This window comes from Moschus berezovskii, chromosome 9 (assembly GCF_049115385.1).
Source record: "Moschus berezovskii isolate FMDL1 chromosome 9, NW_MosBer_1.0, whole genome shotgun sequence".
In the NCBI taxonomy this organism is placed as follows: domain Eukaryota; kingdom Metazoa; phylum Chordata; class Mammalia; order Artiodactyla; family Moschidae; genus Moschus; species Moschus berezovskii.
In genome coordinates, this window is record NC_142468.1 from 103,058,432 (window position 1) to 103,127,615 (window position 69,184).

General features: G+C 39.0%; 2 protein-coding genes and 3 pseudogenes across 2 annotated transcripts; 1 reads left to right on the top strand and 4 right to left on the bottom strand.

Moving 5' to 3' along the window:
* The first annotated feature begins 17,570 nt into the window (after window positions 1-17,570).
* On the top strand, window positions 17,571-18,873 carry LOC148776792 (olfactory receptor 4K3-like; annotated as a pseudogene).
* Window positions 18,874-28,606: 9,733 nt separating this feature from the next.
* On the bottom strand, window positions 28,607-29,566 carry LOC129562891 (olfactory receptor 4K2-like). Its single transcript, XM_055436374.2, has one exon. The coding sequence runs from the start codon at window positions 29,564-29,566 to the stop codon at window positions 28,607-28,609; it is 960 nt and encodes a 319-aa protein (XP_055292349.1).
* A 6,510-nt stretch (window positions 29,567-36,076) lies between these two features.
* Window positions 36,077-37,041, bottom strand: LOC129556732 (olfactory receptor 4N2-like; annotated as a pseudogene).
* Window positions 37,042-49,352: 12,311 nt separating this feature from the next.
* Window positions 49,353-50,302, bottom strand: LOC148776793 (olfactory receptor 4M1-like; annotated as a pseudogene).
* A 17,607-nt stretch (window positions 50,303-67,909) lies between these two features.
* On the bottom strand, window positions 67,910-68,904 carry LOC148776794 (olfactory receptor 4Q3-like). Its single transcript, XM_088840411.1, has one exon. The coding sequence runs from the start codon at window positions 68,855-68,857 to the stop codon at window positions 67,910-67,912; it is 948 nt and encodes a 315-aa protein (XP_088696537.1). The 5' UTR covers window positions 68,858-68,904.
* Window positions 68,905-69,184: the final 280 nt, after the last annotated feature.

Consider the following 69,184-nt stretch of genomic DNA (forward strand, 5'->3'; position numbering starts at 1 on the left):
GTCGCTTCAGTCGTGTGCGACTCTGTGCGACCCCACAGGTGGCTGCCCAGCAGGCTCCGCCGTCCCTGGGATTCTCCAGGCAAGAACACTCGAGTGGGCTGCCATTTCCTTCTCCAATGCATGAAAGTGAAAAGTAAAAGTGAAGTCGCTCAGTCGTGTCCGACTCTTAGAACCTAGCACTTAAAAGTATTAGAAAAAACAAAACAAAAAACTTTCCTGACAGAAATATACTTATTATATTGACAATGTATTACTAATCACAAGTTTCTTATTTTTGCATCCAAATATTAAGAGGAAGAAGCAATTTAACAAAAGTGTAAAACAATATAATACTTTAAAGAAAAGCATAAGCTTTCCATTAATTCCCTATCATATACTGTATCTTTCATTTCATTCCAGGTTCAACTTTCCAGGCATTAAACTGACATTAGGGTCTGTATGAAGCAAAGTGTACTCTTTTGAAACTCATTTCATAATATCTTCTACTGGCAGAATTTTCTGGCCTCTTTTTTCAGTCTGTATTATGAGAAGGAGTTATCATGAATGTGTTTCTTATTAGCTAAAAGTGAGTGTCTGCTTACAGCACTCACTTTGGACTTCATCAACATTTATAATGAAATACACTCAGACTTTCTCTGATAGAACTCACAAATCTGTTTAAATGTTAAGTAGTCATGTCAGGAATGTGCATAGATGATCACTGTTGATTGATCAGAGGCTACTCCTACAGCAGTATTGAATCTGTAAGGCGTACAGAAATTTACTAATTTGTCATACTTTAGAGTTCTCTGAGTAACTCAGTTGTTAGTTGTATGTAAATGTCATTATCTTCTAGTTATCTTTTGATCAATACTTCCTCTTCTCATTTTCTATTCCTCTTTCCAATGAATAGAATGCTAATATTGAATTTCCTAACTGAAGCAATCACTCTTGACATTTTTATAGATATTCTTTGCACCTGGAAAAATTTGCTTCTGCCAGCTTGCTTTTCTGAAATTTAAAATGTATTTAAAATACATGTATGAGGATAGTTTTAACATGAACTTGTGATTTCACAAATTTTGGCAGTTTCAAGTTGATAATAACTTGAGAAATAAAAGCCTAACGTGTACTGTGTACACAAAAAAATGTGGCAATTAATGCCCAGGAATAAAACTAGATGTTAAAACTAAAAATATTGCAATGGAGTTGCCTTGTTAGAATTTAGAAGCTTATTCTTCAGTTTCCTCATGGCTGTTTTCACTTCCTGATTTCTCAAAGTATAGATTACTGGGTTCAGAATGGGAGTAAAGATGGTATAAAACACAGATAAAATCTTGTCTATCAGAAAACTGCTTAGTGGCCACATATAGATGACGACGCAGGGCCCAAAGAACGTGAAGACAACAATGAAATGAGCTGTGCAGGTAGAAAGAACTTTAGACGTTCCTTTTGAAGAACGATTTCTGATAGTAACCAAGACAATAACATAAGAACTGAATAAAAGAATAAAGCAGGACAAGGCAATGATGCCACTTGTTGAGATCATAAAGAGGCCCAGGACATAAGTATTTACACATGCTAGTTGGAACACCACAGGAAGGTCACAGAAAAAGCTATCTACCTGATTGGGACCACAGAATGGCAATGTGAGAGCGAATATGACCTGGCTCAGTGAATGCATGACTCCTACAACCCAGGAAGCCACCACAAGGGCCACACACATCTGGGGACTTATGATTGAAGCATAGTGGAGAGGCTTGCATATTGCAATATACCTATCAAAAGACATAGCCATTAGTAAAATAATCTCAGTGCCAGTAAAAAGGTGTAGAAAAAATATCTGGGTGATGCAGCCATCAAAGGAGATGGCAGTGATCAAAACCAACCCCAAGAAAAAGAAATGCCAAAGGCAAAATGGTTGTCTGAGGAGGCATTACAAATAGCTATGAAGAGAAGCAAAAGGCAGAGGAGAAAAGGAAAGATATACCCATTTGAACGCAGAGTTCCAAAGAATAGCAAAGAGAGATAAGAAAGCCTTCCTCAGTGATCAGTGCAAAGAAATAGAGGAAAACAATAGAATGGGAAAGACTAGAGATCTCTTCAAGAAAATTAGAGATACCGAAGGAACATTCCATGCAAAGACGGGCACAGTAAAGAACAGAAATAGTATGGACCTAACAGAAGCAGAAGTTATTAAGAAGACGTGGCAAGAATACACAGATGAACATTACAAAAAAAAGATCTTCATGACACAGATAATCATGATGGTATGATCACTCACCTAGAGCCAGACATCCTGGAATGCAAAGTCAAGTTGGCCTTAGGAAGCATTCTATGAACAAAGCTAGCAGAGGTGATGGAATTCCAGTTGAGCTATTTCAAATCCTGAAAGATGATGCTGTGAAAGTGCTGCACTCAGTATGCCAGCAAATTTGGAAAACTCAGCAGCGGCCACAGGACTGGAAAGTCAGTTTTCATTCCAACCACAAAGAAAAGCAATGCCAAAGAATGCTCAAACTACTGCACAATTGCACTCATCTTTCATGCTAGCAGAGTAATGATCAAAATTCTCCAAGCCAGGATTCAATAGCACATGAACCGTGAACTTCCGGACGTTCAAGCTGGATTTACAAAAGGCAGAGGAAGCAGAGGTCCACTGGATCATCGAAAAAGCAAGAAAGTTCCAGAAAAACATTTACTTCTGTTTTATTGACTATGCCAAAATCTTTGACTGTGTGGATCACGACAAACTGTGGAAAATTCTTAAAGAGATGGGAATACTAGACCACCTTTTCTGCCTCTTGAGAAACCTGTATACAGGTCAGGAAGCATCAGTTAGAACTGGACATGGAACAACAGACTGGTTCCAAATAGGGAAAGAAGTACATCAAGGCTGTGTATTGTCACCCTGCTAATTTAACTTATATGCAGAGTACATCATGAGAAATGCTGGACTGGATTAAGCACAAGCTGGAATCAAGATTGCTGGAAGAAACATAAATAACCTCAGATATGCAGATGACACCACCCTTATGGCAGAAAGCGAGGAAGAACTAAAGAGCTTCTTGATGAAGGTGAAAGAGGAGAGTGAAAATTTGTCTTAAAACTCAACATTCAGAAAACTAAGATCATGGCATCTGGTCCCATCACTTCATGGCAAGTAGATGGGGAAACAGTGGAAACAGTGACAGACTTTATTTTTCTGGGCTCCAAAATCACTGCAGATGGTGACTTCATTCATGAAATTAAAAGAAAGTTATGACCAACCTAGATAGCATATTAAAAAGCAGAGACATTACTTTGCCAACAAAGGTCCGTCTAGTCAAAGCTATGGTTTTTCCAGTAGTCATGTATGAACGTGAGAGCTGGACTATAAAGAAAGCTGAGCACCAAAGAGCTAGTGCTTTTGAACTGTGGTGTTAGAGAAGACTCTTGAGAGTCCCTTGGACTGCAAGGAAATCCAACCAGTCCATCCTAAAGGAAATCAGGCCTGAATATTCATTGGAAGGACTGATTCAGCTGAAACTCCAATACTTTGGCCACCTTATGCGATGAACTGACTCATTTGAAAAGACTCTGATGCTGAGAAAGATTGAAGGCAGAAGGAGAAAGGGACAACAGAGGATAAGATGGTTGGATGGCATCACCAACTCGATGTACATGAGTTTGAGCAAGTTTCAGGGTGGTGGTGGTGATGAACAGTCTATGGTATCACAAAGAGCGACTGAACTGAGCTGAACTGAAGAAGCCTGAGTATCAAGTATATTGCAGCATAGCCATTATCCCAAAGAAAGGCATTCAACTGCTTCTTTATTTCTTTTTTTCCTTAAATAGGAGTATGTTCCTCCTACAAGTATTTGTAATTACGTGATTACATGACTTAAAATTTTACCTTGTCTTCTAAAGGATATGTCTCTTAAGGCTTAGTCCCACTTGTATTTGAATTCTCCCTTCGTATATGCCAACATATGCAAATTGTTTTAATGATCTAACCCTCCAGAGTTAGAAGGTGGAAGTAGGAAAGACACAGGAAAAAAGAAAAGAAAAGAGCACTTTTGCTTACCAGATCTATAGCGGAATCAGGGCTTTATAGTATACACAGTGTCAAGTGACTGAGCGATTGAATGTGGAGGAGTTAGTTTTAAATATAAATAAATGACCTAGGTGAATCATTAGCTGTGTAGCAGCTGTAGATAAAATGGAAGTTGTAGGGACTTGGGAATTGACCAAGAAATCATATTTCAATGGGATCTTTTGAACAACAAAAGTGGTATGATTTAGTTCACAACAGGAAGATATATTAATTTTCTCATGGGAATTTACAATGATTGTTTTTACCTGGACCTGAGAGATTCAGGGGATGGAAGTTGGGAAAGCCAACATTTAGAAGGTAGAAGGAGATGTCAACAAATTTTAATTAGCACTCTTGATTATCTAACCTTGTTCTAGAGGTCATGGGAGAATAAAATCCAGGAACATTTATTTCTGCTTTAAGTAATGTATAATTTTTTGGAGTAACTGAACACTCATAAATAAAGCAATTTGTGAAACAATGTAGTCATATATATCAAGTTTTCAACCTATTCTTAGAGATAAAGAGTAAACTGGATTGTAGATAAGGGAAAAATTGTGGTGTGCTTAATCAATCAAGAAAATGTTCTTACAAAGGAAATATCATGAAGTTGACCTATAATGAAAACTTAAAATTTGTTTGGTAAGGGAAAAAAGTATGTGGGAAATAAAATAGTGGAACTTATTTGCAGAAACAAGATATTCATTTAGCAGTTTAGAAGAATAAGAATGCCACTCTAAAATAGAACTTGATGTTAAAGACAACAAAGGCTCATTGTAAGACTATAGGCAGAGTTATGGTGACTTGAAATCAATATTTTGTAAGGATTTATACAGATGATTTGAGAAGAGAGAATTTGAAGGCAGGAAATTATTGAATTAAATAGGTATAGAGAGATCCCTTTGATTATAAAGTATTAGCAATGTGTATGTTATTGGGATAAATAAAATAAGAATTCCAAGTAACTATCATTATGAGTTATTTATTAATTGAACAATAGGCTATCTTATTCTACTTAGTTCATCTCTTCAGAGACCCTCCATTGCTGTTCAGTTCAGTTCAGTTCAGTTCAGTCGCTCAGTCGTGTCCGACTCTTTGCGACCCCATGAATCACAGAACGCCAGGCCTCCCTGTCCATCACCAACTCCCGGAGTTCACTCAAACTCATGTCCACAGTCGGTGATGCCATCCAGCCATCTCATTCTCCGTCGTCCCCTTCTCCTCCCGCCCCCAACCCTTCCCAGCATCAGAGTCTTTTCCAGTGAGTCAACTCGTCGCATGAGGTGGCCAAAGTATTGCAGTTTCAGCTTTAGCATCAGTCCCTCCAATGAACACCCAGTATCGATTTCCCTTAGAATGGACTGGTTGGATCTCCTTGCGGTACAAGGGACTCTCAAGAGTCTTCTCCAACACCACAGTTCAAAAGCATCAATTCTTCGGCGATCAGCTTTCTTCACAGTCCAACTCTCACATCCATACATGACCACTGGATAAAACATAGCCTTGACTAGACGGACCTTTGTTGGCAAAGTAATGTCTCTGCTTTTTAATATATTATCAAGGTTGGTCATAACTTTCCTTCCAAGGAGTAAGCATCCTTTAATTTCATGGCTGCAATCAGCATCTGCAGTGATTTTGGAGCCCAAAAAAATAAAGTCTGACACTGTTTCCATTGCTGTAAAAGGAGTATAATTCCCACTTTTTTTTTTTAACTAAAGCCTTGGAAACATGACTTAGTTATTTAAAATAATATGGGCAGAAGTTTTGTGCCAGATGTGCCACATTTGAGCAGAAGCTTTAAGATTCAATGCATAATTCCCCTGTTGCTCTTTATCCATCTTCCTGGGTCCAAGGATGAAAAGATGATGGGGACCAGACTGTGCTCATAGATAAAAAGACACAATACTATAAACAAGTTCATTATCTCTTAATTGTTGTATACATTTAGCATCATGCTAATCATTATCCCAGCAGGCTTAATTTATTATAAAATTAATATGAAATTTCAAAGAACTTAAGATCACAGAAACAATGTGAACAGAACAAATTTGCTAGGCTCACAAAATCTGTTTTCAGCACTTATTATAAAGCCATAGTAATCATTATTGTGTTTGCCTAAAAAATAGATGCATGGAACAGAATAGAAAGTCCAGAAGAATTTCACATATGTGATAACTGATTTTCAAAAAAGGTACCAAAATAATTCAATAGGAAAGAAGAGCCCTTTTAGCAAAGGACTGTATAACAATTGTTTTTTGTTATTGGATATCTGTATGGAAAGGGGCTTCCCCAGTGGCTCAGTGGTAAAGGACCTGCCTGCAATGCAAGAGACACAGGAGATCGGGTTGGATCCCTGGGTCAGGAAAATCCCCTAGAGGAGGGCATGACAACCCACTCCAGCATTGTTGCCTAGATAATCCCATGGACAGAGGAGCCTGGTGGGCTACAGGGTTGCAAAGAGTCAGACACGACTGGAGAAACTAACCACGCATACACATCTACATGGAAAATAAATAAATAACTTCAATCCTTGTCTGTAACTTTATGCAAAAAGTATTTTGAAATATCTCCAGTAAATTAATAAGAAAAAATTTCAATAGGGAAAAAAATTGGCCAAAAAAACCAAAAAAAAACTAAATAAGTAATTCCTAGAATAAATTATACCTAATAACAAATAAACCTATGAAAAATATTTAACAAATAAACCTCATTAATGGCCAGGGAACTGCATATTAAAATAAAAATCAATGCCATTTTTTCTCATCAAATTGATCAAAATTTAGAAGAATATTTAAGGATATTTTGTATCATGGACAGGGCTTCCCAGGTGGTACTAGTAGTAAAGAACCTACCTGCCAATGCAGAAGACATAAGAGATGGGGGTTTGATCTCTGGATGGGGAAGATTCCCTGAAGGAGGGCATGGCAACCCACTTCAGTATTCTTGCCTGGAGAATCCCCATGGACAGAGGATCCTGGCAGGCTATAGTCCGTAGTATCACAGAGTCAGATATGACTGAAGCGACTGAGCACACACGCATATCATTGATGAATGTATTAACTGCAGTGTTAAAAACAAACAAACCCAATATCTTGGCAATAACTTCTAAAATTAAAATATACTTTTCTTCAACGTCATTTGACACATAAGTCTTTCTTTTGAGAATCAATTCATGGAAATAAAAGCAGTGATCCTTTAAACTATGACAAAAATATTTATTTTAACAGAGTAAGCAGTGGGAAAAATAAGGGAAAAATATCTGATTACCTATTAGTAGAGGAATTATTTAAGTTCCAGAATACCCTTACATTAAAAAATACAGCTGTCATGAAAAGAAATACTTGAATTTGAATACACTGCATTGTCTACAATAAACCATCAAGTGAAAAGCACACTGGTTGGTCACGTGCATGATAGGATCTTAATTTCGTGAAAATCAGACTGTACAGAGTAGACTGACACTGGCCACGTCAGGGACTGAGAACAAAGAAGTTGATGCGTTTCCGTCTTTATATGTATTTGGGTATTTTTCACTTCTTACTAATTTTGTTTGCAGTAAAATACACATAATATAAAATTTATCTTTAGTGATATTTAGTATATTCTGATTACTGTGCAATTATCACCACCATCTAGTTCCAGAACATTTTTTTGTCAATGACTGGCACTATCCCCTTGCATGTTCCAGAATATTTTATCAAAAAGGAAAACTTGTATTTATTGAGCAAACACTCCCAAATCTCCTTTTCCCAGGCCCTTACCATCAGTAATCTGTTTTCTGAATGCGTTTGTCTATTCCTGACATTTCATACAAATGGAATAATATAATATGCAGCCTTTTGTGTCAAAAACTTGTACATAAATGTTTGTAGCAGCACTATTCACAACAGCCAAAATATGGAAACATCTATAAACTGATAAATGAATAAACTATATGTTGGATAGCCATACAATGGAATATTCAGTTCAGTCCAGTTCAGTCGCTCAGTCGTGTTCGACTCTTTGCGACCCCATGAATCACAGCACGCCAGGCCTCCCTGTCCATCACCAATTCCTGGAGTTCACTCAAACTCACATCCACAGAGTCGGTGATGCCATCCAGCCATCTCATTCTCAGTCCTCCCCTTCTCCTCCCACCCCCAACCCCTCCCAGCATCAGAGTCTTTTCCAGTGAGTCAACTCGTCGCATGAGGTGGCCAAAGTATTGCACTTTCAGCTTTAGCATCAGTCCTTCCAATGAACACCCAGGATTGATCTCCTTTAGAATGGACTGGTTGGATCTCCTTGCGGTACAAGGGACTCTCAAGAGTCTCCTCCAACACCACAGTTCAAAAGCATCAATTCTTCGGTGATCAGCTTTCTTCACAGTCCAACTCTCACATCCATACATGACCACGGGAAAAACCATAGCCTTGACTAGATGGACCTTTGTGGGCAAAGTAATGTCTCTGCTTTTTAATATACTATCAAGGTTGGTCATAACTTTCATTCCAAGGAGTAAGCGTCTTTTAATTTCATGGCTGCAGTCACCATCTGCAGTGATTTTGGAGCCCAAAAAAATAAAGTCTGACACTGTTTCCACTGTTTTTCCATCTATTTCCCATGAAGTGATGGGACCAGATGCCATGATCTTTGTTTTCTGAATGTTGAGCTTCAAGCCAACCTTTCCACTCTCCTCTTTCACTTTCATCAAGAGGCTTTTGAGTTCCTCTTCACTTTCTGCCATAAGGGTAGTGTCATCTGCATATCTGAGGTTATTGATATTTCTCCCAGCAATCTTGATTCCAGCTTGTGCTTCTTCCAGCCCAGCGTTCCTCATGATGTACTCTGCATAGAAGTTAAATAAGCAGGGTGACAATATACAGCCTTGATGTACTCCTTTTCCTATTTGGAACCAGTCTGTTGTTCCATGTACAATTCTGACTGTTGCTTCCTGACCTGCATAAAGGTTTCTCAAGAGGCAGGTCAGGTGGTCTAGGATTCCCATCTCTTTCAGAATGTTCCACAGTTTATTGTGATCCACACAGTCAGAGGCTTTGGCATAGTCAATGAAGCAGAAATAGATGTTTTTCTGGAATTCTCTTGCTTTCTCCATGATCCAGCGGATGTTGGCAATTTGATCTCTGGTGCCTCTGCCTTTTCTAAAACCTGCTTGAGCATCTGGGAGTTCACGGTTCACATATTGCTGAAGCCTGGCTTGGAGAATTTTGAGCATGACTTTACTAGCGTGTGAGATGAGTGCAATTGTATGGTAGTTTGAGCATTCTTTGTCATTGCCTTTCTTTGGGATTGGAATGAAGACTGACCTTTTCCAGTCCTGTGGCCACTGCTGAGTTTTCCAAATTTGCTGGCATGTTGAGTGCAGCACTCTCACAGCATCATCATTCAATATTTGAAATAGCTCAACTGGAATTCCATCACCTCCACTAGTTTGTTCGTAGTGATGCTTTCTAAGGCCCACTTGATTTCACATTCCAAGATGTCTGGCTCTAGGTCAGTGATCACGTTATCGTGACTATCTTGGTCGTGAAGATCTTTTTTGTACAGTTCTTCTGTGTATTCTTGCCACCTCTTCTTAATATCTTCTGCTTCTGTTAGGTCCATACCATTTCTGTCCTTTATCGAGCCCATCATTGCATGAAATTTTCCCTTGGAACCTCTAATTTTCTTGAAGAGGTCTCTTGTTTTTCCTATTCTGTTGTTTTCCTCTATTTCTTTGCATTGATCACTGAGGAAGGCTTTCTTATCTCTCCTTGCTATTCTTTGGAACTCTGCATTCAGATGCTTATATTCTTCCTTTTCTCCTTTGCTTTTCACTTCTCTTCTTTTCACAGCTATCTGTAAGGCCTCCTCACACAACCATTTCACATTTTTGCATTTCTTTTCCATGGGGATGGTCTTGGTCCCTGTCTCCTGTACAATGTCATGAACCTCCATCCAGAGTTCATCAGGCACTCTATCAGATCTAGTCCCTTAAATCTATTTCTCACTTCCACTGTATAATCATAAGGGATTTGATTTAGGTCATATCTGAATGGTTTAGTGGTTTTCCCTACTTTCTTCAATTTAATTCTGAATTTGGCAATAAGGAGTTCATGATCTGAGTCACAATCAGCTCCTGGTCTTGTTTTTGCTAACTATATACAGCTTCTCCACCTTTGGCTGCAAAGAATATAATCCATCTGATTTCGGTGTTGACCATCTGGTGATGTCCGTGTGTAGAGTCTTCTCTTGTGTTGTTGGAAGAGGGTGTTTGCTATGACCAGTGCATTCTCTTGGCAAAACTCTATTAGCCTTTGCCCTGCTTCATTCTGTGCTCCAAGGCCAAATTTGCCTGTTACTCCAGGTATTTTTGACTTCCTACTTTTGTATTCCAGTCCCCTATAATGAAAAGGACATCTTTTTTGGGTGTTAGTTCTAAAAGGTCTTGTAGGTCATCATAGAACAGTTCAACTTTGGCTTCTTCAGCATTACTGGTTGGGGCATAGGCCTGGATTACTGTAATATTGAATGGTTTACCAATGGAATATTATTTGGCCATGAAATGGAATGAGGTATAAAATAGTGATACATGCTACAACCTGAATGAACCTTGAAAACATTGCAAGAAGTCACATGTGTTACTCTTGAAACTACAGTTGACCCTGGAACAACATGGGGGTTAGGAGCAAGAAGTCAAAAATTTGTGTGTATCTTGATAGTAAGCCCTCTGTGTCCACCATTCAACATCTATGGATTCAACCAACCTCGAATTTTGTAGTGTTCTCATATTTACTACTGAAAAACATTCACACATAAATGGACTTTGACAGTTCAAACCTGTGTTGTTCAAGGGTCAACTATGTAACTATGTGAGTGTGTGTGTATAAAGAAATGTATATTGGAGGTGAACAGACTGAAAAAACAACTCTTCTAGGATATTAAGAGAGATGGGACGCAGGCAAATCTCTGCCTCCAATATTGGAGAGAAATGCAGGCAATACAGGAGTCACCAGTTATAAGAGCAAAGACTCTTAGATAGAAATGGCCAGGTAACCAGGACAGGGTGGGAAAATTTGAACTGTAATTGACTAATTGTGGAGGCTCAGTATGGACAACTTTGAGTGTTAAAAACTAGAGGACCTGATCACAGGAGCAAAATTTTATATTATTTATCTCCAAGAGTTAGACTAGATTCTCACAGTATATCAGAGAAAAATGCCCTCCAGCTTGCAGCAGAGGGGGAGAGGGAAAAGAACCATTTTGAAATATGTCAGAGCACACATACACACGTTAACAATGTCTGCCCCAGGAGAAACCATTTAGCCAGAGTCTAACCTGATAGGATATTATCAGAGCCCAGCTGACCTAAAGGATGAGGAATACCCCATCTCTAGTCAACTTTGGCCTTCCATATGAGAGAAAGGAAAATCTCAACTCTAGCTCACTCTAGACTTTCTATCCCACCCAGTTCAGTTCAGTTCAGTGCAGTCGCTCAGTCGTGTCCGACTCTCCGCGACCCCATGAATCACAGAACGCCAGGCCTCCCTGTCCATCACCAACTCCCGGAGTTCACTCAAACACATGTCCATCAAGTCGGTGATGCCATCCAGCCATCTCATTCTCGGTCGTCCCCTTCTCCTCCCGCCCCCAACCCCTCCCAGCATCAGAGTCTTTTCCAGTGAGTCAACTCGTCGCATGAGGTGGCCAAAGTATTGCAGTTTCAGCTTTAGCATCAGTCCTTCCAATGAACACCCAGGATCGATCTCCCTTAGAATGGACTGGTTGGATCTCCTTGCGGTACAAGGGACTCTCAAGAGTTTTCTCCAACACCACAGTTCAAAAGCATCGATTCTTCGGCGATCAGCTTTCTTCACAGTCCAACTCTCACATCCATACATGACCACCGGAAAGACCATAGCCTTGACTAGACGGACCTTTGTGGGCAAAGTAATGTTTCTGCTTTTTAATATATTATCAAGGTTGGTCATAACTTTCCTTCCAAGGAGTAAGCGTCTTTTAATTTCATGGCTGCAATCAGCATCTGCAGTGATTTTGGAGCCCAAAAAAACAAAGTCTGACACTGTTTCCACTGTTTTTCCATCTATTTCCCATGCAGTGATGGCACCAGATGCCATGATCTTTGTTTTCTGAATGTTGAGCTTCAAGCCAACCTTTTCACTCTCCTCTTTCACTTTCATCAAGAGAGCTGGTAGGAAAAAAAAGAGAGAGAAACACTTATGAAGTTCACCCAGAAGTACAGGCTTACTGAAACTCTGAGACCTAATCATGGGTCTATAGAAAACTTCCTCTCACCCCTGCATTTCACTGCTACATTATTTAAGGCCTGTTTATGGTAGCTCCTTTTACCCAGGTTTGACCATCCAAAATAAAAAAGAAATTACAAGGCATTCCAAAATCAAAACAACTTTAAGAAAAACCCATAGTTTGAAGAGGCAGAATAAGCATCAGAACCAATACATTGGGAATATTGGAATTACCAGATTGGGAATTTAAAACAAATGTTATGGACATGCTAATGGATAAGGTAGACAACATGCAAGAACAGATGGACAATGTAAGCAAAGAGATGGAAATCCTAAGAAAGCACCAAAAGGGTAATGCAATAGATCCAAAACACTGAAACAGAAATGAAGAATGCCTCTGATGGGCTTGTTGGTACCCTGGATGTGGCTGAGGAAAGAATATGTTAGCTTGAGGATGCCTCAAATATTAATAGAAACCTTGAAAAGTAAAGAGAACAAAGTTTGTAAAAAGAAAAGAGAGAGAATATCCAAAGTCTGTGGGACTGCTACAAAAGGTATAACATACGTGTGGTGAGAATTTCAAGAGAAGAAAGAGAGAAAGTAACAGAAGAAACATCTGAAACAATAATGAGCCTAACCATAGTCAAAGCGCATTCCCTGCCCCAGGGAAACTGCCCCAGAAGTATTTTAGAATAGCCATGGGCCAAGTCCCACTATGTGCCTTTTGTTTCTGTTCTTTTTTAATTGGTGTGTCTGTCACAATTAACTGATCAGAGTCTCATCATTGTAGGTTGGGTGTGTGGAGAGTAGAACAGAGATGTCTTTTGATTCATATGAAGAAGATCTGCACCCAAGGAACCACCTACACACACATACACATATATGTGGAGCTGGTGTAGAAGAAAAGACCCTGGACTTCCAGCCAAATGGTTGAGAATTTGGGAGTCTTGAAATTTACTGGGCATATTTTTCATGCAGAAGACTGTAACTAATTGTATCCAGAGAGTGAACAGAGATAGATTGGAAATCACAACCAGAATATATTACATCTTCTTCAAATAAAAACTGAACATTTTCCCAACCCCATGGATCTTGGCTGGCCTTGAAAATTGCTTTGAGCAAGAAAATTTGGTTACAGAGTTGTGTGAGCTCCAGAGACCTGTGCGAGTTAGCAGGGTTCCAGTTTTCATTCCACTGTACTGGGATACAGTTGCTATGTAAAGAAGTTCAAACTATAGTAGGTTTCCAAGCTGTTAGATTTTTATCTGATATAGATTATTTTGCATATGATAGTTGATAAACAGTGTCTCAGTGTAATTTAACAGCCTTTTTTTTTTTGGCTGCACCATGTAGCTTATATGATCTTAGTTCCCCAGCCAGGGATCAAATTCTGGGCCCACTACAGTGAAAGCACCAAGTCCTAACCACTGACCCACCAGGGAATTCCCTAATATATTTTCTTATTAAAGTTTGAACATCTTTTATATAGCTTGTACTTATTTGCATCATGCAAAATGCCAAGCTGGAATCAAGATTTCCAGGAGAAATATAGTAACCTCAGATATGCAGATGACACCACCCTTACGACAAAAAGTGAAGAGGAACTAAAGAACTTCTTGACGAAGGTGAAAGAGGAGAGTAAAAAGCTGGCTTAAAACTCAACATTCAAAAAACTAAGATCATGGCATCCAGTCCTATCACTTAATGGCAAATAGTTGGGGAAACAATGAAAACAGTGACAGATTTTATTTTCTTTGGCTCTAAAAGTAGTGCAGACGGTGACTGCAGCTATGAAATTAAAAAATGCTTGCTCCTTGGAAGAAAAGCTATGACAAACCTAAGCAGTGTTTTAAAAAACAAAGACATCACTTGGTTGACAAAGGTCCATATAGTCAAAGTTATGGTTTTTCCAGCAGTAATGTACGGATGTGAGTGTTGGACCATAAAGAAGGCTGAGAGCCGAAGAACTGATGCTTTTCAACTGTGCTGTTGGAGAAGACTCTTGAAAGTCCCTTAGACAGCAAGGAGATCAAAACAGTCAATCCTAAAGGAAATCAACCCTGAATATTCATTGGAAGTACTGATGCTGAAGCTCCAATACTTAAGCCACCTGATTCAAAGAGCCAACTCATTGGAAAAACCCTGATGCTGGGAAAGATTGAAGGCAGGAGGAGAAGGGGGCAACAGAGGATGAGATGGTCAGATGGCATTACTGACTCAATGGACATGACTGAACAAACTCTGGCGATAGGGAAGCACAGGGAAGCCTGGCACACTGCAGTCCAAAGGGTCTCAAAGAGTCGGACACAACTTAGCAACTGAACAACAACAACACATTTGCACATATTTTTCTATTTCTCTGCATGGTTGGTGGTCTTTTTACTCGCTCACTAGCTCTTTATGTATCATTGACTCGTCCTTAAAGGTTAGATTTTTTCTAAGTATTCATTTGTGTCAGCTCTGCTTTTGCGTCTCTGCCATGAAACCTTTGTTTGTAATCAAAATATTAAATTTTCCCTTATTATTAATGAATTTTGAGTTACAGTTGGGAATGATTTCCTTCCCTAGATATAGAAAGAAAATCAAGTTTTACAAATAAATATGTGTCCAATTTTGAATAGTGGCAGGTAAATTATGAGGAATTAATGCAGTTCTTTTCCAGGTGGCTATCCAGCTATCTCAAAATCCCTTGTTAAAAAGCACTAATTGCCCCCTACTCATTTTAGAAACTTCACTTTTTATATACTTTATTTCCATGTGCAATTAAGCCTATTCCTTGGTTTTTAATTTTGTTTTTCTAATTGATTTTATATTAATTCATCAATATCATTTGTTTTATTTATGGCATCTTTATAGCATGGTTTCATGCACTCTAGAACTCATCCTTTCCCATTGCTCTATTTTTTAAAATGTTTCCCTGGCTCCTCTTTCATGTTTGAATTTTATTTTTCCAAATGAATTTTGTAGTTAGTTTATCTAGATCAAAGAGGCCTGGTGTAATTTATATTTAAATTGCATTAACTCTATAAAATCATTTAAGGCAAACTGACATCTTTGTGATGTACATTCTAATTCAAGATCATGGTTTATGTTTCCATTTGTTCAAATCTATATTTTAGTCTTGTAGGAGGGCTTTAAACTTTTCCTCACATAGGTTCTGAACACTTCTTTTAAGAGTATGAATTTTTGTGGTCTCAAACAGGGAAACACATTCTCATTTATTTTTCAATGAACTGAGAGATTACATTTGTATCCCCCAAGCCAAATAATAGATCCTATTTGTCTTATCTTTGCTGTGGCCCAAGATAAGGATTCTCCCTTACATCTTTCCCATCATATTCACTCCATGTACAGAGAGCGTTTAAGAATAATAATAACACTTTATGATCTATCTTTAACTCTAGACAAAACGTGTTGAATGTTCTAATAATTCCCATTGGAACTTGAATGAGTGTTAGTTCCTCCAGGGAGTAACTGGTTCTTTTCATGCCGTGAAATTTATTGAATCCAGTCATATCAGTACAGAAGTTATAAATACAAAGGTCTCAAAGATTTGAGTCTCTTTTATCCAGAAATTAGGCAGCAGATTGATCTGAGGTCACTCTGGAGTGGTCGCCACTGCTTTCAGGGACTAGTTGAGTATTGGAAGGTTAATGTGTCTGTGGAAAGGATCCTAAAACCATCTAGATCAACCCACTTCATCATTATCATATGAAGAATCAGAGGTACCCGTTAATGCAGTGGATTATCTAATCTTGCATATCTAGGACAAGATTTGAATCCACATTTTCTCAATCCCAGGTCACTGCTCTTTCTGCTACACCAATTTAAGTGTAAGCTGTACTGGAGGCATCCTTTTCAATATCAGGTATGTGAGTGCAGAAGCAAACCTAGTTTCTGAAATGGGTAAAGTCAGAAGAGTGTGGAGTTAGAGAAAGGGCACCAAACATCAAAACAGAAAGTCAAGAGAATGAGTACTTGCCTGTGTAGATTTGCTTAGTAATGGAACAATTTATTTAGAATACATACTTACAGCAGAGTTTTGAGAAAGAAAAGAGAAGAGAAAAACTTGGTTTGATGACAAGATGAAAGGACTTTGATGTGAATTCTAGCTATACATCATTTCAATTGACTTTCAGTGTATTTTGTAAAGTCTTCTTAGATCTCAGTGAGGATTTCCTAAGCAGTCTAGTTTTCATGTTTACAGCTTATTGTTTTACGTAACTTCTCCGTTCCGTTCCGTCGCTCAGTCGTGTCCGACTCTTTGCGACCCCGTGGACTGTAGCCTACCAGACTTCTCTGTCCATGGGATTTTCCAGGCAAGAATACTGGAGTGGGTTACCGTTTCCTTCTCCAGGGGATCTTCCCGACCCAGGGATCGAACCCGGGTCTTCCACATTGGAGGCAGATGCTTTAACCTCTGAGCCACCAGGGAAGTTCTCCATTATCTTTCTCTGTCTCTACATGAATTTGTTTCCTATTTTTCCTAAGTGAACTCTAGAAATAGGAAGTTTCCTGCTGCAAACTGCTTTGGTGAAAATCTATAAAATCCAGCGGTTAAAAAATAGCTGACTTCAGGCAGCAGAGTGTTTAACAGAGATTTTGTATTTACCATATACTTGGAACTATATGAAGGCTTCAGGCTTTAACCATATCACGTTCATGAGCCTTTGAGGTATATGGCATTGGTGGCATGGAACAGGATCATACATGCCTGCATAACTAAAATGGAGAACTAAGAATAAGAGGCTATTTCATTTTTATTCTGAACCATGGCTAATAGAAAATTGAAACAGACTGTTTCTCTGTATCCATTTTTTTCAGGTTGTATTCCCTTACCCCACTCATTGCAAAAACACCAGTGCCTACCCTCCTTTGCATCATTGTGTTCCCACTAATAATCAATCATGATTCTCAAACATTGTTCACTCCAGTCTTTCTCTGGCATCATGATGTTTTGAAGAAGGTTGCCATTCCTTTCCCATTCAAAACTTGGCAGCTACCTATGAGATTTTTTTAAGTGTTTCACAAACTAAGGAGTAATATTCAAATAACTGAATTTTTATTTATTTTATAAAGATTGGCATCATACTTTAAGCAAATTGCAAAATCATAAGAATTAACCTGAACTGATATTTTAATTAGTTAGTTAAAATATCTGGAAAGGTCACGGAGGAAATATTTGAGCAATGTGAACAGAAGAATGATACAACAGAAAACTATTATCTGCTGGAGGGAAACCCCTATATTATTTTATGCAGAAAAATCTCACTTTGTATTTAATCACTGTGTTTTTCCTCATTCTCCTCCATCAAGAAGCCAGAGTCCTTCCTGAAATCAAACTGAATGGCCTGGAATAATCAGTCGGTCATAACTGAATTCACACTACAGGGTCTTTCCAGTTCTTGGGAACTCCAGATCGTCTATTTCCTGTTTTTCTCTGTAGTCTATGCAGCCACTGTGCTGGGGAACCTCCTCACTGTGTCACCATTGTGTCAGAGCCACGCCTGCACTCCCCCATGTACTTTCTGCTGGGCAACCTCTCCTTCGTTGACATGTCTCTGGCCTCATTTGCCACTCCCAAAATGATTGCAGATTTCTTCAGGGAGCCCAGAGTCATCTCTTTTGAAGGCTGAATCACCCAGATATTCTTCCTGCATCTCTTAGGGGGTGTTGAGATTGTGCTGCTGATATCCATGTCTTTTGATAAGTATGTAGCTATTTGTAAGACTTTACGCTATTTAACCATCATGAACCGGAGAACGTGCCTTGGGCTTGTGACACTTTCCTGGATTGTCGGCATCTTCCACGCTATGAGTCAGCTCGCATTTACTGTGAATCTGCCCTTCTGTGGGCCCAATGAAGTGGACAGTTTCTTCTGTGATCTTCCCTTAGTGATTAAACTTGCCTGCATAGACACATACATTCTAGGAGTGTTCATGATCTCAACCAGCGGCCTGATTGCCCTAGTGTGCTTCGTTCTCTTGGTGATTTCCTACTCTGTCATCTTGGTCACTATTAGGCAACGTTCTTCTGGTGGGTCCTCCAAAGCTCTCTCCACCTGCAGTGCCCACTTCACTGTGGTGACTCTTTTCTTTGGCCCATGCATTTTCATTTACGTGTGGCCTTTCACAAATGTCCCAATAGACAAAGTTCTCTCAGTATTTTATACCATTTTCACTCCCCTCTTAAATCCAGTCATCTACACCCTTAGAGAAGGCAATGGCAAGCCACTCCAGTACTGTTGCCTAGAAAATCCCATGGATGGAGGAGCCTGGTAGGCTGCAGTCCGTGGGGTCGCTAAGGGTCGGACATGACTGAGCGACTTCACTTTCACTTTCCACTTTCACACACTGGAGAAGGAAATGGCAACCCACTCCAGTGTTCTTGCCTGGAGAATCCCAGGGACAGGAGAGCCTGGTGGGCTTCCGTCTATGGGGTCACACAGAGTCGGACACGACTGAAGTGACTAGCAGCAGCAGCAACACCCTTAGAAATAAGGATGTCAAGGATTCCATGAGAAAACTTAGCAGCTGTGTCTTGAAGTCTAGCAAGACTGATCATAGCCCTTGATTTGCTTTTGCGTGTACAAAAATGAGCATTTACTTTGTTGGCCAACATTGTCATGCTAGTGCAAGAAGTCATATATTTCATGGCAGAACTGTTTTCATCATCAGTCTCATCAGTTACTGAGTTTTGGTCATATTAAGAGTTCCTCACACAGCATACTATTTACAATGGAACATTATCAAACCAATATCCAAAATTTTACCTCACAAGGACTCACTTTTTAGAATATTCAACCGTTGTCAGATGTAGGTATTTATTTGAGTATTAAGACATTCACATGTTTCAGGAAAGAGTGGATTTCCTTACAGGCTCTTATGATTAAGAAAAGGAACAAATGTGAAAGTACCAACACTTGTACACTGAAATAATAGTGGAATTCTTTATTGTTGGTGAATAACATTTTAGTTCAAAGGTCAGAAAAAATACTGCAGTTTCTTGGTAAGTGAGGATGTTTACTATTTAATATTTTGTAACCTATCATCAATAAGAATAATAATGTTCTTTATTTCAGTCCCTATGCCCTCTTGTGTGGATTAAACAACTTTAAAACAGTACAGTAAACACTAAGAAAATTCTTATAATCATATTCATATAGAAAGACTCTGGAGTAATATGTACCAAATCCCATCCACATTCTTGATCTACAGAAGATGAAACTAAGATCCACGGACATGGTAACTTTTCAAGGTCATGTTTTTTAAGGCAGAATTTAGATCACTCAGGTTTCTCTGGTGGTTCAGAAGGTGAACAATCTGCCTGCACTGCAAGAGACCTGGGTTCGATCACTGGGTCAGGAAGATCCCCTGGAGAAGGAAATGACAACTCATTCCAGTATTCTTGCTGGGGAAAACCCATGGACAGAGGAACCTGGCAGGCTACAGTCCATAGTGTCACGAAAAGTCTGACACGACTGAGCCACTAACACTTTCACTTTCTTTCTTTAGATCATTCACCTACAAATTGTTTGTTTTCTAACCAGTACGCTATTTTGGTACCATGATACTTACTGTATCATTTTGTAATCAAATGCCATATTGTAAACATTAAGTTCCTAAAAGATCCTTATGCTTAAACACAGTATTGGGGGAACACATGTACACCCAGGGGGGGATTAATGTCAATGTACAGCAAAACCAATACAATATTGTAAAGTAAAAAAAAAAACAAAACAGTATTTGACTTAAGAAATCTATGAAACAATGCTCCTTCAACTTAGTTGATATACCTAATAACTAGAGACTTCAGAACATAGAAACAACCTAGTAATATCTATTCATTTTACTGATGATGAAACTAAGAATCAGGAAATAAGGTGACTTTCCCAAGTTTGTATACCTTTAAGATGATAGTGCATGGGGTCGCAAAGAGTCGGATACGACTGAGCAACTTCACTTTCACTTTTCACTTTCATGCATTGGAGAAGGAAATGGCAGCCCACTCCAGTGTTCTTGCCTGGAGAATCCCAGAGACAGCGGAGCCTGGTGGGCTACCGTCTATGGGGTCGCACAGAGTCGGACACGACTGAAGTGACTCAGCAGCAGCAGCAGCAAGATGATAGAGTCCTACTAAGAAAGTGCCTCTTGTCTTTCTGTCTCTCTTCTCCTCTATCAATTGGACAACAGCTAAATTGCCTTTAAGAGCAAATTGACTATTGTCATTCTGAGAGTTATACATAGGAAAAATGTTAATGCTTAAAAGTAAATACTTACAACCATTTATAGTTTGTTTTCCAATTATCCAGTTGGCTGGCATTGTCAAAATTTGCCTAATATTGTATGTAATATTATATAGCTTGGGTTTAGATAAGGACAGATGTATATATTGATAGATAGATAGATTGTAAAGAGTTGAATATAAAGATAAATAAATTATTAGGTGAATGGATGGGCAAATAGATGGATATGTGTGTTTGGGTGGATAGATGTATAGCAAGATACAGATGGATACTTACAATAATGAAAAAATGAATATACAGCTTAATATATTGACTCAAGTTTCTGTGTCTGTATGTTGAATGTATACAACTATAAATTGCAATTGTGTTATTTTCTTAAAAATTTATTTGAAAAGTTATTGGACCTGACAGAATTCAAAAGATATATTCTTACATATGTTTCTTATGATGAAGTAGGAAAAATTTATGAATAGGCTTAATGTCACTGGAGAGATGGACTAATGAATTATGTTAGTGAAAAAATATTTTTAAAACCCTGTAAATATTCTCTATGAACATTATAAATCTGTCTTCCCACCTTCTCAACTCTGTTATACCAAATCTACAAGTTGGATGAATATTCATATTTAATTCTGATCAATAGCATATGGTTGGCTAACCACAGTAAGGAATGCTCCATTAGTTGTTTTCTATGCCCAGGCTATGAATTTTGTTTTCCACTTTAACATCCTACCATGCACACTGCTAGAATTATAGCCAAATAAATGTCATAGATTCCATCACATGAAACTTTGCATGTGCTCTAGAATAAGATCCCAAGCATTAGGAATGCTACATGGAATATTAGCCCCAAAGACAAAATCTAGATATTTGGCATAAGCACCAACCTAAGAAGTAAGAGTAAAGAATGATCACGGTTCCCATTCTAAGCTCTCCACTGATGGTGGCTTTTCCCTCCTTGTCTCATATTTTCTATCACCAAATAGCTTTCTGAGGTGCTCTTCAATCTTTTAGTCTCATGACCATAGAGAAGAAACCTAACACTTAGTCCCAATAGTTCACTGTAAAAGATCAACCTAGCAAATGATTTCCAGAAATATTGAACCTAACGTATGATTCCATCTTCACCTCCAAGAGTCATTAGGCTGATTAAAACTGTCTACGGTGCTGTTCCATAGAGTCATGGAATGTCACTTTTTGTCTCTCTTATTTAATTAATTGGATTCCCTATTGTCTATTTACTTCTATTGAGTTTAAACTACTTCACATGTTCATTCCAATTATAGTCTAATAAATAAAATCAGAAGTAAATGTATTTTGAAATGTCAAAATACTTAATATTTTTCAGAAAAGTTAAACGTGTACATAAAATAAAATTGAGATTTGTGTTAGATTGGATGAGTGTCGAGCAATGAGCCATCAGCACCAAACTAGTTTCTTGGTCTCAAAATCCCTTTAGATGTGTTTTTCTCCCAGCAGAAAAGCCACTGCTACTATTCAAAAGCCACACTTTCTAGTATTACTGTCAGAAGTTAAGCAGATAAAATAACATGTGAAAACAATCCAACAGAATAGAGTCTGGCACGCTGGAGAAAAAGAAAAGTTAGTGTTCAAGATGGACAGGAATGCAAAATGGAACTGAAGACATAATCAGGATCCAGATGACTCATATCCTACTACACGCTGTAATTGTTGTATATTCCCCAACCATATTGGTTTTTCTTCTGTAACCCATTTAATGAAGCCTGTTATATTATAAGCTTTGGGGAATAAATATTTGAGAATAAATTCATATATTTAATCTTCATAAACAGTGGAATAACAATGTCAAAATCAACATCACCACTGGGGAGACAAGAGCTAAGTGGTATATGCCTCACCAGGGATGTCCAGGTTTCTTCTGTAATCCTTCTTGCTCCCCTCCAGGTATTATCTGACCTTAATGTAAAGATTTCACCAACTTCTGTGTCATCCCCTCAATGAATATGCACCAACATGCCATTCAGAGAGGCAGGTCTTTTCAGGGTATGGGAGCTAAAGAGATTCTGGGAAATAGCTTCAAGGTGCAAGGTGATGAGAAAAGGAGAATAAGAAGGAAAAAGGAACCTTCTTTCCAGAAATTGCTGGGCCAACTTACTAGTCATTGGCAAGTCAACTTACCACACAACATAAAGTTCAGTATACATGTCAAATAAGAAGATTCAAAGATACAGGAGAGACTGGAAAGAGACAAGAAAAACCAGGATATCTTTTCTTTTGCATCTACAACAAAGTATTCAAGCACAGACTGTATATTTTACACATCCTTTTATATACCAAAATAAGTGAAAATAAGTAAACTTCCATCAAATCACTTGATAAAACTGTAAAAAGTTCTCAAAATAGAAACTGTATGAAAATTGGCCTGTTGCTTCTAGCCTTCTCTCAGTTACCCAGGGCTTCCCCATTGTCTCTGCCATATATATCTAGCATCCCAGAGTTGATAAAAAAAAGTTATAATCAATCGGTTAAGAAAGATATGGAACATTTTACCTTAGCCAAATTAAGAATTATAACCGTAATGTGTGTGTGTGTGTGTGTGTGTGTGTGAGTCACTCAGTCTTGTCTGACTCTTTGCAACCCCATGGACTGTAGCTCTGGAGAATGCAATGGCACCCCACTCCAGTACTCTTGCCTGGAAAATCCCGTGGACAGAGGAGCCTGGTGGGCTGCAGTCCATGGGGTCGCTAAGAGCCGGACACAACTGAGCGACTTCACTTTCACTTTTCACTTTCAGGCATTGGAGAAGGAAATGGCAACCCACTCCAGTGTTCTTGCCTGGAGAATCCCAGGGACGGGGGAGCCTGGTGGGCTGCTCTCTATGTGGTCGCACAGAGTCGGGCATGACTGAAGTGACTTAGCAGCAGAGCAGGACTCGCCAGGCTCTTCTGTCCATGGAATTCTCCATTCAAGAATACTAGAGTGGGTTGCCATTCCCTTCTCCAGGCTATCTTCCCAACCCTGGAATCAAACCCAGGTCTCCCATATAAACCCTTATAGCATCTCAGAAATCTGAAAACTGTTCCACTTGACCTCTAATCCATTAGAAGTCAAGGAACAGCTATATAAGCTTTTTGAGACAGTGGGCTGTACATTAAATGATACATTATTGACAATTCACACAATCCAGATCTAAGTGTCATCACGTGTGTGTGTGTGTGCTCAGTCATGTCAGATTCTTTGTGACCCCATGGACTGTAATTCCCCAGGCTCCTTTGTCCATGGGATTTCCCAGGCAAGAATACTGGAGTGGGTTGCCGTTTCCTTCTTCTGGGGATCTTCCTGACCCAGGGATTGAACCCGCATCTCCTTCGTCTGCTGCACTGGGAGGTGGATTTTTTGCCACTGAGCCAAGGGGGAAGCCTTGTCATCATGGCCCCTTTCTAGATCAAGAAGGAATGCTATCTTTTATGGAGTTGTCTTGTGGATTCTAGGAGAATATTGCTGTTTATGGTTAAGCAGGCCTTTCTGCTGTTGGGGGAGGTTTGGTCGATATGCGACGCAGATACACAATGCACAGGAGAGGAGAGTAAGGAGACCAAAGAGCAAAGAAATTTTTTAAATGTTTTTTCACAGTTTTCTTGCCTTGCTATAGAATGTGAATTTTATTTCACACCAAAGATGGTTGGATGGCATCACCAACTCAATGGACATGAGTTTGAGTAAACTCCGGGAGTTGGTGATGGACTGGGAGGCCTGGCATGCTGAAGTCCATGGAATTGCAGACTCAGACATGACTGAGTGACTGAACTGAACTGAAGCTCTGGCTGCACAATCCCTTTCCACAACCACTAATATTACATCTTGTTCTCTAGAAATAGTAAACCACATTTAGCTCATCAGTTCCCTGGCAATTTTTTAAATTAAATTTTAAAAAAAAATTTTGGCCATGCTGTGTGGCATGTGGGATCCTAATTCCCTTACCATGGATTGAACCCACAACCCCTGCATTGAAAATGTAGAATCTTAATTACTAGACCACCAGGAAAGTCTCCCCGCTAGGCACATTTATGCTTCTCTGCCTTTGCCTATGCTATTCCTTCCTTCTGACATACTTTCCTGCAACGTGGCCTTGAAATCTGATTCAGCACTACCTCTGAAAACCTTCACTTCATGGGAAATAGATGTGGAAACAGTGGCTGACTTTATTTTTTGGGCTCCAAAATCACTGCGGATGCTGATTGCAGCCATGAAGTTAAAAGACACTTACTCCTTGGAAGGAAAGTTATGACCAAACTGGATAGCATATTAAAAAGCAGAGACATTACTTTGCCAACAAAGGTCTGTCTAGTCAAGGCTATGGTTTTTCCAGTGGTCATGTATGGATGTGAGAGTTGGACTGTGAAGAAAGCTGATCCCCGAAGAATTGATGCTTTTGAACTGTGATGTTGGAGAAGACTCTTGAGAGTCCCTTGGACTGCAAGGAGATCCAACCAGTCAATCCTAAAGGAGATCAGTCCTGAATATTCATTGAAAGGACTGATGTTGAAGCTGAAATTCCAATACTTTGGCACCTGATGCAAAGAACTGACTCATTGGAAAAGACCCTGATGCTGAGCATTGAAAGCAGGAGGAGAAGAGGACAACAGAGGATGAGATGGTTGGATGGCATCACCAACTCAATGGACATGAGTTTGAGCAAGCTCTGGGAGTTGGTGATGGACAGGGAAGCCTGGCATGCTGCAATCCATGGGATTCCAGAGTTGGAAACGACTCAAGAATTGAACTGAACTGAATTTTAACAATTTCCTGAACAGTACCATATCTTCACACAAACAGTTCTGTCTTTGTAAATCTATCATATTGCTACATGAATAATTCCCTTATACTTTCATAAGTCTGGACAAAGTCTTTCTGTTGTTGTAACATTTAATAACATGCTATATATAAAATGAATAGATGATTGTCACCATTCATTCCCCAGTTAATATTTTAATACATCCATGTATATAAGACTATAAAATATTTCACTATTTTTTGGACAAAAGTTCAAGAGATAAACATGTCAATAACATTGTATTGCTTTTTAATCATATACATTCTATTTAAAAACATTACGGGGCAGATTCATGTCAATGTATGGCAAAACCAACCAATATAATATTGTAAAATAATTAGCCTCCAATAAAAATAAAAATTGAAAAAAATAAAATAAAAACATTAAAAACACTCTGTTTAAAAAATCAAATACACTCTGTTTAAAAACAACAGCACACTGGCCTATTGAACACTGTATATTTATTATTTTTTCCCTTGCATGCAATCTTGGACTATATTTAAACTTAAATAAGAAAGCCCCAAAATATAATACCTCTTTTGAAAAACATAGATGTAAAGGGACAACTTTATTTACAGAAATACATCAAAGATTAATAATTGGCACAAATCCAATATTTTAACATTAGTTAATATTAAGTTAATTGACACATCCTATTACAGTATTAAAACCATAGCTTTAAGTTCAAGTAGGCATAACTATTTATATTTCAGTAACCCTGACATTTTAATCATGTTTAAAAAAACAGCAACAATAATAGTATAATTAGCTAGTATTCGTAAACCCTTTCGAGTGCTAAGCACTGCTGGTTATATGGATATGTGTTTTGATTTTCACAACATCCCAAGTGGTTAAATACACCATAAAATGTCCACATTTTATGATGAAGAAATTGAGTTTTAGAAACATCAAAAATACATGCTCAGGGTTACACAAGAAATAAACTGGTGGGACTGGAATTCAACCTACAACAGATGGAACTTATCTATTGCTAAATACATGTCCCTCAAAGACAGAGAAACAGATCTTGTACTTTAATGGATCTCCAGCACCCAACAAGGGCCTTAAGCAGAGTAGATATTCAGCAACTGATTATGGAATTAAAATGAAAGTTTTAGACCTGAGGTTTATATTTAAAAATAAAGATGATAATTTTTGCTAAAGAATGTATATGAGGCAAAAGTATATTTCTACCTTAACCGTTCTTCATTTGTCTAACTGACTTTGAAGCAAGAAGGAAGAATTTATGATTTGGTTAAAATTAACAGTATTTCAAATTAAAAATGTGATTTCATACCTAGTCCAAATGCTACATTTGTCCCTAAACTGCACATTAGTTAACTTCAGATATTAAATATTTGGCTTGGTTTGTGTTGAAGCATGTCAAAACATTAAAAGTCTGAGATAAATGAAAGAAACTATTAATGCCACTTCTTTCTTTGCAAGGCAGGGGCTTTTGTTTTTTCCTGGAACTTACAAACTGTCATAATCCACCATGACAGATTTTTTCCTGAACTCTTTTCATATACCTCAGTCAACTTAAGGAGATGCAACCTATCGGTATATTGTTATTCAGAAAAATCTCAAAGTATTAGGGAATTGTATCTAGTTTTTCCATGCCACCCCCTTTTAGCAGTGGAAAACTGGAAAGTGTTTTATTGTTTTTCTGCTGTACATCTTAAGCCACAATATTACAGACATCCTAAAACTGAATATCAAGTTTTGTGTTTGACAAATAGTGGTTGCTGCTGCTGCTGCTGCTGCTAAGTCACTTCAGTCGTGTCCGACTCTGTGTGACCCCACAGACGGCAGCCGACCAGGCTCCCCTGTCCCTGGGATTCTCCAGGCAAGAACACTGGAGTGGGTTGCCACCTCCTTCTCCAATGTGATTATACTTATACAATTGTTCTTCAAATACATACTTATTAAAAATGAAGTACAGTTTAGATAGAAGTCTACCTTGGTGAGAAGAAAAAATGAAATGACATTTTGAGAAACCATTCAGTCCATTTTCTACAAAATCATTACAACGGGCAATTACATTTATTATCTTCATGTTACAGATTAAAAAAGGAATAAAGAGGTAAAGTGACTCTCCAGAATAATACAACTAGGAAATGACAAATCCAAGATCTAATTCTAAGTCTCATGTATATTTAGAACAATGAGCTTTGCCCCTTAATGGTGATTCAGCCTCTAGCTTCATGGATTCTCTAGACTTTAGGTTCTTCAACTGTGAGGGAAATTGTTTGACCAGCTGATTTTCAAAGACTTTCTTGTAATAAAAAAAAACATATTCAGCATAATATTTAATATACCAAATTAGGAAGAATTTTGCAATATAGTTCTTAAACCATTACCATCTTTTCTTTCCACAGGCTACCTTATATTGTATACTCAAACTGAGACTAATAATAATTGGGGAAAATTTATTTGGAAATGAGAAATTTATCATGAATTTAATAGTTTATAATTTTTCAAACATTTAGTCTGGGGTATTAATAAATTCATCAGATCTAAGATAGCAAACCAGGTTTTGAAAGCCAGTCAGATTTGAGTAGTTTACTTTCTATGGTTTAAACTTTACAATTGATGTTTGATTAGTTATTTGCTATATCAAGTGTGATAGTGATCTACATACTTATTGAGAAAAGGTATTATTAAATCTTGTATCCTCTGAACTGTTCTGTTTTGTTCAAAGTTGACTCAGAACTCAAACAGTTGTATCCACTGAATCAAGTTTGTTCAACAATATTCGAAAGAGCTTCTTCATAATATAAATTTTCCACAAAAATATTCCAATGCCATGAAAATACCTGTTATGTCCAATATTCTTAAGTTCCGCAAGTGGACAGTGTCAGAATACCATAACACTTTGAGTGAGAATGTTCTGGGTTAAAAGACAAAAGAGCAATATTTTATTTCAGGCTTCTCTAAGAACCTGGATCTATGTTTCTAGAATTCAGAAGTCTGTGAATTCCTGAATTTATGTTCACAATTTTGATAATATGTGCATTTTTCCATAAAGATAACCTATATATTTCAACAGATTTTCAAATGGATCCATAATTGCAAAAGACTGGCAAACAATGCAATAACATTTAGGCATGATCCTTCACATCTCTCAGTTTTAACTTCTGATTTTCATGAATTTAGACTAAATGACTTGAAAGATTCTAACTTTAATTTTCTATTGTTCTGAGAACAAAACTGATGATACTAAATCTCAGGTAGGAGCTCTCTGCTCATTGTACTGAATATATTGGAGTAGTTTTCCCAAGAGTTAAATATTGGTTACTTAGTTTCTTCTTCACAGCTGTTTTCACTTCCTGGTTTCTCAGGGTATAGATAAGTGGATTCAGAAAAGGGGTAAAGATGGTGTAGAAAACAGAGAGAACTTTGTCCACCAGGAAGTCTGTGAAAGGCCACACATAGATAAAGATGCAGGGCCCAAAGAACATCAACACAACTATGAAATGTGCAGTGCAGGTAGAAAAAGCCTTAGATGATCCAGTGGAGGAGTGGTCCTTGATAGTGACCAGAAGAGTGATGTAGGAAGTGAGCAAAAGCAGAAAACTTACAAGAGCAATCACACCACTGGTTGAAATCATGAAGATTCCAAGAACATATATGTCTATACATGCCAGCTGGATGACCAAAGGAAGGTCACAGAAGAAACTGTCTACAACATTGGGACCACAAAAGGGTAAATAGAGGGTAAAAGCTAACTGGCTCATTGTATGCAAGAAGCCCACTGTCCAAGAAGTTGCCACAAGCCCAACACATACTCTTTGGCTCATAATTGATGAATAATGGAGAGGTTTGCATATGGCAATGTACCTGTCAAAAGACATGGAGATGAGCAGCACAATTTCAGTCCCAGTGAAGAGGTGCAAAAAGAAGATCTGAGAAATGCATCCCTCAAAGGAGATGGTCTTGTGCTGAGCAAAGAAGTCCACGATCATCTTTGGAGTGGCAAAGGAAGACAGACACATGTCGATGAGAGACAGGTTGCTGAGCAGGAAGTACATGGGGGAGTGAAGGTGTGGGGTGGACAGTACCGTGAGCAAAATCAGGCAATTGCCCAACATGGTCATTAAGTAGAAAACAGAAAACATCACAAAAAGGAAAATCTGGAGCTGAGGAGAATCAGTAAGTCCAAGTAACACAAATTCAGACACTCTGGAATGGTTGATTCCCTCCATTGATCTGCAGGCTCTGGTCTATAATGACAAAGTGGTACACAATGACAGAGTTAGAAAATGCAATACTTCTACAATTACACATGAAGGAGTTATAATATCAGTTAATAATTAACTAGAATATTGATTACCTAAAATCTAACTACTAACTAGCGCAGTAAATATTTTTCTTTTTGGAACCACTGAACAATCTGTGTCAGATGTCACTACAAATGGAAAACTTCTTGGTTTGATCACCATCAAGTACATGCTGGATTATACTCATCACATACCTATACAAAAATATTCTTTTCTGGATACTGGCTGAGGAGTTACATAATCCATAGTCACAGAGGAAGAGTACACTCAGTAATTGGGTTCTACTTAGCAAGTAAGGTAAATAAAAATTTTCATGGGGGTGAACCTCTCAAAGTTTTCTGTTAAACCAAAAAAATGAAATTTATGTTTGATCCACTATTGTTAAAACCCTGGATTTAAATAACAGTTTAATGTACTGATTTCAGGAAGCCTATTTCTTATCCTAGGAGGATGATAAATGATTTTTCCTTTAAGTAAATCTCTGTTTTCGCAGCTACAAAAAATTCCACTTTCTTTCTAATTTCATTCATACGTTTTCAAACTGTTTTGCTAGGACTGGCAAGTACTATTTTAACTTTTAATATATAAATGATTAATTTCTTAATCCTGTAAAATTACAGATGATCAAAATGCATACCTGTAACATATGAGTTATTCTCAAGTTTTTATCTTACGATCGCACAGAAACATTTGTTTTAAAGGAAGAGAAAACCCCTCCTCTATTTCTCCACATGTTACTCAAACAAAGCTAATTTTTTAGACTAGAAAAAGGAGGAAGAAAAATTCTAGGCCAAATCCAGGAACTATATGGATACAAGATGAGTATCAAGGCTTTTGTAGTACCAGCATGTAAAATCCTCAAAGCCAAACAAAGCAAGCAAACGAAAAAACCCACATTGATGATGGTATGTCAAGGTGATACCAGAGGCAACTGAAAGAAAAAAAAAAGATTATTTAAAGACTCAGACTCATTTTTCAAAATTGAGTTTTTGATTTACAGCAGATTGCAAATTCTACAAATATCTCCTGTGACCTTCTGTTTTGCCATATTGGAAGAAAATCTGGCTTCATCCTCATTTATGTGCAAATATTCAAATTATCCTGTCAGTGTTGATAAATATTTTAGATTTGTCAGAGAACAATATTCTACAAATCTGAAAACTGAACTATGGGAAAGTTGTTAAGAGGGTTAAAGTGTTCTTAACCTGCGGTGTGACTTTGCTCATACCTTAGTAGCCTTTCTAAGATTTTACCTCTTTACCTATGAGAGTTCAATTAGATAGTCTTTATATTGGAGAAGGAAATGGCAACCCACTCCAGTGTTCTTGCCTGGAGAATCCCAGGGACGGGGGAGCCTGGTGGGCTTCCGTCTATGGGGTCACACGGAGTCGGACACGACTGAAGTGACTTAGCAGTAGCAGCTTAGCAGTCTTTATAAAGCATTAAGCATATGTCCTGGGCAACATTCAATAACTGTCTAGTTTTCAAAATTCAATACTGCTCATAAATAATTAGCTTATTTTATTTCATGAATAGTAATAATAATAATTTCAGTAAAATATTATCCTAGTATCAATTCAGTGATTTAGAAAGATATGGGCTTCCAAAATCATTCATTTTTTTGAGGTTAAATTACTTCTTATAAAACTTATCTAAGTATCTTGATATATTAAAGACTAAAATTTCTCAGTCTCAGATATTTGAATATTTCTTCTATTTCCCTGATTTAATGATGTAATTAGTCATGACAAACACAAAAATTATTATACTTAATTTAGATTTATATACATATATAATGAATATGTTATGTATTCATTGCCTGGGAAATCCCACGGACAGAGGAGCCTGATGGGCTATAGTCCATTGGTCTCAAAGAGTCGGACGTGACTGAAGTGACTAATACACACACATATACACATTGTAAGTAAATAAACAGTTGTCAGTTTTTTTCTTCCTTTATGTTCAGAAGGAACTCTAAAGGCCTCTCTAATACCTGATTGGGGGCTTCACTTATGGCTCAGTCACCCATCTTTATGTCTTCATATATATATATATGTGTGTGTGTGTGTGTGTATTTCCTTTACTACGCTATTATTTTGACTTCAGTTCAGTTCAGTTCAGTCGCTCAGTCGTGTCCGACTCTCCGCGACCCCATGAATCACAGCATGCCAGGCCTCCCTGTCCATCTTACACAGTTATTAAATGAAAATTGTCTGCTACCTGAGGAACACAAATTACAATTGCTTCTCAAGGTCCTTATATTATTTCTGGCTTTTAATCTACCAGCCATGCATCAGAAACCAAAAATATCATATCCTTCAAGATTCACAAACCTACTGAATCACCATAGTCCTTAGGAAGCATGAGAAGCCTAGAAGTGTGTATATATATTTTCTCCAGTCCTGCTACAAAAGGCACTAAAAATCAGAGGCATCTAGGAAGATCACAGATTAGGCACTACAATCTGCTTGCAGTGGGAGTTATTAAAATGCTGAGCTGACTTTTCCCCATGTTGCAAGAAAAGCTGTGAAGTCTATCTTTGCTATTTATTGTGGACTGACACTCATGATGAAGCAATTTTCATTAGAGAAAAAACACAACTGGGACTGGTCTTTAGAAGACCTTTGAGCAATCATTTAAGGAGCAAAACATTGCTCCTTTAATTACAGAAATATTCTCACCTTTATGCCCCAGTGTTCAACATCCCAATGTTGGAAAATCTCTCTTTTGAACTAAGGCACTTTGTCACCTGCATACGCTTGCTTACTTGAAGAATCATATAAAGAAAGAATCCTGCATTAAAGTTTCTGACGGGACATTGAAAATTAGTACAGGCTAATAATATAATGATAGCTGCTACTCAGGTGGATAAAATTTGGGGAAGGAGAAATTGGAAAGCTCAAAGTAACTGGAAGAAATGAAGGCAGGTACCTTGCAATAGCCTAGAAGAATGGTGTAAGAATTAAATTACACAAATAAACATAAAACTTTCAGTAGAATGCCTGGCACAGAGAAAATGATGAATAATATACGGTGGTAAGAATAGCAGAGGTGATTGTAAATATTAACATAATTTTTTGAAATGTTTATGACATAGAATTCAGGATGATACTAGCTGTGGAATCTCAACCCTAAACTATAACTGAGGGTCTGGTTATATTTACTTGAAGGTCAATCACTCATCTGTAGTTTGCTCTTCAAATACAATCTTCTTTCCAAATTTCTTCAGTGATTTGAACTGTTCACAATTACCATAGCTAGCCTACATTCCTCCTAAGACAAGCAATGGAGCCCAAGAGAATCTTCCCTAGCTCACCACATTCCTTGCACCCTTTGAAATACAAAAAAGAAAAAAAGAAGATGAAACATTTTTTTAAAGATATTTTTGTTCTCTTTCTGTTCTGTAAAAAGAAATAAAGAAAATGACTTAAAAAAAATCCAACCAACATAACAGTTGCAAAGATTCAGTAAATCCAAAATGTCTGCCCTGGTTTAAAACAAAAGAAAAGTGTATCTATTGTTGTTGTTGTTCAGTCTCCAAGTCGTGTCCAACTCTTTGCAACCCCATGGACTGCAGCTCAGCAGGCCTCTATTTCATATGCACCTAATAATTTTTTATATTATCAGTTCAGTCACTCAGTCACGTACGACTCTTTGCAACCCCATGAACCGCAGAACAACAGGCCTCCCTGTCCATCACCAACTCCTGGAGTCCACACAAACCCATGTCCCTCGAGTCGATGATGCCAGCCAACCATCTCATCCTCTGTCGTCCCTTTCTCCTCCTGCCCTCAATCTTTCCTAGCATCAGGGTCTTTTCCAATGAGTCAGCTCTTCACATCAGGTGGCCAGAGTATTGGAGTTTCAGCTTCAGCATCAGTCCTTCCAATGAACACCCAGGAATGATCTCCTTTAGGATGGACTTGTTGGATCTCCTTGCAGTCCAAGGGACTCTCAAGATTCTTCTCCAGCACCACAGTTCAAAAGCATCAATTCTTTGGCGATCAGCTTTTTTCACAGTCCAACTGTCACATCCATACATGACCACTGGAAAAACCATAGCCTTGACTAGACAGACCTTTGTTGGCAAAGTAATGTCTCTGCTTTTTAATATGTTGTCTAAGTTGGTCATAACTTTCCTTCCAAGGAGTAAGCGTCTTTTAATTTCATTGCTGCAATCGCCATCTGCAGTGATTTTGGAGCCCAGAAAAATAAAGTCAGCCACTGTTTCAACTGTTTCCCCATCTATCTGCCATGAAGCGATGGGACTGGATGCCATGATCTTAGTTTTCTGAATGTTGAGCTTTACACCAACTTTTTCACTCTCCTCTTTCACCTTCATCAAGAGGCTCTTTAGTTCTTCTTCACTTTCTGCCATAAGGGTGGTGTCATCTGCATATCTGAGGTTATTGATATTTCTCCCGGCAATCTTGATTCTAGCTTGTGCTTCATCCAGACCAGCGTTCCTCATGATGTACTCTGCATGTAAGTTAAATAAGCAGGGTGACAATATACAACCTTGATGTACTCTTTTTCCTATTTGGAACCAGTCTGTTGTTCCATGTCCAGTTCTAAGTGTTGCTTCCTGACCTGCATACAGGTTTCTCAAGAGGCAGGTCAGGTGGTCTAGTATTCCCATCTCTTGAAAAATTTTCCACAGTTTATTGTGATCCACACAGTCAAAGGTTTTGGCAGAGTCAATAAAGCAGAAATAAATGTTTTTCTGGAACTCTTGCTTTTTTGATGGTCCATCGGATGTTGGGAATTTGATCTCTGGTTGCTCTGCCTTTTCTGAAATCAGCTTAAACATCTGGAAGTTCACGGTTCACGTATTGCTGAAGCCTGGCTTGGAGAATTTTAAGCATTACTTTACCAGTGTGTGAGATGAGTAAATTAATTTCTCATTTATATAAATTCCCTTAACAGTATTTTTACTTTAATTTTATGCATGGATGGTCCTTTATACCATCCTGAGTTAAGGAGGAAACCTCTGTAATTATGCAGACACGAACTCACACATCCACATGGAATGGGCAGATTTTCATCACTCTTTGCCTTTTGGCCACACATATATTTTTTAGCATGTCAAATGTAACTGTTTTTCTTTTCATTTTCTATTTTAATGTCAACTTGTCTTCTGACCTCTAAGATTATAAAACTATTTTCATGTATTTTACAAGTATTTTTTGCATTGCTTCATTTTTTTTTTTTTTTGCAAAGAAGCTGTGAACATACTAACAGGTTCTTCTAGGATTATCGCATTTAGATTTCCAAATTCTGATTATCAAAAGTACTCATGTATCACTTGAATTGAGAAAAAATAACTGAAAAGAGAAGCAATAACATGAAATAGCCTGTATCATTCTCGTGATTCCACACCACGGTTAATTAATGTGTTCCTTTTAGTTAGACGCTGGCAAAGTGGCTTCTGTTATCCCAATTGCCTCATTACTGCATGGATAGATCATTCAGCAGATTGATTTTATAGTGCACTTATGGAAATCACTTATGGATGCTCAGAATTAAAAAAATTGTCTTCCAGTCCTTAAAAGATTTTATAACTACCTAACTTCTTATATTAAAGCCTATTTTATGTAACAACAGAGATTTATGTAATCTCCAACAAAATCAATAATTCTAAATAACACATGTACACCCAGGGTGGATTCATGTCAATGTATGGCAAAACCAACCAATATAATATTGTAAAGTAATTAGCCTCCAATTAAAAAAAATTAAAAAAATAAATAACTATCATTGCAATAATCAGATGGAAATCAACAGAGAATAAGTTTTAACATCCAGGGAAGATTTGTAAAACCCATTAATCATAATCAGGAAGCTCTGAAAACAATCAAGTGAAATAATTTCATGACATTTTTTTCTTCCATAAGACCAATCATTTTCTTTTCTTATCCTGGTGCCACATTTGGGTGAAGGAGGAAAATATATGTATTTCAAGAATATCAGGCTTTTAAATTGTTCAAAACAGGACTGTAACCTAACATATGACTTGTGATGATTCCTTGTCTTTAATGGTCTTTGCCCAGAATCTTGATAATGTTGTCCTAAATCATAAAAGAACAATTGTGAATCCATCACTCACCTGCTTAAAATATTAAGATGAATTCTTACTTCAAATAGAATAGAATAAAACTTTTTTTGGTGTAAAAAGCATTATTTACATGACACTATAGCCATATATAACTTAAGAACTAAATCTCTCACACTTATTCCTTACTCCAACCAGGCTGGTGTTTCCTTTATGTTCTTGAATAACATAGCATGTTTGTTTTCTTGTTACTATAACTTTCCCTCGCTGACTACAATGGTACCTGACAATGAGAAGCACTCAATGAAAAACAATATTTTTTAAATAAGTGAATGATTTTCAGCCAGAATTTCCCCTTCATGACTTCTTATTATAAAATCCACTCAACAAACCATTCATTGACTCAATATCCTCCTCATGGAAGCTTTTACTTCCTGGTTGCGAAGGGTATAAATCACAGGATTCATCAAAGGAAAGATCACTGTGTGGAAAAAGGAAACCACCTTGTCTGCTGATAAGGCTGTGAAGGGACGAGTGTAGATAAAGATGCCAGGCCCGAACATGAGAAGTATAATAATGACATGAGTGGTGCATGTGGACAGAGCCTTCCTCTTCCCCTCGGAGGAGGAACCATGCACACGGCAGAGGATGACTGCATAGGAGGCCAGTAGGCCCAGGAAACACAGCAGGGTGAGCAGGCCACTGTTGAAGACCATCAGGAGCTCCACCACAAAGGTGTCAGTGCAGGCCAGCTTGATGACCTGCGGCACATCACAGAAGAAGTTGTCCAGTCGTTTTGGACCACAGAAGGGTAAGCACAGGATGAGGGCCACTTGGATAATGGAATGAACAAAGCCTCCACGCCACAGAGCCAACAGCAAGGCATAGCAGGCTCTAGGGGTCATGACAGTTGAATAGTGTAAAGGACGACAGATGGCAATGTAGCGGTCAAAGACCATCACGACAAGAAGCAATCCCTCCCCTCCTCCAAGGAAGTGCAAGAAGAAGAGCTGAGTGATGCAGCCTCTATAGGAGATCACCTTCTTCTCAGAGAGGAAGTCCACCAGCATCCTGGGAGCCACAGTGAAGGAGTAGGATGCATCTAGGAAGGCCAGGTTGCCCAGGAAGAAGTAGAGGGGGCCGTGAGGCCGGGGTCTGACCTGACGGTGAGGATGATGAGGACATTTCCAGGGAGGATGATGAGGTAGAAAAGTAAGATCAGGACACAGACCAGGAGCTGAATGTTTTGAGACTGGGTCAGACCAAGGAGAATGAATTCTGTCACCACTGTGCTGTTTTCTGTCTTCATCTCCTGTGCCTGTAGTACCTGGGAGAGTAGAGAGTTTGTTCCCAGTTCTTCTCCCACTAAAACCTGTGAATTCTACGTCTGTGTTACACCATTACTCTCCCACAAATGAAGAAAGCTCCTCTACTCTTCACCTGCATGCGTGCTACTGCTTCAGTCGTTTCTGACTCTTTGTGACCTATGACTGTAGCCCGCCAGGCTCCTCTGTCCACGGGATGCTCCAGGCAAGAATACTGGAGGGGGTTGCCATGCGCTACTCCGGGGAATCTTCCCTGACCCAGGGACTGAAGCCGCGTCTCCTGCACTGCAGGTGGATTCTTTACCCATGAGCCGCTGGGGAGGCCACTTCCACCCTTTATTCTTCTATAAATCATTAAGTGCCAACACCGAGACCTCGACGCCACACTGTTCTGCTTCTGTCCGGTGCTCCTGTTAACTGCTCTCTCCTGCAGCACGCTGTCCTGCCCTGCATTTGTTATGATTCACATGAGGCGTATGAACTTCTTACAATTCTTCAAATTTTTATTTGAATGGGGGGAGGTGGTAAGATGGAAACTGACAGCAAAAAGGAATGGCAGAGTTTTTTAAGGCAAGAAACATTCCATATCTCGTCTGTAATGGTTACAAGTGTCTTTTTTCTTCAAAATTTATTGAACTATTAAACGATACAAAAATTCATACATTTACTGTATGTAAATTATACCTTAGGGAATGTTTGCCTAAAAAGTTTTTAAAAACCTGCTTACTTAAAATATTTCCTTTTTTTCTATTAACCCATCATCCTAGTCTTGATAAAAATAATCCTGGTTGTTCTGGAGAAATTGAGATCTGTTGCTTATCTGTACAATTGTCTCTAAATTGGCAGTGTGCTTATCCAGTGTACAGGATAACTTATTGCTATGAAAATTTGAAGGCCCAGTGTAGACCACCTCAAAATGTGCCTCAATAACATACTGATCATTTTGAATTAAAGTCACTTAAGAAATGGTCAATGCAAGGGACACACTCTGCTCCTTCTTTCTGTCTCCCTGAAAGCAGGAAAAAAATCTCTTCATGTGAAAAGTGCACCACCTACATCTAGGGGTAAGGGGACGCCCGTGTCCCTAGAGACAGGGATTCAAACGAGAAACTCATAGAAACAAACCTTGTTATTTTTTATTTTTCTACCCCAAGCCCAGACTCCATTTAGATTCTTTACTAATTGACCATATAAAGCCTAAATTTCTTTGTCCTTTCTGTTACAAAGTTATTGTTTTTTCATCTAAAAAGTGTTAAAGCACCTACTTTGGCCAGTTGTTTAAAGCTCATTTCTATGAGACCTTTATGCTTGTGATTAAATTGCCTTGAGTAAATTTTATTATTAGTCCAGCCGCAAGAATTCAAGATTGATAGAGCAGAAATTTCCCCATCCTACACAAAAGCAATAACAGTAGAATTTCTATGTATATATGATGATATTCCATTATTTGCAATTTTATGTTTGAAAGTGTCATAATGAAAATGAATATTAAAATGTACAAATAAAATACACATGCTGTTTGCACATGCTAAAAAGTTGTTTATTTTTAGGAAGAAACATTTTCAAAACTTGAAGACTTGAACTGGATGATAACACTTCCCTGAAATTTAGAAGTATATCTACTCAAAATGTAAAAATGTCTGATTTTGTGTGTCTAAACCCAGATAGATTAATTAAAAGCAGATGTTTTTGCATATAGCTAAAACCTGGCATTATTAAAGAGGTAGTTTTCATCACATAGACACATAGATATGTGTACAAATGCACGTATGCACACACATGCACAAGCACACGAATTGTTTCCTAAGCAAAACTGAAGCACCAACATTTACAAACGGCACAATCCAAATTAACTTTTCCACTCTGTTCTTTCCTTCCTTTCTTTTTTCCTCTCTCACTTCCTCTTTCCCTCCTTTCCTTCCTTCCTTCTTTCCTTTTTTCCTAGCATTCATTGGCTTAAATATTTATCACTTTTTTCTGTGTATAATAAAACCTGCTGCTCGAAAAGTAAGTCAGGACTCTGTCTGTACTTATTCCTAACTTATGTGCACCTTGCACTCTATTATACAATTGGTTATTTCATACTGTTTCAAACATCAGGACTGTCTTTAGGACATAAGGGAAAACTTTACGTATTAAAGTTTAAGGGTTGCAGATTTTTCCACTGTGCTTGGCTTTCCTGTCATGCACTTATGTTCTTCTATTGACTCCTTAACAGATCGTATTGATTACCATCTAACATCCCTCACTTCTTTCTCTAGTAATATGATATAGAAATTTAAGACCAAGAAAAGTGGTATCTTAATAAAAGTTTTATGTATTCTCAATAAAGTAAATCTAAATATTCAGAGGAACAAGAGTTATATCATTAAGAACAGATAAAAGATGTTACTGTATTATTGAAATCAGATTTCAAATAATAAAAAAAGTTTGTTTCTGCTATAACAGCTCAGCATTCCATTATGAGATAGCAGATGTCCCACCAGAAAAGCTGTAAAATGTTTCCATTTATTCCTTCTTCCTGTTCCTTATAATATGAAGATTGACAAATATATTTACCTCGCTAGCAATCCAACATTGCTCTTACACAGCAAGCTCCACCTCTTAACAGAAGGGACAATAAAATTTTATTTCCACCATTATTAAATTTAATTTCTCTCGAAGACAGACCTCTTAACATTTGAAAACAACAACCAATTTGTGATGCAACAGAGAATGCACTCTGGGAATTCTAAGGCTAACTAAACTATAGAACTCTTCTAAAGGGAATTTTTAGAATGCCAATGAAATCGAAATATTAGAGTAGAGATATCTTAGGTGCAAATACTCAGACATCAGTTAGAGAGACATGGTCTCTCTATTGGAATCTAAAATTAACATTCTATCAGTGACAGAAATGATGGAATGATGAGAATATTTATTAGGTCTGAATGAAAAGAAAGTCAAGGGAGGTTTATATTTTATACTGTAATTCAAAAAAGAGAAAAGTAGTGCAACTGACAGGAAATCCAAGGTATATCAAGAAAGAGAATAATGTGGTCAAGTAGAGAGTAACTATGTTAGATTCAACATAACTTCTGGTGACAAAGGGATAAGCAGGGAGAAAATAAATGATGGTCACAAAGCCTCCTTTGAATCATCATTCTACAGAAAAAGAACTGCATGTTGTCGGACTAATTAAAACCTCAGAGATGTCCTCCATACAGAACCTATTTGGTCTTCATATTTGCTGTTTTTCATTTTAAGTTTTGTTCAAGCAATGAGGGGGTTTCCTAGGTTGGAGAGTTAAGAATCTTTGCCTATGCAGAAGACACGGGTTCAATTCCTGGGTTGGGAAGATGCCCTGGAGGAGTAATAGCAACTCACTCCAGTATTCTTGCCTGGAAAATTCCATGGACAGAGGAGCCTGGTGGGCTACTGTCCATGGGACCACAGAGTCAGACATAACTGAGTGACTGAGCTTGCAAATCAATGATGCAGAGCTATTTATTTTTCAATTTAATATTATTAAGCAGAAGAAAAATAATTAGGAACCATGCAGGAGGCAACATAATGTAAGCTTTAGGGATTTGATTTTGTTTTAAACAGACAGATTTTCTATTTAAAAAATTAAAATACTAACCTCATATTTAAAAAATAAAAACAATACATAATCAAACATATTTCATTCTAATTTATAGCCAGTTCATAAAAAGAGAGGTAGGGGGAATGACAAATGGGAAAAGTAAAGTAATAAAGAGATATACAAAGCTATGAAGATAAAAATAATATATAAAGAGTAAAGGGAAATTAAGGAATAGCAATACATGCAAATGCAGCCATGAAATTAAAAGACGCTTGCTCCTTGGAAGGAAAGTTATGACCAACCTAGATAGCATATTAAAAAGCAGAGACATTACTTTGCCAACCAAGGTCCATCTAGTCAAGGCTATGGTTTTTCCAGTGGTCATGTGTGGATGTGAGAGTTGGACTGTGAAGAAAGCTGATCGCTGAAGAACTGATGCTTTTGAACTGTGGTGCTGGAGAAGACTCTTGAGAGTCCCTTGGACTGCAAGGAGATCCAACCAGTCCATCCTGAAGGAGATCAGTCCTGGATGCTCATTGGAAGGACTGATGTTGAAGCTGAAACTCCCAATACTTTGGCCACCTGATGCGAAGAGCTGACTCATTAGAAAAGACCCTGATGCTGGGAAAGATTGAGGGCAGGAGGAGAAGGGGACAACAGAGGATGAGATGGTTGGATGGCATCACCAACTCGATGGACATGGGTTTGGGTGGACTCCAGGAGTTGGTGATGGACAGGGAGGCCTGGCGTGTTGTGGTTCATGGGGTCGCAAAGAGTTGGACATGACTGAGCCACTGAACTGACTGAACTGAGTACATGCAAAGACTGTATTAGGAAAACAAGAAATGAATATGAAAGGATACAGAGGCATAAGAATGTATATTCTGAAAATCACATATTAAAGTAGACAACAGATAAAAGAAAGTTATCTTAAAAAAAAAATAAAGTTGCAGAAAAACACGTAGGAAGAAAAATTCACATTTTCGCGTTCATTACAATCTTTATTTCTACCAAAGACTTTTTTAAATATTATCTTTTCATAACAATAGACAAAATTAGGAACCTTGCTTCCTAATGTTTGCCACAATACTTAAAATAAAATTATGTTGATGATGTAACTAGTCCTCAGAACAGAGACTTCATATTATTGCTGGTAAAAATTGATAATTTTAGATAATCTTAGATATTAAAGTCATGAACCATGCTGTATTTTAGTGTTCAGTTCAGTCACAGTCGTATCCAGCTCTTTGTGACCCCATGAATCACAGCATGCCAGGCCTCCCTGTCCAACACCGACTCCCGGAGTACACCCAAACTCATGTCCATCGAGTCGGTGATGCCATCCAGCCATCTCGTTCTCTGTCGTCCCCGTCTCCTCCTGCCCCCAATCCCTCCCAGCATCAGGGTCTTTTCCAGTGAGTCAACTCTTCGCATGAGGTGGCCCTATTGGAGTTTCAGCTTTAGCATCAGTCCTTCAAGTGAACAACCAGGACTGATCTCCTTTAGGATGGACTGGTTGGATCTCCTTGCAGTTCAAGGGACTCTCAAGAGTCTTCTCCAACACCACAGTTCAAAAGCATCAATTCTTCGGTGCTCAGGTTTCTTCACAGTCCAACTCTCACATCCATACGTGACCACGGGAAAAACCATAGCCTTGACTAGACACACCTTTGTTGGCAATGCAATGCCTCTGCTTTTTATATGCTGTCTAGGTTGGTCATAGCTTTTCTTCCAAGGAGCAAGCATCTTTGAATTTCATGGCTGCAGTGATACTGGAGCCAAGAAAATAAAGTCTCTCACTGTTTGCACAGTTTCCCCATCTCTTTGCCATGAAGTGATGGGACCAGATGATCTTACTTTTTGGAATATTGAGTTTTAAGCCAACTTTTTCACTCTCCTCTTTCACTTTCATCAAGAGGCTCTTTAGTTCCTTTTCGTTTTCTGCCATAAAGGTAGTGTCATCTGTGTATCTGAGGTTATTGATATTTCTCCTGGCAAGCATGATTCCAGCTTGTGCTTCCTCCAGCCTGGCATTTCACATGATGTACTCAGTGTCCACAGGACTGGAAGAGGTCAGTCTTCATTCCAATCCCAAAGAAAGGCAATGCCAAAGAGTGCTCAAGCTACCGCACAATAGCACTCATCTCACACGCTAGTAAAGTCATGCTCCAAATTCTCCAAGCCAGGCTTCAGCAATATGTGAACCGTGAACTCCCAGATGCTCAAGCAGATTTTAGAAAAGGCAGAGGCACCAGAGATCAAATTGCCAACATCCTCTGGATCATGGAGAAAGCAAGAGAGTTCCAGAAAAACATCTATTTCTGCTTCATTGACTGTGCCAAAGCCTTTGACTGTGTGGATCACAATAAACTGTGGAGCAGTCTGAAAGAGATGGGAATCCCAGACCACCTGACCTGCCTCTTGAGAAACCCGTATGCAGGTCAGGAAGCAACAGTCAGAACTGGACATGGAACAACAGACTGGTTCCAAATAGGAAAAGGTGTACGTCAAGGTTGTATATTGTCACCTTGCTTATTTAACTTATATGCAGAGTACATCATGAGGAATGCTGGGCTGGAAGAAGCACAAGCTGGAATCAAGATTGCTGGGAGAAATATCAATAACCTCAGATATGCAGATGACACTACCCTTATGGCAGAAAGTGAAGAGGAACTCAAAAGCCTCTTGATGAAAGTGAAAGAGGAGAGTGAAAAGGTTGGTTTGAAGCTCAACATTCAGAAAACAAAAATCATGGCATCTGGTCCCATCACTTCATGGGAAATAGATGGAAAAACAGTGGAAACAGTGTCAGACTTTATTTTTGGGGGCTCCAAAATCACTGCAGATGCTGATTGCAGCCAAGAAATTAAAAGACGCTTACTCCTTGGAAGGAAAGTTATGACCAACCTTGATAGTATATTAAAAAGCAGAGACATTACTTTGCCAACCAAGGTCCGTCTAGTCAAGGCAATGGTTTTTCCCATGGTCATGTATGGATGTGAGAGTTGGACTGTGAAGAAAGCTGATCGCCGAAGAATCGATGCTTTTGAACTGTGGTGTTGGAGAAGACTCTTGAGAGTCCCTTATACTGCAAGGAGATCCAACCAGTCCATTCTAAGGGAGATCAATCCTGGGTGTTCATTGGAGGGACTGATGCTAAAGCTGAAAGTGCAGTACTTTGGCCACCTCATGTGACGAGTTGACTCACTGGAAAAGACTCTGATGCTGGGAAGGGTTGGGGGTGAGAGGAGAAGGGGAGGACCGAGAATGAGATGGCTGGATGGCATCACCGACTCTGTGGCCATGAGTTTGAGTGTACTCCGGGAGTTGGTGATGGACAGGGAGGCCTGGCGTGCTGTGATTCATGGGGTCACGGAGAGTCGGACACGACTGAGCGACTGAACTGAACTGACTCTTCATATAAGTTAAATAAGCAGGGTGACAATATACAGCCTTGACGTACTCCTTTCCCAATTTGGAACCAACCTGCTGTTCCATGTCCAGTTATTTTTGCTTCTTGACCTGCTGTACAGGAGGCAGATCAGGTGGTCTGCTATTCTCATCTCTTTGAGAATTTTCCACAGTTTGTTGTGATGCACACAGTCAAAGGTTTTGACATAGTCAATAAAGGAGAAACAGATGTTTTTCTGAATCTCTCTTGCTTTTTTGATGATCCAACGGATGTTGGCAATTTAGTCTCTGATTCCTCTGCCTTTTCTAAAACCAGCTTGAATTGGAAGTTCATGGTTCACACACTGTTTAAGCCTGACTTGAGGAATTTTGAGCATTACTTTGCTGGTGTATGAGATGAGTAAAATTGTGTGATAGTTTGAACATTCTTTGCCATTGCCTTTCTTTGGAATTAGAATGAAAACTGACCTCTTCCAGCCCTGTGGCCAGTGCTGAGTTTTCCAAATTTGCTGGCATATTGAGTACAGCACTTTCATAGCATCATCTTTTAGAGTTTGAAATAGCTCAACTGGAATTCCATCACCTCCATTAGCTTTGTTTGTAGTGATGCTTTCTAAGGCCCACTTGACTTTGGATGTCTGGCTCTAGGTGAGCGATCACACCCTTGTGGTTACCTGGGTCATGAAGATGCTTTTTGTATTCAGTTCAGTTCAGTTCAGTCACTCAGTCATGTCCGACTCTCCGCGACCCCATGAATCACAGCACGCCAGGCCTCCCTGTCCATCACCAACTCCCGGAGTTCACTCAAACTCATGTCCATCGAGTCGGTGATGCCATCCAGCCATCTCATTCTCTGTCGTCCCCGTCTCCTCCCTCCCCCAATTCTTCCTAGCATCAGACTCTTTTCCAGTGAGTCAACTCGATGCATGAGGTAGTGCTGTGTATTCTTGCCTCCTCTTTTTAATATCTTCTGCTTCTGTTAGGTCCATACCACTTCTGTCCTTTATTGTGCCCATCTTGGCATGAAATGTTTATAAATAATACAATCATACATTTTAAAGTTAATTTTTTAAAAATAATCTGTAGTGAGGCGATCTCCTTCCCATCTTAATTCCCCTGTGTCCATTTCTCCTCACGTCTCACAGCAGAAAATTAATATTAATTCCTGTTGTGTCCTACAAAAATTGCATGCATTTACAAGAAAGCATGAAAATAAGTTCTTGATTATATTTCTTTAGATATAATTTATAAGCATGGAAAGGCACAGGTAAGTGCTGGACTTGAATATTTGTGTCAGGTGTTAGCACTCAGGGAACCACTTTCCAAACAGGATGTAGACTGTCTCCTTCATTCATTCCAGAAAATCTTTCTGTGATCTTTGTCATTCTCCTCTGCAAATACTACCATGGTTAGCAACCACTTTCTAATCTCTAACATCATAGACTAGTTGTGCTTTACCTTAGATTTTATCAAAATGGAATCACATGACATGTATTCTTTTCTATCTGACTTTTAACTCAGCATTAGGATTTTAATGTTCATGCGTGTTGCATTATCTGCAGCTGTTCCTTTTAATTCAGAGAAGGCAATGGGGTTCCTTTTAATTACCAAATAATGTTCCATTGTGTGTATAGAATCCAAAGGTTTTATTACTTTTCTTCATTTATGGGGGCTTCCATGAACATTCTAATGTAAATCATTTTGTCCACAAGTTTCCATTTCTCTTGGATAACCACTGACGAGTAGGATCTCCGGATCCAAAGGTAGATGTAAACTAGCAACATATGAGAGAGTTCAAGTTCTTTCATCAGTTGACCAACGTTTGTTGTAGTGTGTTAATTGTGCCTTTTTATTGTTTGTATTTCTGATGCTTGGACATCTTGGGCCCTGCCAACCCCAGAGAGTCTGAGCCTCCCAGAGTTTTCCCGTTCCTACAGATAATTAATGACTCACCGGCAAAGCCACCTTTCATATGCAAATCAACCAATTTCGAAATCAGTATTGCAATTGCTTCCTTTGTCAGGCTTTCACAGTTCTGATCCACTGGGCAACCTACTCACTTATGTGAAAGTGTCTGGTATCTAGGATGTTATATACACCTGGGGGCACTTGATAAACTACACTTTTGTTGCCTTTTGAGTTTTACTGAGGCAAATTTATGCCTGTTCTGCGGAGTGGTGAGAGTGTGCTCTGTCTGAACACGTGGTCACATGTCTTGGGCCATTTCCCAGATGACTAATGATGTGCATCTTCCCACGAACATAACGATCATTTGTATATTTCTTTTCTGAAGTGTCTGTTCCAATCTTTTTGGGGTGAGGGGCTGTGCTTAGCGGCTTGCAGGATCTTAGTGCCCCAACCAGGGATCCAACCGGGGCCCCCTTCAGTAAGAGTCCTAACCACTGGACTACCAGGGAAATCCCCATTTAAATGGGATTAGGAAATTTCAAATTTCCCTCCCAGTGCATAATTTGCTTATTAATTTCATAATGGTATATTTTGATGAACAGTAATTTTTTATTTCTTAAGGTTTAATTTATCAGTTTTATGATTACAGCTTCTTTTGTGCTATTTAAGAAATCATTGCTCATCCCAAATATGAAAAAAAAAACAAAAACACTCTTCTATGTTTTCTCCAAGGAGCTTTATAGTTATAACTGCTACATTTAAATCTATGATCCAACTCCAAATTAATTTTGTGTGTGCAGTGAGCTTGATGTCCAAGTTCATTGTTTCCCATACACATATTCAGTTGCTCTAGCGTTATTTGTTTAAGACTTTCCTTTCTTGGTGAATTGTATATGTATCTTTGACAAAAATGAATTTACAATTTGGGTGAGTCTGCTTCTGCCTACTCTGTTTTGGGCCATCAGTTTGTCTTCACATCAATACCGTACTCTCTTGGTTAGTATAGCTTTTTAATGAGCCAATCATGTTTATGTAATGAAGCCTCCATAAAAACCCAGAAGGATAGATCTTTGGTCCTTTTTGGAGAATTTCCATATCCCAGAAACTCTAATCTTTAAACCATTAAAGAGCATTAATGGGTCCACATGCTCCTGTGCCAGGCTCCAAGCTCCTTTGTTCAGAACTTTACCCCATATGTCTCTTCATCTGGCTGTTGATGCATATCCTTTGATATCCTTTGTAACAAGTTGTTGCTGCTGCTGCTGCTGCTAAGTCACTTCAGTCGTGTCCGACTCTGTGTGACCCCATAGACCCCATAGACGGCAGTCCACCAGGCTCCCCCGTCCCTGGGATTCTCCAGGCAAGAACACTGGAATGGGTTGCCATTTCCTTCTCCAATGTGTGAAAGTGAAAAGTGAAAGTGAAGTCGCTCAGTCGTGTCTGACTCGTAGCGACCCCATGGACTGTAGCCTACCAGGCTCCTCCGTCCATGGGATTTTCTAGGCAAGAGTACTGGAGTGGCTTGCCATTGCCTTCTCCGGTAACAAGTTGCTAATGGAGAGTAAATAGGTTTCCCCAAGTTCTGTGTGCTGTTCTAATAAATTGAACCTGGGGAAGGGATTGTGGGAATCTCTGATTTATAGCCAATCAGGCAGAAGCACAGATGACAACCTGGTATGGCACCTGGCATCTCCAGTGGAGGTTGTCCTTGTGGAACTGAGCAGTTTGCCTGTGGAATCAGATTCTGTTTCCAAGGAGATATTTTCCAGATTTGAGCTGAATTCTTGGACACCCTCCTGCAGTCCAGGAATTGCTTATTAGTGTGCAAAAGCTTCCACACAAACGTGGGGAACCCCACTGTGACATCATAGGGAAAGCTTCCCAAAGCAAAGAATAGACGGTCAGTACCATTATTCCTTCCTATGTGCCTGAGGTGCACTGGATCTGGAACAGATTACCTCCTCAATTAATAAATAGAATCCAAATAAAGAATAACCCTGGGATTATTTTAATCATTTATTTACACATATTCATTCCTGATACTGACAAGAACCTATTTCCCTCAAAATCTAATCATAGTATGTTATCAAAAACATATGACTAAAGCTCAAAGCTCCCAAAGTGCTCTTGCCCTTGGATGAAATGATCCTCTAGTTTTGAAATGGAAAAGTTCATTTAAATTTTTAAAAATTGCATGAACTCAAACATTACAATCTTTTATATTCTGAAGGATGGTCAGTAATTGGGTTCTGAGTATAGGGAAGTAATTGATCACTAACAAATAATTCACTAAAGAATTCTCACTAGAGAGTTAAAAAAATTATGGAAATTTTGGGCTCTTCCATTTATATTTTAAAGAAATAAAATTTGATTTAATAAGAAAGAACTCTCAATTATAGTGCTAACAAAAGCAACACACCACTAATTTAACTTTAACATAAATGGCAGAATAAGCAAATACAGAAGACATAAAGACTGACAAAAGAGGTGATCTTTAAAAAAAATCACTCAGCTGGTTGTCTATCAATCCCAATCAGCCTAGATTCCCTTTCCTCCAAGTCTGTTTCCACATTGGAGGGTGTAAGGAGAGACTGACTTCAAAAACTACTATCTGACTAGCAACTTCCTCTGAGAGAGGGGTGTCACACAGTAATCAAACTACACTCAGCTATGAATTTATAAAATTTGTTTCCAACGTGTGACAAAATTTGACTCCTGTCACCAATACTGTTGAGTGGTTACCACCTGGCATGAGTTGAAATGGCTTATATGAATAAACGCTCACTTTCCATTCTGTAAAGAGGAAGAAGATAAAGGAGTAAATAATCTATTTTTTCAGTACCAGGAAGATGGTTTACCAAACATCATCCCACTGGACTAAGACTGAAACATGACAATAATATTTAATTAGATCACTTGGAGAAGAAATTGGCAACCCACTTGAGTATTCTTTCTTGGTAAATCCCATAGACAGAGGAGCTTGGCGGGATACAGTCCCCTGGGGTCACAAAAGAGTGGGACACAACTTAGCAACTAAACAAAAACATAGTCTCTTGAAACTACTCCTATTCATATACTAGCCATTTACTTCTTTATATTCATAGTGGACACATCTCCCAGGTCTTATTAGTTTTATTATTTCTCAACATACAATCTCCTCATAGCCAAATCCTCTCCAGAAAAGCCACTAAGCAATTAGTGAAAATGTGTGTTTTAGAAGATCATTATTATATCTTAAATTTTGAGGGTGATCTGCCAGAAATTTCAGGAAGAGTGTGAGTAAATTTATTTCCATCCCAATTTCTTTGTTTTTTCACCAATTAGAGGGAAACCTAGTGGGATTTAAGACCTCAGACAAAAGGAGGTCGTGAAAGAACCAATACTACTGCAAATAGTTCCTTCTTTAGGACAAAAACCTTCAGGAGGACTATAGAAAATGCCATTAATCTTTCACTTCTCTTTACATAAAATGTATCGGCTGACCAGCTTCCTCATGGCCATTTTTACTTCCTTGTTTCGCAGTGTGTAGATGATGGGATTAAGTAAAGGGAATATCACAGTATGGAACACAGATACCACTTTATCCAGGGGGAAAGAGTCAAATGGGCGAGCATAAATGTAGATGGATGGCCCAAACATTAGTACCACAATGGTGATGTGGGAGTAGCAGGTGGACACGGCCCGGCTGGTACTCTCACCTGAACCCGAGTGCTTCTTGAGCATCACCAGGAGGAAGGCATAGGACATGAGAAGAGCAATGAAACACACCACAGAGATCAGACCACTGCTAAAGATCATCACTAACTCCTCTGGGAAGGTGTTGCACAGGCAATCCGGACAACCTGTGTAATGTCCCAGAAGTAACTGTCTAACTCATTAGGCCCACAGAAGGGAAGTCGAACAATGAGAGCCACCTGTATTGTAGAGTGAATGAAGCCCCCCATCCAGGAGAAAGCCACCAAGATAAAGCAGAGACGTCGATTCATGATGGTAGCATAGTGGAGGGGGCGGCAGATAGCAGCATAGCGGTCAAAGGCCATCACCGTGAGCAGGAACATCTCTGAGGCCCCAACAAAGTGCAAGAAGAAGAGCTGAGCAATGCACCCACCAAAGGAAATGACCTTCCTTTCCACAAAGAAGTCTACAAGCATCTTAGGGGCTGTGATGGAAGAGTACCAAATGTCAAGGAAGGCCAGATTAGCCAACAGAAGATACATGGGTGAAGTCAGATGTGGGTCAAGCCTGATGGTGCAAATAATAAGAATATTTACTGGAATAATGAACAAGTAGAAGGACAGAAATATAACAAATAGAACTAGTTGCACCTCCCGAGCCTGGGAGAGGCCAGTGAGAACAAATTCTGTCACCCTGGTGTAATTTGCAGTTTCCATTTCTTCACTTTTTTTTCATGATATGGCCATGAAAAATAAAGAAATTGTTATTACTCCAAATAGCATTTAACCAGAGTTGCATCAATCAACACTTTAAAAATCATCAAATCTGGTCTGCCATTAAGAGATTGTACTAGCATAAGTTTGGTTGCCTGATTTTATATTGTATAAACCACGATAAGGAAAGAGTAAGTGATGAACTGAAAATAAGAAACATTGAAACTATATGAAATATGTCATATATCTGACACCAAAATCTCAACTTCTTACTGTTATTCCTATTTTTTTTGAAACTCAGAAATGCACTAATCCTTCCCCTAAACATCTACTTTAGTAAGCAATATGTGCAACTTCTTCCAAGTTTAGCCAAATTTTAGACTGGTAATAAAAGATGCAACCTGTTCTTTCTAGATTTTTGTGGTTGTTGTTGCTGTTAACGATGATGTGAAATCTGATCGATTTGAAACTTGGGCTTGCAGTCTAATATTGGGTGTGCTGATCTGATGATATTTTAGTTATAAACCATCAAAGAGATGCTAGGGCTTCAAGTTTAGTGAATGGATATCTTTTTCCTTTAACCAAAACTTAGAGAACTTAACCCTTGGTTATATGTAAACAATCACAAAACACAACAATGCAGGGCCCTATATGAAAATTCTTTATGCAGATTACTCCATTGGCCATGCATTTTACCCCCTGTTTCAGGTAGGTAGGAGGAAGATGTAGTAATTAAGAAATGGATATGCTTGCCACCCAAGCCAACCCATTCTGTCATTTCAAGGTGGCAGTGGGAAAAAGATTATTGATAAAATTTTTCTTAAGGCCTAATGTTGAACCTATTTCTATTAGATCTAACAAAATCACCGAATAAAACTAAGACAATCATTTACTTTACCAAATATACTTCCTCTTTTTAGTAATGTAAAAACTGCGACACCAAAGTAACAATTTCTTGTGAACAACAACCAATGCTAAAGATTTGCTTCTATTCTACTGATGTGCTGTTTTATTGTATTGCCTTTCCTCAGGAAGTTCAGTTCAGTTCAGTTCAGTCGCTCAGTCGTGTCCAACTCTCTGCGACCCCATGAATCACAGCACACCAGGCCTCCCTGTCCATCACCAACTCCCGGTGTTCACTCAAACTCATGTCCACAGAGTCGGTGATGCCATCTAGCCATCTCATTCTCTGTCATCCCCTTTTTATGTATACAAAAGTTAGGGTTCTAGAAAACCAAATAGATACCACAGTGTCTGTGCACTAAAGCTTGTGTATAATATTAACCAAAGAAATTCAATGTTTCCACAGTGGAACCTACAGCCTCCACTCGTCCATAATTTTAACAAACACAGACTTTCAAATGTGTTATAAAAGCATTTTATTATAATGAAGGGATGGTTCATTACAAGTGAACACCTATCCCCCCACATTCTCTCAAAAAACAGTGTTTGCAAGGAATTTGACACAAGAGGCAGAAAAACAAAAAACCAAGGAAGGTCAGTGGAATTATTTAGTATTTAGCAAAGGGGAAATATTCTGACATTCATGAATGGCCCAGTATGGGTCCTCAGTGAGTTAATTAATAAGTAAGATAGGAACATTTACAATTCAGTTTAGAAATATTTTAATCAAAAGAAAGATAGATGATGCTGCCAGTTTTCAATCCTCAACTTTCTTAAAAGAATGGTCATTCAGAATGACATATTTCCAAGGATTTTTGAAAGCCACAGTGTTACTGTACTTACTTGGAGAAGGTGCCCCATAGCCTCCATATTAAAAAAAGAAAAAGTAAATAATTGCAAATTCACAGCGTACTATTCATTTACACTCACTGATAAGTCAGCTATGAGTTTCCAACAATCAAAAGTGTCTCTATCAAACGCATCCAGAACCTTATGATTACTTAGTTTACTTGGATATTTTGCTATTATGGTATGCCATTTTCAAACATGTGGAATGGTTGTTTGCTGTTAATGAAATAACTGCCCTCTTGTTACTAAAAGTAAATGAATATGTCAATGCAGTAAATACTGTTACAAGACACTAAGTATTTTTAATTCTCAAGGGGACACTGATACGATAATTCTGATTATTGTCACACAGGTCACGCTTTCCTCTTTGTCATACTCTGAACCTATCCCATCAAAAAGAAGAGAAAATGGCACTAATCTAGAAAGAAAGAATCTGGGTGAATGTGCGTTGATGTACTGGGAAAGCAAGCATACTTCAGGTGTTATGAAATAGAAAGGATTATTTTACCATAAAATAGCGTTAAAGAGATTTATTTTTGTACCTCAATGTCTGATATACACCTCATGAAGATAACTTACCTGACTTATTCCTCGGGGAAAAAAATAGCAAAGCATTTCATCCTCCCTCCTTGGTGAATGCCTATCTCCTCTACTAACAATCAGCAAGTTACCAAACTCCTACTCTCCAAGCCAGCACTCAGCTCCTACTCCTGAAACACAGACACACATGCAGCGCTCTATCGAGGACAGGCCAACATATATACACCCTACATGAACACGGCCACGGCCTGAATGTTATAGAACCCACAGCAATCCTGACCCTGGTCTGTATTTGTGATTTGTGCTGTGTGCTCAGTCAGTACTGTTGTGTCCGACTTTGTGACCCCGTGGACTGTAGCCTGCCAGGCTCCTCTGTCCATGGGATTCTCCAGGCAAGAAAGTGGAGTGGGTTGCCATGCCCTCCTCCAAGGGATCATCCTGACCCAGGGATCAAGCCCGAGTCTCCTGCATTGCAGGTGGATTCTTTACCACTGAGCAGAAGGGGCTGATAATTGAATTGCTTTATTCTGATCCTAGAACCCACAAAATACATGAGCTCTTAAATGATTAAAGGCAGAATGATAAATAGAAAGATGACAATTGATAATGATAGTTTAATGATTACAGATGGACAGAGAGATGATAGATGATAAATAGATCAGAGAAAGATAAACTTCTCATGAAAAAACAATTGCATTTAAAAAACAATTGCTCTCTTATGGTGTAAAATCCTTTGATAGGAAGATATGCTCTGTGTCCTTCAATCTTCAAACACTCTATGACACTATAACAGTAAAGCCAACCTATACTCAGTTATCACCAGCTGGTAAGATCATAAGGATTGAAAAATATTTAGATAATAAGAGAAAACACTTATATTGTACTTACTATGTGCCAGTTATTGCTCACATTTAATTCTCATACTAATCTTATGAGATAGGCTGTCATCTTTATTCCCACTTTAGAGATGAGGAAACTGAAGACCAAAGAGAGGAAATAACTTGCCCAAGGTCATGGAGCTTGTAACTGGCATTACTACTTGAACCTAGGAAATGGGAACTCAATTTTTTTAAATCAATATTCATGCTTCTGGGGTTGATGGCATCAAAGTCACCATATCTTCTTTCTCATTGGAAAGTCTTAAACCTTCTGCATAGTCAAAATACTGTATCACTTTTCTGCTAATCATGAAGGGTTTATTTATGTTTTAATTATATATAATATTTGGAGAGAAAGACTACTGTTGCAACTGGCAAGATCATCGCAACATACACAGTTTCTGTCCAACTTTGCTCAAATTTAATTTACAATGAGAATGCAATAGCAAGTGATGTGGTATTGATCACTAGTCTAGATATCATTTTTATTTGCCATGAACTGACAATCAAATAGAGGAGGTCCACTCGAAAACTTACAATCACAGTTCTCTGAGATAAGGGTAAACAAGTCCAGGAGAGTCAGGAACACCTTTCCACACAAGGTCATCACTGAGTGGGATTTTGGAATGTGAATTACAGCTAACCTGAAGATGATCCTGCAGGGTGTGGGCGCAGAAAAGTGGACAAGGCAGGAAGTGAATAGTGAATCGAATATATGATGCAAATATAGGATGTAAATCATCACAACATCCTCTATGTCAACAAGCTTGATGTGATTCAGCACAGAATCCATGGATGGAAGTGTCAGGAATTGAGAATGAAAAGGAAGAGTTTCTCATGTCATAAAATAGCCCTGTGAGTTAAGTTGAAGTGTTGGAATTTATTTTGGATGACTTGATTATAAGTAAAGATTCCCAGGGTAGGAGGACAGCAGGAACAGGAGGTGGTAAAGAACACTTGCTAAAAGAGGTCTGAAACTGAGTTTTCCTAGATTCAAATTCTACCTCTACTACAATTCTTGCTAGCACTATGACTTTAGGAAAGTTACTTAACTCCCTTTGCCTGTTTTTTCAAATGCAAAAGGTGGGTAAGATTAATATATACCTCATAAGTATTGTAAAGATTACATATGTGTTCCATGTAAAGCACTTATGTACACAGCACAGTGTTAAGCGAATATATAATTAGCATTACCTGTGACTGGAGGAAGGGAAGCCTGTACAGCAGCCAACTTAGGACACTAACCTTCTTACCGTGTCCATCTCCTAATTCCCATTTATATTCATTTCCACACTTGTCAAAATCTTAGAAAATACATCTACTTCTGCAACAAACCTTTCAAATACATTTTTAGCTGAAATAAGAACAATGTTTTTCCAGTAGTCATGTATGGATGAGATTTGGACCATAAATAAGGCTGAGTGCTGAAGAAGATAAATGTTTTTGAACTGTGGTGCTGGAGAAGACTCTTGAGAGTGCCTTGGACAGCAAGGAGATCAAACTGGTCAATCCTAAAGGAAAGCAATCCTGAATTTTCATTGGGAGGACTGATGCTGAACCCGAAACTCTAACACTTTGGCTATCTGATACAAATAGCCAAATCATTAGAAAAGGGCCTGATGCTGGGAAAGATTGAAGTCAGGAGGAGAAAACAACAGAGAATGAAATGGTTTGATGGCATCACCGACTCAATGGATGTGAGTTTGAACAAGCTCCGGGAGATGGTGAAGGACAGTGAAGCCTGGCGTGTTGCAGTCCATGGGGTCGCAAAGAGCTGGACACTACTGAGCAACTGAACAAAAAAGAACAATGTAGTTTATGTCCCTGCAAAGCTTTCTTTAGGAGTCAAGCAAGGATACCCAAAGATACTTATACAGCTGTTTCATTTTTCCTAAATAGTGACTATCTCAACTTTATTTTGAATCTACCCCAGTAGCCCATGAAATTAATCCAAGTCTAAGGCTCAAGAGCCTTTCTACTATCTTCATTAGGGGAAAGAGCACAGAAATTGAAAAACTGGGCTTGACTCATAGTTTGGCTTCTTACAGGCTGTGTGATTTAAGATTGTCCTCACTTCTATTAACTTCAGTCCTCCTCTGTGAGAGAACAATTCCACAAATGCTGAGGATCAAGTCAATTAACAGATATAGAAACAATGTGATCTGCAAATCTAAGTCAAGATCATTTTCATGATGGAATTTCAGGAGCATCAGTATGAGACTGGTGCAAAGTCTACCTTTTCAGGAGCATTAGTATCAGACTAGGTCAAATTTGGCCTCTCCACAAAGATGCCAAAGATATATAGGTATAGTTATAATGGAATCTGATGCTAAAGCTGAAACTGCAATACTTTGGCCACCTCATGAGACGAGTTGACTCACTGGAAAAGACTCTGATGCTGGGAAAGGTTGGGGGTGGGAGGAGAAGGGGACGACAGAGAATGAGATGGCTGGATGGCATCACCGACTCTGTGGACTTGAGTTTGAGTGTACTCCGGGAGTTGGTGATGGACAGGGAGGCCTGGCGTGCTGTGATTCATGGGGTCGCAGAGAGTCGGACACGACTGAGCGACTGAACTGAACTGAACTGAACTGATAATGGAATCTATGCTCAGTGGAGAAATAACTATAGAAGGAATAAAGAGATGGAGCAAAAGCAAAACCAATACCCAGCTGTGGATGTGACCAGTGATAGAAGCAAGGTCAGGTGCTGTAAAGAGCAATATTGCATAAGAACCTGGAATGTTAGGTCCATGAATCAAGGCAAATTGGAAGTGGTCAAACAGGAGATGGCAAGAGTGAACGTCGACATTCTAGGAATCAGTGAATTAAAATGGACTGGAATGGGTGAATTTAACTCGGATGACCATTATATCTACTACAGTGGGCAGGAATCCCTTAGAAGAAATGGAGTAGCCATCATGGTCAACAAAAGAGTCCGAAATGCAGTACTTGGATGCAATCTTAAAAATGACAGGATGATTTCTGTTCGTTTCCAAGGCAAACCATTCAATATTACAGTAATCCAGGCCTATGCCCCAACCAGTAATGCTGAAGAAGCCGAAGTTAATCGGTTCTATGAAGACCTACAAGACCTTTTAGAACTAACACCCAAAAAAGATGTCCTTTTCATTATAGGGGACTGGAATGCTAAAGTAGGAAGTCAAGAAACACCTGGAGTAACTGGCAAATTTGGCCTTGGAGCACGGAATGAAGCAGGGCAAAAGCTAATAGAGTTTTGTCAAGAGAATGCACTGGTCATAGCAAACACCCTCTTCCAACAACACAAGAGAAGACTCTACACATGGACATCACCAGATGGTCAACACCGAAATCAGATTGATTATATTCTTTGCAACCAAAGATGGAGAAGCTGTATACAGTTAGCGAAAACAAGACCAGGAGCTGACTGTGGCTCAGATCATGAACTGCTTATTGCGAAGTTCAGACTTAAATTGAAGAAAGTAGGGAAAACCACTCGACCATTCAGATATGACCTCAATCAAATCCCTTATGATTATACAGTGGAAGTGAGAAATAGATTTAAGGGACTAGATCTGATTGATAGAGTGCCTGATGAACTCTGGACGGAGGTTCGTGACATTGTACAGGAGACAGGGACCAAGACCATCCCCATGGAAAAGAAATGCAAAAGAGCGAAATGGCTGTCTGAGGAGGCCTTACAAATAGCTGTGAAAAGAAGAGAGGCGAAAAGCAAAGGAGAAAAGGAAAGATATAAGCATCTGAATGCAGAGTTCCAAAGAATAGCAAGGAGAGATAAGAAAGACTTCCTCAGTGATCAATGCAAAGAAATAGAGGAAAACAACAGAATAGGAAAAACAAGAGACCTCTTCAAGAAAATTAGAGATTCCAAGGGAACATTTCATGCAAAGATGGGCTCGATAAAGGACAGAAATGGTATGGACCTTACAGAAGCAGAAGATATTAAGAAGAGGTGGCAAGAATACACAGAAGAACTGTACAAAAAGATCTTCATGACCAAGATAGTCACGATAACGTGATCACTGACCTAGAGCCAGACATCTTGGAATATGAAGTCAAGTGGGCCTTAGAAAGCATCACTACGAACAAAGCTAGTGGAGGTGATGGAATTCCAGTTGAGCTATTTTAAGTTTTGAAAGATGATGCTGTGAAAGTGCTGCACTCAATATGCCAGCAGATTTGGAAAACTCAGCAGTGGCCACAGGACTGGAAGAGGTCAGTCTTCATTCCAATCCCAAAGAAAGGCAATGCCAAAGAATGTTCAAACTACTGCACAATTGCCCTCATCTCACACGCTAGTAAAGTCATGCTCCAAATTCTCCAAGCCAGGCTTCAGCAGTATGTAAACCGTGAACTCCCAGATGCTCAAGCAGGTTTTAGAAAAGGCAGAGGCACCAGAGATCAAATTGCCAACATCCGCTGGATCATGGAGAAAGCAAGAGAGTTCCAGAAAAACATCTATTTCTGCTTCATTGACTATGCCAAAGCCTTTGACTGTGTGGATCACAATAAACTGTGGAACATTCTTCAAGAGATGGGAATCCCAGACCACCTGACCTGCCTCTTGAGAAACCTGTATGCAGGTCAGAAAGCAACAGTCAGAACTGGACATGGAACAACGGACTGGTTCCAAATAGGAAAAGGTGTACGTCAAGGTTGTATATTGTCACCTTGCTTATTTAACTTATATGCAGAGTACATCATGAGGAACACTGGGCTGGAAGAAGCACAAGCTGGAATCAAGATTGCTGGGAGAAATATCAATAACCTCAGATATGCAGATGACACTACCCTTATGGCAGAAAGTGAAGAGGAACTCAAAGGCCTCTTGATGAAAGTGAAAGAGGAGAGTGAAAAGGTTGGCTTGAAGCTCAACATTCAGAAAACAAAGATCATGGCATCTGGTCCCATCACTTCATGGGAAATAAATGGAAAAACAGTGGAAACAGTGTCAGACTTTGTTTTTTTGGGCTCCAAAATCACTGCAGATGCTGATTGCAGCCATGAAATTAAAAGACGCTTGCTCCTTGGAAGGAAAGTTATGACCAACCTTGATAGTATATTAAAAAGCAGAGACATTACTTTGCCAACCAAGGTCCGTCTAGTCAAGGCAATGGTTTTTCCCGTGGTCATGTATGGTTGTGAGAGTTGGACTGTGAAGAAGGCTGATCGCCGAAGAATCGATGCTTTTGAACTGTGGTGTTGGAGAAGACTCTTGAGAGTTCCTTATACTGCAAGGAGATCCAACCAGTCCATTCTAAAGGAGATCAGTCCTGGATGTTCATTGGAGGGACTGATGCTAAAGCTGAAACTGCAGTACTTTGGCCACCTCATGCGACGAGTTGACTCACTGGAAAAGACTCTGATGCTGGGAAGGGTTGGGGGCGGGAGGAGAAGGGGACGACGGAGAATGAGATGGCTGGATGGCATCACCGACTCTGTGGACATGAGTTTGAGTGGACTCCGGGAGTTGGTGATGGACAGGGAGGCCTGGCGTGCTGTGATTCATGGGGTCGCGGAGAGTCGGACACGACTAAGCGACTGAACTGAACTGATGCTGCTAAAGAAACAGTGTTGCTACTATTCCACAGACCTACCTAAATCATTTCAAATAGAACAAATAGCAAGATTGCAACTCCCTAAAATTTTCTGAGAGAAAAGGCTGTCTTAGTTTCTCCTGTGAGCAATTTGCAAATGACAGAGACCAAACATTCTGGACCTTTATCCTAAAAGTAAGCTCCATCCCACAGCAAATTCTTTCTTTATACAATAGTGTCTAAACAAAAGTAGAGTTGAAAAATCTGCAAATGAGTTAATGTAACACAATGCAGACTATACACGTATTTCTATATTTCACACAGCACGAATATTTATTTGTCCTTTCACTTAGTAATTGCTCAGTCTCAGATGGTAAAAAATTTGCCTGCAATGCAGGAGACCTGGGTTCAATTCCTGGGTCTGGAAGATCCCCTGGAAAAGGAAATGGCAACCCACTCCAGTATTCTTGATTCGAGAATACCATGGACAGAGGAGCCTGGCAGGCTACAGTCCATGTGGTCGCAAAAGTCTGACATGACTTAGCAACTAAACAGTCACTTAGTAATTATTTATTGAGCATTTCTGGTACTGTGTTGTGAACATAAAAAGATGAATAAAAACCTATTCTTGACATAAAACCATTCATTTTAGAGTAATACCTTTAAAAGACTTTCTCTAAAGCCTTTTAGATTTATGTAAAATCTCAAATCTAAATGTAAAGATGGTGAAGGACAGGGAAGCCTGGAGTGCTGCAGTCCATGGGGTTGCAAAGAGTGAGACACGACTGCGTGACTGAACAACAATAAGTAAAAATAATATGACAGGTCACTTGACTTGCTTTATGCCACTTCTTTAACCACCGGTGAAATAAATGAAATGCAGAAAGGAAAATGAATTATCGAGGTTCCACTGTTAGTGGTGAAACTAGGACTAAACTCCAACTGAATAATAGGATAGACGCTTTAAACTGTAATAAACTTCTTCTTAATTAACAGCATTACTAGAACAAAAATTACAAAGTGGATGAAGAATTTAAGATTTCCCTTTATGCGTGAATATGATTTACATCAATAACATTACCTCTGTCTCTTTCACCAGTTGTTAACCTGGCATTCCAGGTAAAAACTTACTCTGGCTGTCTTCCTGAGTGTGGTCTCATGACATGGATTTGGACAACCTGAGATCTTGGATCAATAAAATTTTCTGAGATAAAAATGTGACATATATCCAGATATCCACACTAAAAAACTGAGATCTGTATAGTGATGCTTCTCTTCTGTATGTGCCACATTTCACAGAAAGGACTACCCCACAGCCTAAGATAAAGTCCTGAGTTTGATAATCTGTTTGTTTTTCTTCTCTCTCTCTCTTTCTCCCTTTCTTTTTCCAAGACAGAACTTCATGAGTTTAAAACCATGCCATAGCTTCTGATCTTGATCTGCAAGAACTTCTTTCTATATTCCTGTCTGCAAAAGAAAGAAACCATCAGCAATCTTTATGCCTCATCACAACTCTGAGGGAATTGTGGGGCCAGTGATTCGGTAGCAGCTGGAAAGACAAAGTACAAGTGTAATGACCTCTAAACCGCTCCTTTTAAAACTATATTGAAGGCTACATGATAAATAACTAGGTAATAAGTACACAGGCCATTTCCACAGTTTTACACAATTTACTCAAAATCGGGGCAAGAGAAGGGAGAAGGGGATTCTCAGTATCACTGTATTGGACCCTTTCTCAGCAATAAATATTTGCTTAGAAGACTAATAGAATATTTTACTTCATTTTAAAATTTGCAGAAGTTCTGGAAGATAAGCAAAGTGTTTAATTTAACAGCACTATGAAGACAGTCCTATTGGTACATGAACCAGCTTCTTAGGGATCTGGGTCAGGGAGGCTTGACTCGAGTTGAGGGTTACATATCTAAAATTGAGTATAAAATTTACTCAGTGAATTATAGTGTAAACTGTCAGGTCGAGGCTAAAGTTCCGTGTGTTTGAATGGTACCACCATACACCATGAAAGATATAATAACCCAAATAACATGAAAATGCACCTTGTCTAGTGATTTTTCTGAGGCAAAAAGCACTTACGTTACAGCGTAAAAAAAAGTGTCTTTTGTTGTTGTGTCAACAGTTGATTGTTCTGTGATAGGGCTAGAGTAACGATAAAGGGGTGTTTAGTTAATGTAGCAGTATTGGTTGATTAGTGTGACAACTGTACCATAGCAATGTAAGAAATTAACGATAGAGGAAATGAAGTGGAGTATACAGAAACTGTCTGCACTGTCTTTGCAACTATTCTGTAAATTTGAAACTGCTGTGAAATTTTAACAAAATACTTAGATTTTAAAAAGATGGTATAAAAGCCTTGAAAGTACTGAACACTTTTTAATATTCCAAATGTGATTATTTTTACCTAATTTTGAGTACACATATATCACCTAACATGAAATTTCCTATATCAAAGCTAGTTGCAGTATGAATGAAGGAGTTATCAGGAGTTTTATTGTCATGTGGCAGGGGTCTAGGATTAAAATCTCTAATTCCTCCTTGTTTCCTTTGATTCTCAAAAGGGTAAAAAAATTGTACAATCTTCTTTCAGCTTTTATTTCCCATTGGACAGAACAGTTAGCAATAATGTTAATATAACCAGTCAGTATTTAGTAAGTTCTGGCGTGCTGTAATTCATGGGGTCGCGGAGAGTCGGACACGACTAAGCGACTGAACTGAACTGAACTGAACTGACCACCTGTAGACACACTTTTTAGAACGTTACAAGTCTTATTTTTTGTTATCATTTTAAGTTGTTTATTTGTTTAAGCTTCCTCAGAACCCTGTGGGGCAGATACTGTTATTTTCCTCATTGAACAAAGAGATATTGAGAGGTTAAGTCACTTGTCCTCTGGTAAACGGTGGAGCTAGAACATGACGAAAATGTCCAACTCCAGCATCCACACTTCTCACATATCTACTCCCCCAGCCATCTGGGCTCACATATTGTCTTCAAATACTATTCACCTCCTCCTGGTGAATATTGAGAGCCTTTATTTGGGTGACCTGTTCATGCCTGGGGGAACCCCCAAATGGCAAAATGACTACCACATTTCCAAGCACATAATAGACTTTCAGCAAATAGCTGCTCAATCAATGAATGGATAATAATAATGAGTTCACAAAGGAATAATGAATGAATGAATATAAAAGGATCCAAAAATAGGGTTTATTTATTAAAGGAACATCTGCCTGGAAATGTTTCCTCTAGATGAGGAGTAAACACTGTGATAGCATGCTGACTTCTTCGCCATAACACTGAATAATTTCTAGGGCTCTAAAAGGGAATAATTTGACCGTAAGAAAGCTTCTGTTTCTCCCAAATAAATGACTCTGTAAAACTATATTGAAGATGATTTGGTAAATAGCTGATTAAAATTCAAATCATTCCTATATAGTTGTGCACAATTTGCTCAAAGTTGGCACAAGGTAAAGGGAAGGATGGTACTTAGTATTACTATTTTGGACCACTAATCCTACAACAACAAAGAAAACCTTGCTTTTCTTATTATTGGCTTCCTTACTTTGTTTTTACTATTATTGACTCATTCACAAGGTGTTTAGAGCTAGGCCATAAATGTGCAGTCTTAGCTCCCACGTGTTCTGGAAATGTGAAGTCGAGAATCCTCTCATGACTTCATGGATCAGATTTGTCTTTGTCGTCTCTCACTTATTTCATTACCCAAAGGACTCCGAGAACTTGAAAGAAGGGGCGGGCCCAGCTCGAATATCTGTGGGACTCAAAGCAAGAGTACAAAGAGAACCCATGTACCATGTATGAAAGCTATTGGTTATTTGTGAAATCTAAAACGGGTACAAATGAACTTATCTACAAAATAGAAAAAGAGTTACAGAAAATAAATATCATTTAAGGAAATAAAGGAGGGGATAGACTGGGAGAGCAGAGAAGGCAATGGCAACCCACTCCAGTGGTCTTGCCTGGAGAATCCCAGGGACGGGGGTGCCTGGTAGGCTACAGTCCATGGGGTCACTAAGAGTCGGACACGACTGAGCAACTTCACTTTCACTTTTCACTTTCATGCATTGGAGAAGGAAATGGCAACCCACTCCAGTGTTCTTGCCTGGAGAATCCCAGGGATGGGGGAGCCTGGTGGGCTGCCATCTATGGGGCCACACAGAGTCGGACACGACTGACATGACTTAGCAGCAGAAGCAGACTGGGAGAGAGGGGAGATTTAATTGGGAGGTTAGGATTGACATATAAATACTACTATACAAATATATAACTAATAAGGACCTAATGTATAACACAGGGAACTCTATTCATCACTCTGTAATGACCTATGTGGGAAAAAAATCAAAAAGAAGAGTGTGTATATGTATATGTATAACTGATTCACTTTGTTGTACAGCAGAAACTGACACAGCGTTGTAAATCAAATATAATCGGGAGGATAAGGGGAGGAGGGAGGTGGGAGGGGGGTTCGGGAGGGGGAATTCATGTACACCCGGGGCGGATTCATGTCAATGTATGGCAAAACCAACCAATATAATATTGTAAAATAATTAGCCTCCAATAAAAATTAAAAAAAAAAAATCCAACAAAATTAAAAAAAAAGAACTATGAATCAAGGTAACAAAATTTAAATGAGTTTTAGTTTTATCATAGAAAATAATGTTCTCATACTCATAACTAACTACTGGAAGGCCAGGTTCAAATTTAAAACCCATCAGACATGGCAGTATGGATATAGCAAGTTTTGGTTCTCAGTCCCCAGCCCACATTTTCTGGTTCCAAATCCCAATACAAGAGATCTCTCATGTATGAATGTTGATTCTGCAGCCCAGATGCCCAGTCTCTAGCCACACACTTTGCACTCACTGCCCTTCAGTCCGAAGGTGCACACAGAAACAGTGCTATGATTCAGCCTCAGGGAGGTAGACCTGAAGAAGCTCAGGCAAGCCAGCCATGGAAGTGGGCTTAGGGCATTTGAATTGTGAACTCTGTGTATGCATGCTTGCTAAGTCACTTCAGTTTTGTCTGACTCTGTGATCCTATGCACTGTAGCCCACCAGGTTCCTCTTTCCATGGGATTCTCCAGGCAAGAATACTGGAGGGGTTGCCGTTTCCTTCTCCAGGGAATTTCCCGACCCAGGGATCAAACCTGTTATCTTTTATGTCTCCTACTTTGGGAGGTGGGTTCTTACCACTAGCGTCACCTGAGAAGCCCCGTGAATTCTGTAGATAATATCAACCATGGATAGTCTGAAAAACAGAAATTTTATAAGGCTATTAATAAAACATTTTGGTGGTGCTAATGATAAAGAGGGCTTCCCTCGTCGCTCAGAGGTTAAAGCGTCTGCCTCCAATGCGGGAGACCCGGGTTCAATCCCTGGGTCGGGAAGATCCCCTGGAGAAGGAAATGGTAACCCACTCCAGTATTCTTGCCTGGAGAATCCCATGGACGGAGAAGCCTGGTGGGCTACAGTCCACGGGGTCGCAAATAGTCGGACATGACTGAGCGACGGAACGGAACGGAATGATAAAGAACCTATCTGCCAATAAGGAGACATACAGGACGTGGGTGGGTTAGAAAGGTCCTCTGGGAAAGGTCGTGGCGACCCAGCCAGTGTTCCTGCTGGAGAGTCTCGTGGACGAAGACGGGCCGGCTGCAGTCCACAGGGTCGCGAAGAGCCGGACACACTGAAGAGATTAGCGCTCAGCAGAGAACTGATAACGCAAAGGCAGTATCTTGCTTTTCTGAATATCATACGTCCAGTTCCAGATATCAACAGGACTTTTAAAATGTGGTCAGAACACAGGAAATTACATGTTGGGTCATGTATGCGTGTGTGTGTACACATACACAATACATAAGACAACAGAAACTTTCTGATTGCCAAATTATCCCCTCTCAGAGCCCTAGAAACTATGACGTGTTATGGATAAGAAGTCAGCATGCCTTCACAGTGTTCACTCCTCATCTAGTAGAAACATTTCCAGGCAGGTGTTCCTTTCGTAAATAAATCTTATTTTTGGATCCTTTTATATTCATTCATTCATTATTCCTTTGTGAACTCACTAGTAATTTATTATCCATTCATTGATTGAGCAGCTCTTTGCTGAAAGCCTATTATGTGCTTGGAAATGTGGTAGTCATTTTTCATTTGGGGGTTCCCCCAGGCATCAGCAGGTCACCCAAATATCTAATTGTAAGGCTCTCACTATCCACTGGGGAAGGTGAATAGTATTTGAAGACAGTATGTGAGCGCAGATGCCTGGGGGAGTAGAACAGAGAGTGAGAAGTGTGGACGTTGGAGTTTGACATCCTCATCATGGTCCAGCTCCACTATTTACCAGAGGACAAGAGACTTAACCTCTCAATTATCTCTTTGTTCAATGAGGACAATAAAATAATAGTACCTTCCCCACAGGGTTCTCAGGAAAGTTAAACAAAATAACGCTTGTTACCCTCTAATAAGTGTGATTTCCTAAGGCCTTCAATTTTCCTATGAAAGAGAGACATCAGCAAGAGGGGCTGTTGCAGTTATCTGATACGATAAGAAAGCCTGGAGCTTCATGTTCCCCCAATGTTCCTGCAATGTGCCTGGCTGACTCTCAGCACCACTTACTCCCTCCTGTCAGCTCATACACTACTCTGACTGGCAGTTTCCTCATGTCAGCCCTTCTGGATGTCTATGCTAGACAATAGTTCTCTGTGGAAATATCATGGAGTGAAGGGAAAGAGGAGGGCGTAATCTGTACCAGGATGCCATGCACCCTCATTCATCCTGTTAAGAAATCACCCAAGTGGTAACTTTGTTCCTGGTCTTTGAGAATTCCTTCTGTAACCACATACACACACACACACATACATATAAACAGTCTCTTAAACATAAAGTCACTAACTTCCAGCATAAAAATGAAAATCCAGTCTTTATTCCAATGTAAAGAAAACTCTTATACGATGAGGAGTGTTGCAAATTATCTAATAAATCATGGTATTAGGTATAATTTCAGACATTTTTTTCCTGAAGTATGCTTTTTAACTAAGTAATCAGAAAAGCCTCCCTATAGCAATTGATTAGGAAATAAAGAGAACAAATATAAAAATATTCTTCAAAGTCCATCTATTATTATTTAGTAAATAGAATAAATTCCTTCCATAGGCATAAAAAGTTGCAAAGAGCCTTATGTCATAGGTTTGTTGTAGTTGTTTAATCGCTGTCATGTCTGACCCTTTGCGACCCTGTAGCCCTCCAGGATCCTCTATCTATGTGATTTCCGAGGCAAGAATACTGGAGTGGGTTGTCATTTCCTTCTTCAGGGGATCTTCCTGACCCAGGGATCGAACCCACATCTCCTGCTTGGCAGGCAGATTTTTACCACTGAGTCACCTAGATAATCTTAAATATAAGATTAAGATTAATCTTAATGTTAAGATTATTAATGTTATAATAATATATTAATATATTATATAATATATTATATTAATATAACATTATTAAGATTAAGATTAATCTTAATGTTATTATTATTAATGTTATAATAATATAACATTATTAATATAAATGTTCTGGTGAATATTTTTTTAAGGATCTCCTAGGTCTCACGATCCTATGCAGGTATAATTGAAATAAAGCAGTTAGTTCATCTGATTGTATTAATACTCTTCCTGGGGAGAAAAAATATTAATTTAGACTTAATAAAGTTTCTAGCCTTCTTGGTTAATTATACTTTTTCTACATGATCTTGGGAAAGATATTATTTAACAAAATTGAGTTGGTAAAAACAAAGTTGAATAATATTACTTACTTTTCAAAGTACTTCTGGGCAGAGCAATATTTCCTCAATGGCAGGAACCAGGTAGGTGGGTGCTTTAAACCATAGTTCATTTCTTTCTCTTTTTCCTTTAGAGTTCAGAGCTCTTAAACATTGTGAACAGTTAAAGAACAATCTTATCAATTCTCTCCCAATAATTCAGCTAAAAGAAAAACTCTAGGTGAAATGGAATGCCTCTTCTAAAGAATTCTCTACAGCAGAATGCTGAGAGCTTCCCTCACTCCAGCACCCTTAGACTTTCTTTCCTTTACACATAAACTTCATTAAGAGCTTATGTTCAATCAAATGAGTTGTTCAACTGCATTTCTAAAAATTGGCACAATGCACAACATAGCTCCTGGGTGAACACTAATATGCAAGCTAGTTTGTGATGTTTTCAAGCTTTGTTATGGACAAGACAAAAGGGATTCACATTGCCTTGGACTCTGATGAGACCTCAGAAGGAACTTCTGGACACCAGGAAATGTTATACCCTAGAGGAGTAGGACACAAAAGGAGCTGTACAATCTTCTTTCATTTGAAAAGAGCTTAAAAGGGAAATGAATAAAGGAAGACCACTTATGGGCAAAAGGCTAGAATAGTTGATCTTTCAACGTGTCCCTTTGACCCTAGTACTCAATTCCTATTATCATTTGTGGGCCAATAAGCACTACTGAGAGTCAGACTCGACTGAGCAACTTCACTTTCACTTTTCACTTTCATGCATTGGAGAAGGAAATGGCAACCCACTCCAGTATTCTTGCCTGGAGAATCCCAGGGACGGGGGAGCCTGGTGGGCTGCCATCTACGGGGTTGCACAGAGTCGGACAAGACTGAAGCAACTTAGCAGCAGCAGCAGCAACAGCAAACACTACTGAGGTCCTTGCTTAATAGTTAACAGCTGATAAAATCACCTATGCCTCCCAACTATAATCAAGAACAATGCATTATAATTTTTATACTACCTTCTCTTTTATACCAAAGTCATCAAATTTGTTCTCATGCATGTACTCAGGTACAGGATGAGTTAAGAGTGTGTTAAGAAAGAATATATTTTCTAAATCACTTCTTCCTGTTCATTCTTTGACATGAGAGCAGGATGTCACATGTTTTTTTCTCAGCTTCTTCATGGCTGTCTTCATATCAGTGTTTCTGAGACTATAAATGAGGGGATTCAACATAGGTGTGACCACTGTGTAGAAGACAGAGAAAACCTTGTCCACAGAGAAGCTGCAGAAAGGTCTCAGGTAGATGAATACACATGGCACAAAGATCAGACTGACCACTGTTAGATGGGAGGCACAGGTAGAGAGTGCCCTGCTCTGACCCTGGCGGAAGCGAGTTCTCAGGGTGACCAGGATGACAGCATAAGAGAAGAGCAAGACCAAGAAACAGACAAGAGACAACAGACCACTGTTCGAGACCATCAGCACCTCTACTACAGACGTGTCTGTGCAGGCTAGCTTGATGACCTGTGGGACGTCACAGTAGAAGTTGTCCAGTTTATTGGGCCCACAGAAGGGCAGCTGAATGACCAGTGTGACCTGTGTGATAGAGTGGACAAAACCCCCACACCAACAGGCAAAAACCATCTGAAAGCAGAGCTGGCGGTTCATGACTGTCAGGTAGTGCAAAGGATTACATATGGCAACATACCTATCGTAGGCCATGGCTGTCAGCAGAAACATCTCACTGGCTCCCAGAAAGTGCAGGAAGTAGATCTGGGCCAGGCATCCTGAAACAGAGATGATCTTGTCCTCCTGTAGAAAATCTCCTAACATCTTGGGCACAGTAACACAGCTCAGGCATAGGTCAAGGAAGGACAGGTGGCCCAAAAAATAGTACATAGGAGATTGGAGCAGGTGAGTATCAACTCTCACTGTTACCACTATCAAGAGGTTTCCCAGGACAATGGCCATGTAAACCAACAGAAATATTAAGAAGAGAAATAGCTGCAGCTCCAAGGATGATGATAGACCCAGAAGAACAAATTCTGTCACCTTAGAATCATTTTCTTTTTTCATCAGGTCAAGAATACCAAGTGACCTAAGAAAGATGAACTAAATTAGAACAAGAGAGATTTAAGCTAGACAAAAGGAAAAAAAAAATGAGGTAACTGGAATAATTCAAGAAATGGGAATTAGGATCTGGATGGGTTATGTTAGAATTAAGTAGGCTCAGGACAGAATTGGCACGAATCCAGCTGTTGCTGTATTGCCGCTAAGTAGTGTCCAACTCTTTTGTGACCCCATGGACTGTAGCCAGCCAGCTTCCTTTGTCCATGGGGTTTCCCAGTTGATGAACCCACTGCAGTGGGTTAGCATTTCCTTCTTCAGGGGATCTTCCCACCC

What these genes read in the sequence shown, in the direction of transcription:
- LOC148776794 (XM_088840411.1), bottom strand. Translation starts at nt 68,857, where the DNA reads ATGAAAAAAGAAAATGATTCTAAGGTGACAGAATTTGTTCTTCTGGGT.
- LOC129562891 (XM_055436374.2), bottom strand. Translation starts at nt 29,566, where the DNA reads ATGGAGGGAATCAACCATTCCAGAGTGTCTGAATTTGTGTTACTTGGA.